Genomic DNA, 72,089 nt, shown 5'->3' with positions numbered 1-72,089 from the left:
ATTGTATCAATATTCTTTTTGATGTGTTTATGAACTTTATCCACTTTCATTTTTATTTCAATTTTTTTACTTTTTCTTATGTATTATTCATGATCACATTTTTTATGTCACTAATTATTGTAATTTTACTGCAAGCGCACTTACACTGTTTTATTATTGCTATTTGCCACACCGATATTTGTTGTTTTTTTGTTGCAGCTGTAGTATATTCTTTTAGTTTCTGCTCTTTAGCGCGGTTTTCCACTCTTATGCCGCGTATACACGGGTGGACTTTTCGACCGGACTGATCTGGCGGACAATCTGACCGTGTTTAGGCTCCATCAGACCTGCAGTGGACTTTTTCGGTCAAAAATCTGACGGTCTTTAGATTTGAAACATGTTTCAAATCTTTCCGATGGACTCGAGTCCGGTCGCAAAATCCACTCGTCTGTATGCTAGTCCGACGGATGAAAACCCACGTTAGGGCAGCTATTGGCTACCGGCTATCAACTTCCTTATTTTAGTCTGGTCGTACGTCATCACGTACAAATCTGTCGGACTTTGGTGTGATCGCGTGTAGGCAATTCCGTTCATTCAAAAGTCCGTCGGAAAGTCCGTCGGACCAGTCCGGTTGAAAAGTCCGCCCGTGTGTACGCGGCATTACAGTTTTACCTACAGGGGTTACAGTGCTCATGGATGTCTTAGGACTCAATGATGTTGTAATGGAAATTTGTAAGTTCTGTATATAATTGTATTCTATTTTGTATGTATTGCACACTGCCCTCACTGTGCACACGGCACTAATAATGTTTTCAGTAAATGTTTACATTCTTTTGAGTCCTGATTAGAATAAGCCTGTCTATGTAACGCCCCTTGTTACCATAAACGTACAATTGTAATATTAATGTGATACCTACGTAATCATGTGCATAAAAACCTTCAATTGCGTCATAATAAAGCAGAACAGTAATTTGGAAAGATGCTGAGCGTATCTTTTGTGTCTGTTCCCTACTGCAGTAGTTATTATTAATTTGGAACCACTAATCAATATGAGGATAGGAGTTGCCTATCATCAATTCAACCGAGTCAATGTCTATCTTCTTTTATACAGTTGACAACAGTGTGCATTGTTCTGAACGCACGGGATGTACTACCAAACAAACCCTAAGGTGTTTGGCACTCTTACTAGAATTTGCAGTTTAGTACACAGAGTTTAAAGATCAAATGCCAATAACCTCAGCAATAAGTATCCTACTTATTTTAATCTATCCATAATCATCTGACATCCCTGGTATTCAGATGATCACCTAGGTTGAATGAGTGTGGTAACTTGCCATAACCCTATGCTTGATCTAAAAATTTTGAAGCTAAACCTCTCCAGTTATCTAGCTCTAATTTGAACAATGCAATATCCCAGGTTTCTCATCAAGGTCTGCTGATTAAAGCAATCCCTTTACCCCTTTCCCCTCCCCCTCTGTTCCCCACCTCCTTATCCCCCCCAAAAAAATGTCCCATCCCACCCTCCTTCTCCCCCCCTCTTTTTCTTTTCCCCCTCCTTATACCGTTCCTCCCCGCTGTCCCCCCCTTCCCTCCCTTCTCCTTCACCACCCCTCCCTCCCTTCTCCCTAACCCCCACTTCCTCTGTTTTTTTCCTTTTCCTTTCATATTTTGTATGCTTTAATATAACAGTTGATACCGAATCCTCTGCCCTACATGTTCGTTCACAATTTGCTACAACAACCAGATAAGGCAAAGGCGGTTCATGGCAGAACTGAACTAAATGTTAAAATTGATGTTTTTTCTTTGTTGTGGTTACTAAGTTATTAAGTTCCCTATTTTTAGTAGGCTCCTCACTATACTATACTACACTGTATTCTTACTCCCATCACAATTTCATTTTCCCTGGTTCGCAATCATCCTGAGGTTCCTGTCCCTTCTTTCATCCCCACACAGCAGTCCTGCTGGGACTTTTTCTGACACCCCAGACTTTCCCTCTTTAGGTGGTTTAGCTAGTCTACTTCCACCTCTGGTTTTGCTCTTTCTCCTTCCTTCTCTCCTCTTCTCTTATATTCCCTTCCGCACTCTTTTTGCTCTTACCTTCCTACCTTTCCCCCCCTTTTTTTTTTCTTTCTTCTATCTTTCTCTCTTCTTTCCTAGCCCCATCTTCTACCGCCCCCCCTCACCCCCACTAACACACTCTCCTCTTCCCCCCTATCCTGGTCCCTTTATCTCCATCTTCCCTCCTCCCTCCCTTTATTACTATCCAACTCCGATACTTCCCTACTGATTGGATTCGCCCCCACCCTCCGGCTGTACATCCCCATCAGCTTCCAGCAACCCTCATAATCTATATTGAAGAACAGCGGCCCGGACACAATTCTCACATCGCCATGCAGAATAAGTCACCAGCCATGCCATCCGTGATGCTGAAGTGCATATCCCTTAATGTAAAAGGTCTTAACCTACCGGCAAAAAGGTCTCAAGTCATGTCATCCCTCACCAAACACAAAGCACACTTCATTTTTTTACAAGAGACCCACTTCCGCTCAGATGCTATACCTAAACTATCTAACCACATGTCCTGCTCCGTGATACATGCTACCAACCCTGAATCCTAGACCAAAGGAGTCTCTATATTAATCTCCAAACACGCAAACTTCCACTTATCTGATTCTCTCATAGACCCAAAAGGTAATATCATTTTTCTCAAGGGCTCATACGCCTCAAAACCAATTACATTGGCTAATATATATCCAATATATATGTTCCAATGACCAGCAGGTTGCTCTCTATAGAAAAATCTGCGACATTTTAGCCTCCTTCCGGAAAGGTATAATGCTCCTGGGCAGCGATTTCAACGTCCCTTTGAACCCTGTACTTGATTCCTCCACAGGAACCTCTACCCTAACATATAAAGCTCTGCGCCAGATTAAATTACAGTTTCAAAACTTAACTCTTCATGACACGTGGCGCATTCTGTTTCCCTCGGATAAGGATTACACCTTTTACTCAGCCCCACATCAAAAATATTCTAGGATTGACTACTTCTTCTTCTCCTAGTCAGACTTACCCTTCCTCCAACAGTCCACCATAGAACCAATGTTCCTGTCTGATCACCACCCGATCACAGTCACACTATCTTTCCCTGAAATCTACTCTAGAAGATATGGTGCTTGACCCCCTCCCTACTCAAAGACCCCTTATCAATAGACCGCGTATGCACCTGACTTCATCAATACTTCACGGAAAACTCGAATCCGGAAGTCTCCCCAATCTCCCCCTGGGAAGCGCATAAATGCGTGATTCGACGTGAACTGATTGCCCTTGCTGCGAATGCTAAGAGACAACACCAAGAGACCATTAATGCTCTCATTAGGGCAATTAAATCCCTTGAAACAACCCACAAACTGACGCATGCACAGTCCACCTTACAGGACTTAGTTCATACCTGCTCCCTCCTTTTAGAGAAGCTGGACAAACACACTAAAAAACGTTACATTCTTGGCCAGAGGATCTTCTACGAACATGGCAACAAGTGTGGAAGCCTTCTAGCATGCACGGTCCAAAACTCTAAAATCTCCTCTACAATACACCATATACGTAACCCCCCTGGGGAACTCTTCTGGTCAAAAACAAGGATATTGCTAAAGAATTCGAGAGCTTCTATTCAAAACTCTATAATTTACAGTCTAACCACACAACCCAGAACACCACTGAAAAACGCACCAAACTCATCAAGGACAACAGACACTTGATCTCGAGAGCCACATTTCGTCAATAGAACTGGAGACGCTATCAAACAAATGAAAACAGGCAAAAGCCCGGGCCCAGATGGTTTTACCCTCCAGTATTACAAATCATTTGCTAATACCCTCTCTCCCAAACTTTTAGCTACCTTCAATGCCCTATCGGCCCCCCAGATTAGACCAGATAGAATGCTAGCAGCACACATTGCCATGATACCTAAGGAAGGCAAAGACCCCTCACTAGTCGTAAATTATAGACCAATATCTCTTTAAAGTGTGGACATTAAAACATACGCAAAGATCCTGGCTAATAGATTACTCCCCCTAGTGCCTGGGCTCATCTCCCTGGACCAATGGGTTTTGTTCCTGGCAGGGAGGCCAGGGACAACACCATTCGCACATTGAACCTGCACCACTGGCTCACGACTTCCACATCACAAGGATTTTTCCTTTCACTCGATGCGGAGCAGGCGTTTGACAGGGTGGCCTGGGACTACATGCGTGAGGTGCTCTTGGCTATAGGCCTTGAGACCCGCATGCTATCACACATAATGGCCTTGTACTCCATACCCTCCACAGCAGTGAGGGTCAATGGCCACCTGTCGTACGCCTTCCCTATCAGCAACGGCACACGCCAGGGGTTCCCACTCTCACCCCTGATATACATTCTAACCCTGGAACCCTTCCTTAACAGGCTCATAAACAACTCAGTTATCCAAGGGGTAACCATGAAGGAGAGAGTTCAAGGTTGCAGCCTTTGCTTACAACATTTTACTTGCTTTAAAATCGTCTTGAATCACCCTACCTAGCCTTCTCAAAGACATAGAATTTTTCGGTAAATTATCAAATCTCAAAATTAACCACACAAAATCACATGCCCTAAACATCACCCTCCCTTCCAATGAGGTGGCTCACTGCCAAGAGTCCTTCCCATTCCAATGGGAAAAGGAAGCAATCACTTACCTTGGCATCCAAATCCCCGCCCGTCTGTCAGACCTCTACCTGAAAAACTATCACACTGCCCTTCTTAAGGCCCAACAGTATCTTAAGGATTGGATGGGCCTGAATGTTTCATGGTTTGGACGTTCAGCCCTGATAATCATCTTACCACGCCTATTATATCTAATACAATCAGTCCCGATATCTTTATCAACAGGCTTCTCCTCGCATTAAGTACTCCCACCTCACACTACCCAAATCCAGAGGGGGTATTGGGTTGCCGAACCTACATAAATACTACAGTGCTTGCCACCTCACAAGGATCACAGACTGGAATATCCATGCCTTCAAAAAGTCATGGGTATCCCTTGAAAAAGCATTTTCGTCTGGACCCTTGCACCTTCTCCAGTGGTTACCCCCAAAAAGCTGGCTGCAAACTCTCTGGACGCACCCGTTCATTAACCCTTCACTTCTTGGCATTCAGAAAGGCAGCGCTTTGTGGGACTTTCGCCAGTATCACGGTTCCCTTAACCACGTTAAGAAGGAACCCTGACTTCACCCCAGGCGAATCCAACACCTTTTTACAACATGAATTTGTGGATGTACTAACCCTCCAGTTCTACTCCAACGAGACACCCATACCCTTTAGGAAAGCTAAGAACAATCACTAAGACATCATTGTTCTCCTTTTGGACTTACAGGCAAGTCCGACATTTTCTTGCGACTCATACCCATCAAAAGAATTGGACGAGACAACTCACACCCTTTGAGTCCCTGTGCCACTGCAAAACACCATCTAATCTCTCTCCTGTACACCCTCCTCTTGGAGTTACCAACTCAGGTTCCAGTTCCCTCACAAGCTGAGACCTACAAGCACCCCTAACAACAGAGGAGTGGAATACTACACAAAGGCTCGCTAAACGTTGCCATTCAAGAAAATGGCTATAAGGTCGTCACCAGATGGCACAGGACTTCACACCTTCACAAATTCTCTCCTAGTATTCCAAGTACATGCTGGAGAGATGTGTCAGGGGAAGGCACTATGCTCCATGTGTGGTGGGATTCTGAGAATCTTCAACCCTTCTGGAGGGCGGTCCATAGCCTCATCGCACATATCACCACATTTACTCTAGACTTTACCCCGGCCCAGTTCCTCTTACACGATACATCCCTAACCAAAAAGGATTATCACAAATCCTTGGCCATGCATATGGTCAATGCAGCCAGACTTTGTATCCCCAAACATTGGTGCTCCACCTGCACTCCAACAATCAGGCAATGGTTTGCGAGAATTTCCAAAATAAAAGACATGGAGGAACTGATCCATATATTGCAAGACAAAATGCATACATTTCCAATCATATGGACATGCTGGACCTATTTCACTACCACTGATCAGTATCGTCAGTATGTCTCTCAGGGTTGATCTGCGAAAGCTGGAATAAGCTGCAGGTTGTCTTAGGAATGGTGGTGGGGTTCAGGTGCGGATCCACTCCCAATACCATAATAAATATCCCCTAAATACCTTATCCTCCCCTCTACCCCCCTCCTATCCTCTACCCTTGTACTTGAGCTCCCTTTCCTCTTCTCCCTGCAAATATCTTCCCCCATTCTTCCCCCTCTTTACCCCCTCTCCCTTTTCTTCTTTTTCACATCTCTGCCTCTTTCCCTCTCTATGTTTTGTTTATCCTATCATTGATTTTCTCTCTCCTTTTGTACACCAGTTTAGTACATACATTACGACTTAAACATAAGTACCTTTCCTATGCCACCACATATGCCCTGTCAGGATACGTTACACCCTAGACTCTGATCGGGAACTAACCACACCTCCTCCTTCCCTCGATCTTATCAAGGGAGTAGTTGGGGGGAAGGGAAAATTGAAAATTAGATCCTCCACTCTCCTACGCTAAATTTCAACCACATACTTTGTTCTTTGTCATTTCATTCCAGGCTGAACTTATATGTTGTATCTTCTAATTGGTACCATTTGTGACAGTAGGAGATGCTGTCAAGATAAAATTGATAGTTTGGGGGACACAGGGTATGCACATTTGCTTGGTGCAAGGCTACAGAGCATAAATGTGGACTGGAGAAAACTGCTTTTGCAGCTTTGTCCAGGTTTTGGTATTCAGTCATGAGGCTCTGTAGTTTGGAGATTCCATAGTGTCTTGGGTGGGACGGGATCTCCAACCCTGTGTCCAGACTTTATAGATTACCAGCAGGGTGTGTGCTCAGGTGAGCACAGCACTTATAATGAGGGTATGGGAAGACCTCATGGCTCCCAGTTGGAGACTGCTCCACACCCAGAGAGACAGGAGGTCTTCAGAAGTCAGAGGGGCTGCAGGAGGCAGCCAGAACATGTGACTGCAAGAGGCAGTGGAACGGCCTGAGGACTAAGGCCAAAGTGGAGCTGTGGGCGCTAAAGTGAAGCCATCCACATTGAGGAATCCTGTGGTCTGTGTGACCAGGATAAAGAGCAGAGGTACTGCTAAAGAGAGCCAGGTGGGCTAGCATTTTCTATTGTGTTTATTTGCTGGAGATGAAACCCCTGCGTGGGAACCCTTTATGTTACGGACTTCTATTTGCCTTTTTAATAAAAATGGGCTACCATGCCCTTAAATATAGTTCCTGACTGGCTTGAATCACTGACAAACACATCTGCCACGAGAGCTAATGGTCCCCGATATTACAAGTGGTGGAGAATGCGGGCACAAAACGGTGGAATCCGGGTCCTTGCTCCACAGTTCAAGTCAGGAACTATTGGCTGTGTGTGGAAGTGCAGCCAGGCAAAAGGCATTGCGTGTTGCAGGTGGTGTACCTGGTGAATGAAAAGTCAAACTTATTTTTTCTGCTATGAACTGTGTTTGTGTGCATGAGACAGCATAATCTGTGTGTGCACTGTGCAGGTGAGAAAAGCTTGCATGAAGTGAAAAGCAACTTGCTTTAAAGTGAAAGTGCTTCATTTTTTGCTGGAGGGCGCAAAAGTGTGGTGGAGTGACTGCAAAGATGAAGCAAGAGATTGAGACTGCCAGAGAATATTGCAGACTGTGTTTTGATACACCAACTCCAGTTAAAGGGGAAGTGCATGCTGTTGCCCCTGGCAACGCTGGTGCAAGCAGGCCAGCTATTAATGTGCAAAGTCCCAAGCTTACAAGAGGATGCAATTGGGGAAGCCCTGTCAAGGTTCTGAAGCAAGAGCACTGTTTGCGGTGCAGAGAGTGGGGGCATGTTGTCTCCAAGTGCCCTTTGTCTCAGTATCCAATACAAGGTGACATGGCCAGACACAGGTCAATGTTTGGGAAGCCTTATTTAAGTCCCAGGAGTGTCCAAAAGGCTGATCAGAAGTTCGAGAAGTATGTGGTTGCCTGTAGCAATGGTGGTGATGTCAAGTTTGTGGACTACATGAGAAACTTATTGCCGACAGAGGATCGTGGCAAGTTGAAAGCAACAATGCTTCAAGGAGCGCAAAGTCACTGCATTTGGGAGTATCAGCAAAGTACAGCTGGAAGAGTGCCATCTCCCTTAGCAACAAGAGATTGGGTGTTAACCGGAAGGAGGAGATACAGTGGAGATGTGGAGCGGCATCCCACTAAAGATATGTGTAGAAATGTACCATGACTAGAATGTGGTCAACTGGGGAATGGAATTTTTTCTTGTCCCAGGTTATGGAACATGCCTGTAGATGTGGTTACTGGGCAGAAGTCTTTGTCTGCAAGCCTAGATTTTTGTACAAACATGTTTTCAATCACCTCTGGCAACAGTGAGGAAGTACCTGTTGTGCCTGCAGGGAGTGCGATAAAGGATAGATAATGTATTCAAATGAAGCCAGAGTTACCTGCTACAGATTATGGTAAGACTGTTGCAGTTTGTGGGACTGATCCCAGTGAAGTGGGAGTATATCCGGCTGGGAGATCGGCAGAAGTTGTAAAAATGGACTTGCTGCAGTGTGCTACCCTGAGTAGTGGGGAAACACAGGTTGAAGCTCAACCTGCAGCAGGGTTAAGAACCAAAAAAGACTGGACTCTGTATGTGCCTGGTGTAATCCACCAGAGTGCTGGAAGTGGTAACCTAGGGGTGACCAATACAGTTTGTGTGCCAGGTTCCCTAGTGACAGGTGCTACAGAGATGCCCAGGGAAACCTCCTAGGAGACCGCAGTGGTGAGGCACGTGGTTTCCCAGGACAACTGTGGAGCCGCCCTAGTGGGCAAATGTGGAGAGGAAGGGTGGTGTGCTGAGCGGTACACGGGGTGCTGTGTGTTCTGACCAAAAACGGCCTATTAAAGCTTATAACACTGCTATGTCTATGAATGCTGATGGTAAAGGTATGGCTGATGATACATGTACTTATTGTGATGTGTTCAAAAGTAATGAGGAAAGAGGGATGTCTCCCTTGGCAACCAGACGCAGAGCCACAGGGTTGTCCATAGAAGTCTCAGGGGCTCTCCATGCGTTTGAGCCAGAGATTTTCCAGGACAGCACTGAATTTGCTCTGGTGGAACAGACTGGGTCTACACCATGCAGTTATGCCGCGTACACACGGTCGGACTTTACGGCAGACTTTGCCCGGCGGACTTTTCGACGTACTTTACGATGGACTTTCTGAATGAACGGACTTGCCTACACACAATCCACCAAAATCTGTCGAATTCGTACGTGATGACATACGACCGGACTAAAATAAGGAAGTTCATAGCCAGTAGCCAATAGCTGCCCTATCGTGGCTTTTTGTCCGTCGAACTAGCATACAGACGAGCGGAATTTTCGACCGTACTCGAGTTCGACGGATAGATTTAAAACATGTTTCAAATCTAACTCCGTCCAACTTTTGAGCAAACAAAGTCCGCTGGAGCCCACACACGATCGAATTGTCCGACGAAATCCCATCCGCCGGGCAAAGTCTGCCGTAAAGTCCGCTCGTGTGTACGCGGCATAAGAGTTTGTGTGAGCAGTCCATTTACCATCTGTGTAACCCAGTTGGTAAAGGGTTAAGTCAGCTGGCCAAAGCTGAAGGTACATAGATGAGTGTATTAGCGCCCCAGGAGCAAGGTGGTGATGGTGTATTGCAGCCTGCCTTGTTTGATGAAGCATTAGCAAAGAGTAAAAGCATGTTGTCAAAATGTGATTTATATAGAAATGACAAAGGTACTGTTTGTGCTGCAGAATCCCAGGTGCCTCCTAGAGCAGATGATTAGGTACTGCTGAGCCCTCATAATGGAAGCACAATGGATTGGGACAGTTGGGCCAAACAATTACTAGCCATGTTAGACAAGGCTATGTTGAGTGACAGGGGTGTGAGTACAACAACTGCTATGCCAGACAGGAAGATTGCAGAGTGACCGATGGTTGAGGGTGCGTTGGTCCCTGCAAGGGTTGTTTCCCTCCAGTCGGAAGAACCAGATCAGGGCGCATGCATGGCAGATGTGGTGTTCACAGCCCAGCAGTTGAATGTCAACTGTCAAGGTGACAATGTAATGAATGTTGACTTGCAGAGGCTTATTGTTGAGTTAGAGGGCATGAGTGGGAGACATGCGTCTGACAGTGGTTCAGAGGAGTGTCAGGCTGTGATGGGTACTTCCAGTGAGGTGGAGGCCCCCTTAAATGTCGTGGCCCCTCAAGCTGCAGTGAATGAGCCCCTCCATGTCTCTAATAAGGGAAAGGTCCCCAAAAATGTTTTGCATATTGATGTGGAGTGTGTAGAAATTACAGATATGCTAGTGGAACTGGTGAAAGCACATTCCTTGTATACCTGGGTGCCTCCACTACAGTCAGATGTGGTAGTGCTGCATGGTACCAAAGGGTGGAGCCAGGTAATGCAAGCTGTGCTGGGTAACATTAATCACCAGTGGAACTGGGTGGTACGGTGCTTATTAATAGTCTGGCAAGTGATCTCACAGTTCCTTGTGAGGGTGCTTCCGGATATGGTTCAGTACGGAAGGCGCTCTGGGGGGCTGCTGGAGACATCGGAGGTCTCTCCGCCTTTTGTGGTGATGGAAATCTCTGCTAGTGCGGTCCAAGGTGCGGCTGAGCAGGGTTTAGTAAATGGCACGGATACTGCCTCACCCGATAGACCTCCTAAGAAGGAAGGGCCAGATATGGACGCGGCAAAAGCAGAGATTCTGTCTGTCACCTGCAGAGAGGTACAAGTTGGGGTACCCGGAGACGCTCTTAAATATAGTATGGAGAGGAACAAAAATTGTGACGTGGAAAAGTGTGAGCTGGCAAAGATTGGTACTGCTAGAAATGGGTCATGTGTTGTTCAATGTCAGTTGTTAGGACAACTGCCCACAGAGATTTGGACAACAGGTGAAGTGAAGCCTTGTGAAGGTCTCATAGGGGATAGCTGCTCACCTGTGTGTTGTCCCTCCTTGAGCCTGACCCTAACAAACCCCGAGCAAGAAAGAACTAACGTTATTGGTAACTGGAGAAATGGTGACTTATTGCTGAATGTTAATGCAAATAGTGGCTTGGATATGAAAATTAATTTTTCCTTGGAAAATGAGCATGATAAACAGATATTGAGCTCTGGGGAGTTGGTAGTCAAAGGTAATGGCAAAAGAGTTGATAAACCCAAGAGACCTATTGTGATGGGGAAAATGGGTACCAGTGAGGGAAAAGGTGGTTCTTCATCAGGCATAGTGTCTGGAGCAGGTTCTCTACAGAATCGGGAAAGTGAGTTGGAAGGAAGTAGCAGGAAAGGCAGGGGGCCAACAGAAAAGAAATGTGAGCTCAGGAACCCCAAGGACAGAGGGAGTACGCTGAGTGTACAGAACTGTAGGACCCCATTGTGATCCTGGGTAGGGCATGCCTGGAAACACACCCGAAAAAAAGATTGGGCCTACGCAGCAAACAGCTGGCGCAGAGGTGCCCCAATCAAGGATTCGGGCTGGTGTGTCCAGCCCCCTTCGGGTTCGAAACAAGGGGTGAGGATATGTGACAGTAGGAGATGCTGTCAAGGTAAAATTGATAGTTTGGGGTACACAGGGTATGCACATTTGCTTGGTGCAAGGCTACAGAGCATAAATGTGGACTGGTGAAAACTGCTTTTGCAGCTTTCTCCAGGTTTTGGTATTCGGTCATGGGGCTCTGTAGTTTGGAGATTCCATAGTGTCTTGGGTGGGACGGGATCTCCAACTCTGTGTCCAGACTTTGTAGATTACCAGCAGGGTGTGTGCTCAGGTGAGCACAGCACTTATAATGAGGGTATGGGAAGACTTCATGGCTCCCAGTTGGAGACTGCTCCACACCCAGAGAGACAGGAGGTCTTCAGGAGTCAGAGGGGCTGCAGGAGGCAGCCAGAATGTATGACTGCAAGAGGCAGTGGAACGGCCTGAGGACTAAGGCCAAAGCGGAGCTGTGGGCGCTAAAGTGAAGCCATCCACATTGAGGAATCCTGTGGTCTGTGTGACCAGGATAAAGAGCAGAGGTACTGCTAAAGAGAGCCAGATGGGCTAGCATTTTCTATTGTGTTTATTTGCTGGAGATGAAACCCCTGCGTGGGAACCCTTTATGTTACGGACTTTTATTTGCCTTTTTAATAAAAATGGGCTAACATGCCCTTAAATATGGTTCCTGACTGGCTTGAATCACTGACAAATGCATCTGCCACGAGAGCTAATGGCCCCCGATATTACACATTATATCATTCTTGTTTTATGCTGTCATGCGACAAATGTTTAGACTTGTATGTTTATCTTTTCTATACTGAATAAAATCTTCATGGAAAAAAAAACAGCAAGCAGGACCTGGAGCCAGAAGGGATGTCAGCCAAGCAAGTCTTTTAACAGGAATGCAGGAAAGCATATCTGTGATGTTGACTAAGGTGAAGGCAGAGCTCCTCTGGACTGGATGGCTTAAGTAGGCAGGACTGACGAGCAGCATATCATCAACAGCTGAGTAACTGTGGAGAGAGATGGGAGCTGGCAATTAGCCGACAGCTGAGCAGCCAGTTCAGATAAGGAAGGGCTGAGCCCAGCAATGGCAATGACATTTTTTAGCCTGATTCGTTGAATGGCCCCTTGAATGCTTAGGGGTAACGGTTGTTCATAGGACAATTCAGCAGAAGAGGGCATTGAAGAGAAGGAGAGGGTGGAGCTGACAGATATCACATCACCACCACCAGCTGTATGGAGACGTGGCAGCAAAACAAGCTCCAGCACTGAGCCCTGTCCAGCATCCTTCCTAGTTGAAGAGTTACCCAGAGTGCTGTGAACTAAGTATATTGTCCCTGACCATGCTTGCTGGACCACATATCAGCAATAATGTGGACCTTGCTGATGACTGTTTTGCCCAATGGTGTCAAAACATTGCCTTCCACGTGATGGTATAGAGCTTGAGTGGCCTTATATGCAAATAAATAGCAACTGGGAACCTGCCATTGTGGTACAGCACATTCTGCTAATTTGTTGGAAGGGGGCAGAATTTGCCAAATGGAAAGGCAGAAGTTGTAAAGCCAAAAATTTGGACAAGCTGGAATTTAGACGCTGGGCATGTGGGTGCAGGGAGTGTTTTTTTATACAGCATCTGGGGCAGAGAAATTTGCCTAATATACTCTACAGCTGATGGTGTGCTGCTAGCAGACGTGTTGCAAGGACCTGACACCTTTTGCTATAACATCATCCCTGTCAGTGGTTGCTGATGAGATATAGTGGGGGTAGACATGAAAGGTGAGAAGGAGAAGATTTGTGTCCCTTTTGTGTAGTTTTCAGGTGCTCTTGCCAATGGGCTGAGTGGTGGGAGGTTAAAAGCCTTTGCAAGCATGTGGTACCCAAATGGCCGGTGTTTTTTCCACGCTTGATCTGCTTGCGGCAGGGATTGCAAATTGCAACAGTGTGATCAGATGCACATGTGCTAAAAAAGGCCCAAACAGCTGTGAAAACTGGGCCGGGTGATAACAGCTCCACAATCTGATGGAATAGGGTGGCTGCTCTCTACTGTTCCATGATGGCTACCTCTGAAGAACATTCTGCTTCGTTGAGGTTGTGCCTCTCCCTCACTTTCCTCCTCTGCTTTATCCCACATTGCATCTGCATCACTGATCTCATCATCATCATCATCCTCTCCATTCTCATTATCACTGGAGCCAACTTAGCAATACACTGATGCTAGGGGAACATGACTGCCAATTTGTTGTTTATCAGTGTTCTCTCCTCTCTATAGGCTCATGTTACTCACTTCCTCAACCTTAGAACCAACATCAGAATCAAGTAATGCCTGTGCGTCGTTAAGAATCAAGTGGCTGATGCTGTGTTCAAATATTTCAGCTGAATCCTCCATGCATGATGCTGGGGCCATGGCAGGAGTAGCTGTGGACAAGAAGGCAGAATATTATATATATGCATAGTAGGATTTTAAATACCCCTCCAGTGAACACAAAGTGCATCAATGTTATAAAAATGTATACAAAACTTTATTTCATCCAATAAAATGTAAAAAAAACCCACATATTTTACATATGCTTGCACATTGGTACTAACAAACATCATCCACTAAAAAGGGGCATGGTTTTTGTCACAAAAAGGAAATTGGGTCGATGCATTTTGCTGAGACCTCTTCTTCTTCAGGACCTCCTATCTCTTAAATAAGTGCAAATGGCCAAAAGAGTAACTTCTATAAACAGAAAACATATACATGATTTACAGATCACCAAAGAAAATTTGATTACATCCATTAACAATAATCAAACTTGAAAATACATGATAGCTTTCCCCTAGAGGCAGAAAATAAAAGTATCAACATAAATAAATACCTTTCCATAAGATTATTTTAAAAACATACTATGTAGTTCAATTATGCCAATCACTATATGATAATGCAATAATGGAAACCCACGTGATGTGGTCTCACTGACCAGTAGGAGAATGACTAGCCCTGGATATAGAAAAGGGAAGGTGGTACTAACTATATAATAGTAAGTATGATGCTGCGTACACACGATTGGACTTTACGGCAGACTTTGCTCGGCGGACTTTTTGCCGGACTTTGTCGGCTCCTTGCGCCGGACTTAACAAGGGACGGACTTGGACACACGCGATCACTGCAAAAGTCCGCTGGTTTGGAACGCGGTGACGTACAGCACGTATGACGGGACTATAAAAAGGAAGTTCAAGCCCCACTACGGCACCCTTTGGGCTCCTTCTGCTAATCTCGTGTTTATCTTGTGTTAGTAGAAGTTTGGTTAGAGACGATTCGCGCTTTTCACGCTTCAGCTTATTTCGATTGTTTTCTGCGGTTCAGTTTGTGCTTGTGAGGTTTGTATCTGCTTTTCAGTGCGTGTTGGTCAGTTTGTAACCTGCCTTGCAGGCCGTTCTGGTCCGCTCGTTCCTGATTTTCAGGTCGTTCTTCATAGGCCTTGCTGTTATTCAGTGCGTTTGTTATAAGTTTGTTTGTTTGACCAGCCGACTGTTTTGAAGCCATGTCGTGTGGACGTACTCGTTCTCGAGTTCGTGCTGCGTGGGGACTTGGTGTTGGGGTTAATACTTAAACCCAAGTCCAGTCCATGAACAGGGCGAGGAGGTGTTCATGGATGAAGAATTGGTTGCGCCAGCGTGACCAATTCTCGCACATGCCTTTGCTCCATGAGATCCGTGAGAATAATCCTGAGGATTTCAGGAATTATCTCCAGATGACGGACCCCGTTTTTGAGCATCTGCTGGCTATGCTGACCCCCTATATCAGCAGGCAGGATACCTGCATTAGGCAAGCCATCAGTGCAGAGCAGAGGCTAGTTGCCACGTTACATTACTTGGCGACTGGGAGAAGTCTTCAGGACTTGAAGTTCTCGACAGGCATCTCCCCCCAGGCTCTGGGGATAATAATCCCAGAGACTTGTTCTGCCATTATTCAGGTCCTGCAGAAGGACTATATGAAGGTAAGTTTTATCCTTTAACATTACATGATGTGTATTAAATGTTTGATAATGTATAGTCTAAATGTCCTCCTTACCTAATTACCATGCTTTGAATATGCTGTGAATGTTCCCTTTATCTTCATGCATGCCTGTTTTTGGACATTAATCATTTATTGCCCTACATGCATATTTACATTCAAGAACCTCCCCACCATGCAATCCTGGGTCCATTTATATCTCTAGCCTATAGTCCCTTGAACAATGTATATTGTCAGCTCCATTGTACTGTTTGACCCTCCCCCACCCCTCAAATGTTTAAAAAAGTCAGGTATGTTTTTCTCCCTAATTAGACCCCCTCCCCCACCCCTCACATGTTTTAAAATGTCAGGTGTGTTTTTCTCCCTAATTAGACCCCCTCCCCCACCCCTCACATGTTTTAAAATGTCAGGTGTGTTTTTCTCCCTAATTAGACCCTCTCCCTCACCCCTCACATGTTAAAAAAGGTTAGGTGTGTTTCTTAACCTAATTAGAACCCTTCCCCCCATATTAAAATTGATCAATGGGCCATCAGAGGGGGTGATTAATCTTATAAGTGGGCCTTATGTTTGTTCTAATTTAAATAACAAACACACATAATTATAATGTTTGACTGCTGTTGTTCAATAATGTTTTTGTGTAATCTGATATCCAAGTTATGTTTGAAATTCCTTATATTAATTTTTTTTTTTTCACTCCACAGATTCCTTCCAGTACACAGGAATGGCAGACTGTGGCCTCCCAGTTCGCTGACCATTGGGACTTTCCCAACTGTGTCGAGGCGACTGACGGGAAGCATGTCCGCATTGTGCCACCACCACATTCGGGGTCTTATTTCTACAACTATAAGGGTTTCCATAGTGTAGTTTTGATGGCGGTGGTCTTGGCACATTTGGACTTTCTGTTTGTGGATGTGGGGAAGAACGGCCGGATGTCTGATGGAGGCGTGTTTGCACAGACTGAGCTGTGCCAGCATCTCACGACTGGTGGCCTGGGATTGCCACCTGATGACCAGAATGTGGATGGACTCCCCTCAGTTTTTATCGCTGATGAAGTGTTTGCTCTCGGTGAGCACTTGATGAGGCCGTTTCCCCAAAGAACACTCACCCCTGAGAGGAGGCTATTTAATTACCGGCTGGCCAGAGCAAGAAGAGTTGTGGAGAATGCCTTTGGGATTCTGGCCAGTCGGTTCCGTTTGTTCCTTTCAGCCATAAATCTGGCGGACTATAAAATAAATCACGTCATACTTGCTTGCTGCATACTACATAACTTTTTACGTAGGCATTCTGCTACATATCTAACCTCTGTTGGGCCTGAGGCCGGACTTGTACAAGATCCAACAAGGACAGGCTTGGAAATTGGCCATATTGGCTTGGCCCCCCCGAACCCGCACGTCAAGTGTGTGAGCGATATGTGAATTATTTTAATGGTCTGGGGGCCATTGCTACTCAAGAAGTGCTTTAATTTTACAAAATAAAAAAAAAATTTCCAAAAATATCTTGTTTTTATTCTTGTTTGCATTTAGTTTGGTCTGTCTCCTAGTGCACTTGTAGTAGTGGCAAGTGCATTTACCTTTAGTTAATAAGGCCCTTTGTCACTGTAACCACACACAAATTTAATAAACATCTCATCGAGAAATAATCAGCCACACACATTGTAGTAGTAAAAACATTTTACTGTGTGCACATTGAAAAGTGCATTAATTGAGATTTTTTTTTTTTGTTTTGTTTTAACAAAAATAAATTATTTTGTATAAAACTTTATTAAAGGCATATTAAAACAAAAATACACCTTGTTTAAAATCTTCAAATTCCCAACAGTCTTTTGAAAAACATAAAAAAAAAAAACAAAGAACTTACAAAGTTCAACATTTGAAGAACGGTGCTGGTGATGTCACCCTTGTAAATAGAACATTTTTAATATGCTCAAAAGTGAGCATTACAAAAGGGTCAAGTCAACATGTGCTATCTCCCATCATGGGTGAGCAATGTACGTGTTTTGTGTGTGCAATCCCTTTGTTCCTCTCACCACTCAATAATTTTTAGGATGAAGGGGTTGCAAACACAAAACAAGTACATTGCTATCCCATGATGGAAAATAGCACATGATGACACACCGTGTGCATCCTAAAAATTTTTGGTTAAGGCAAAAAATTGGTAACATTTCTATAAGAAAGAAACTTCACAAGGAAATGAAGAACATGACTGATGTTTTTAGGCCAAACGTTATTATATTCTGCCCAAAACATCAATCATGTTCTTCATTTCCTGTTGCATAGAGTCCAGGCGAAGTTGCATGGTCTGAATTTGTTCATGCATTTTATCAATCTGGCCATTCCACAGCATTATCTGGCCAATCAGTCTTTGGGCACTGTCTGTGGTGAATGGCTCTGCCGCTTGGCCTTCCACAACCAGAAGCTCACCTAAAATGTGTTAAAAAAACAAGGGTTAAAATATGCACGCCTAAATACATTACCTTACGCTGGGGTGTCAGTCACTCACTTAGTGGGGTTGAAAGGTCGCACATTTCCTCCACCTCTCCTTCCTCCAGCTCGTCGGGTGGGCGTGGTCTTGGGCTGGGGCTATCTTCAGCCTCAGGCTGGTGACTTGGGGGGGGTCCTGGGATCCTTGGACTGTTGTCTGAGTCTTTTCTCCCCTATGATAAGTCAACAAAAGGTATAGTTAAAACACAGTGTTATTTTAGATTTTTTAAAATAATCTGAAACGTTGGTTAGGAGTTATGGACAATTGCCTTTTTTTGTCCTCCAAAAATTAGAAGACAGGATGAACATTCCCTCTGAACAACAATTCGAAAAAATACACATTTTCATGCAAGTTTCACAAATGCAGATACCTCAGTGATCTCCTATGTGTATTACCCCTCTAAAATTTCTTTATGGTCACATAGTACACTAGTGCTCGTGAGTCCAGATGTGGAACCAGCTGCTGTGTCCTGTCCTTACATTACACTGAATCATTTTTGAAGAAACATTATATTTTCCAACACATCTACACCACATCCACAAATTATTTGAATACTAAAAATTAACAAGACATAAATGTATATGTCCAACCCTGTGCTATCGTATTTGGCGAAAAATAAAACGTCAGTTTCTTTTGTATCATATGCCTTTTACAAAGAACAGTCTTTACGAACGATGCTGTACAAACGAAAAAAATATGGATGAGCATGCAAGTTAAGTATCTCAATAGGAAAACACAACAAGTACTTACTTTTTTTTAAGCAGCTTCTTTATTCGCAAATATTGTTCTGGCTCCCGACTTTTGATGTCAGACCACCGCTTCCTCAATTGTTCTTTAGACCGTTTTGTGCTAAATTTTGCTTCTAGAGTGGTGACAACTGAGGACATTATTTTGTCCTTATGCATATTCGGTCGTGTGTACGGTCCTTTTTTCCCATCGTAGTCCTCCCTTCTCAATATGGACACCATCTCCACCATCTCTTCAAAAGCCATGTTGGTGGCCTTATATCTCCTCCGGGATGTGGATGGTTGTGGCTCCGGGCTTTCCTCCGCGCTACTTCAACTGACTCTCTCCGCCATCTTTCTCTATCTACTCCCACTGCGCAACGAAGAGTGAAGGGGTGGGGACAAATCGTACTAAAGAATGTCAGGGGCGGGCAACGCAGGTGGAGCATGACACATGCGCAGTGTATATAAAGCTATTACGATGGCCTACGTATGTCCGTGCGGAAGTAGCGAGCATCAGAAACGAAGGTAAGATTAAACGTGGGGGTGTGTGTATGTATATGTGTCCCCTAGATTCTTCACCAAATAATCCTGGGAGTTCTGACTGACATTACAGTTTTGATCTTGTGTCTTGTCTTTCAGCAACAATGAATGCCTTTAAAGAGGCAGATTTTTTGTTGCGATTTATTGACCTATATCAGGAAAATAAAAACCTGTGGGAGGTCAAACACCCACTATATTACAATCAAGATGTAAGGAAGGCAACACTGGGCACACTTTTAGAATTTGTGAAGACTCGAGTCCCCCAGGCAGACCTCAAGTTTGTGGACAAGAAAATTGGTATCTTGCGAAACATGTACAAGCGGGAACACAATAAAATCCAGGAGTCGCTCAGATCCGGTGCAGCAGCCAACCAAGTTTATGTACCCAAGTTGTGGTACTACCACAAAATGCGATTCCTGGATGACCAGACAGAAGCCAGGCAATCACTTTCGACCCTTCCCCCCACCCTTCCCCCCACCCTTCCCTCCAGCCTTCCCTCCAGCCTTCCCTCCAGCCTTCCCTCCAGCCTTCCCTCCAGCTGAGGAGTCCCAGGAAGAACTGGGCCTTTTCATCCCTGATGAAGTGGATAAGCCCAGCTTCAGCCAGGTATCCTTTTTTGTTGAATTTGTGATTGTGTAAATGTTATTAATGATATTAACATGTTAAATTTTGAAGTGCTTAATAAAAAATGACTTCATCACAAATATTAATATGTAGACATATCACTAGACAGTAGTGGCCAAAAATATACTTCTGCATAGATGTGCGCAGCCTCTTGCATTATGGTGTACACCCCAAAGCTCAAATACATATGCATGTGTATATCTACTGATGGTGTCAGTAGGGCAGTGGACAGTGTAATTTTGTTTATTTTCTTTGCGAAAAAAACATTTTCTTTAGGAACTTTTTTTTTGGTGATGAAATATTAGTGGTCTAAACAGGGGGGAATATGCACCACACAAGGCGATTGGGGTGTGCCCAGGCACACCTAGCACACCCTATGGGCACGCCTATGTACTTAGGATATTGTTGATCACCTGAAATAATGGTGGTGTCAAATAGATAGCCTTTACTATTTGTGGAGAATTATATTTGCAAGTCATGAGCTGAAAATTGTGTGTGATTGCGTAACACAAAATTACAACTATGGACCCTTTTTTTGACACAGGATGACCTCAGCCAGGAGGAGGCCTTGACCAGTGGGAGAGAGGAGGAGGCCTTGCCCAGTGGGAGAGAGGAGGAGGCTGTGGCTGGGCCAAGTAGAAGCCACACGGATTGTCAGGTGCCTCCCCTCCGCATTCTCACCAAAAGGCCCAGGAGAATGACCCAAACTGAGGAGGAATCCCTAGCCCTCATACGTGAAGCAAGCCAAATCCTGAGTACACCACCCAATGCAGAGGAGGCGTATGGGACATATATGGCCACCAGATTGCTGGAATTGGAAAAGGGGCAACGCCTCCTCTGTGAGGGTTTGATTTTTCAGGCCTATCAGAAGGGCTTGAGAGGGGAGCTTACTGCTACCACGTATCTGGCCAATCTAATGTAATACTTTATTTATGGAGATCTGGCTTTTTAAAAATATCATATTAGTCATGGCATGAGGATAAATCATGAAGAAAGTAGTTTGTGAGAACTCTGTGTGAATATAAAGCAGAAAAACAACTTCATTCCTCTCGCATTATAAAGAAAAAAAAAGCGCTGTATTAAAAGATCACAGAAGAGGAATGTGCTAGCTTCAATACGAAGGCTAGTTTTACCAGACCGAGCGCTTCCGTCTTGTAATTGCTTCAGAGCATGCGTCAGTTTGAGTTCGTCGGACTAGCACACAGACGACCGGTTTGTCCGCTAGAAAGAAGAGTCCGTCGGATAGATTTAAAACATGTTTCAAGTCCGTCCAACTTTTGAGCAAACAAAGTCCGCCGGACCAAGTCTGCCGTAAAGCAGAGACACAGAGACTAAGAATAAATATAATAAAAAAATACAAGAAAATTTAGAAGGTAAATTGATCATACAGTACAACCCATTGATTGGCCACCGTGTTGCAGCTCAGTTTCAGGGTCTTGGCAATCTTCTTATAGCCTAGGCCAGTGATGGTGAACCTTGGCACCCCAGATGTTTTGGAACTACATTTCCCATGATGCTCATGCACTCTGCAGTATAGTGGAGCATCATGGGAAATGTAGTTCCAAAACATCTGGGGTGCCAAGGTTTGCCATCACTGGCCTAGGCCATCTTTATGTAGAGCAACAATTGTTTTTTTTCAGATCCTCAGAGAGTTGTTTGCCATGAGGTGCCATGTTGAACTTCCAGTGACCAGTATGAGAGAGTGAGAGCGATAACACAAAATTTAACACACCTGCTCCCCATTCACACCTGAGACCTTGTAACACTAATGAGTCACATGACACCGGGAAGGAAAAGGGCTAATTGGGCCCAATTTGGACATTTTCATTTAGGGGTGTACTCACATATGTTGACAGGGGTTTAGACATTATTGGCTGTGTGTTGAGTTATTTTGAGTTGACAGCAAATTTACACTGTTATACAAGCTTTACACACACAACTTTACATTGTAGAAAAGTGTAATTTCTTCAGCGTTGTCACATGAAAAGATATAATAACATATTTACAAAAATGTGAGAGGTGTACTCACTTTTGTAAGATACTGTATGTGTATATGTCATGTAGCAGTGGGACCCTGTGCTACTCAGAATATTGCTGGTTTTGCATCTGATTTTTGGAGAGGCAGACATGCTGATTGTCCAGGTGCGGGCTGGATTCATAATAGACCTGGGGTTAGAGCTCAGGACTTTGCCCAACAGACAGGAGGTTTGTATATGTGAGTCAGAAGGACTCTCAGCCTCTCTAGGAGTCAGAGAGGCTGCATGGGGCAGCCAAAGCGTGCATGTCTGCAGGAGGCAGATTTAATCCATGACAGAACAGCAAGGAGCTGATTGTGAGTAAGTTATGAGAGAGCTTGACTCTAAAGAACTCTTTTGGTCTGAGGAGCAGACCTAGGTCCTAGGCTTGAGGCCTGAAGCAGCCGTGTGTCATCAGAGTAAGCCAGGAGGCTGAAGTACTCTGATGGTGCAAGTTACAGTAATGGTGGAACCCACTGCATGGGCAATTGATGTATTTTGTGAACTCTTCCATTCTTTTAAATAATAGTGGGCTACCATGCCCTTAAAAATACAGTTTTGGACTGCACAACTTATTGAAAACACCCCTATCGCTTGAGTCTAATCACCCCAATCTCACAGTCTATATAAATCAAAAAGAGTGATATATAGCATTGGCTTGGCCAAATAAATGTACCAAACAATATCAGATCATGGGCCAAACTAGGCCAGACCAGACTAGACCAGATACGAATAGCCGCTAACAAAAAATTAAGGTGCAGCACATATTAAAATATGACATTTGCACTTACTCAAGATATAGGAGGTTCTGAAGAAGTGGAAGTCTCTGTGAAACTCATCCACCCAATTTCCTTATCTCGACAAAAAACACGCATCTTTTTAGTGAACAATGTTTGTTGGTACCAATGTGCAAGCATATGTAAAATATGTGTTTTTTAGACATTTTATTGGATGAAAATAAGTTTTGTATATGTATTTATAACATTGGTGCACTTTGTGTTCACTGGAGGGGTATTTCAAATCCTACTATGTGTGTGTATGTGTGTGTATATATATATATATATAGATAGATATAGATATAGATCTATCTATCTATCTATCTATCTATCTATCTATCTATCTATCTATCTATCTATCTATCTATCTATCTATCTATCTATCTATCTATCTATATAGATATATATATTTAACTTACAAATGAGACCCTCCACTGGCACACTTTTCCAGCAGTAACCTCCCAGGCACACACACCCAGCAAATTTTATGAAAGAAGTCAGAATAAGCCACTCTGGTAGCTGCGATGGACTGTGTCTCAGCTTGGGTGATAGAGGATGAGGATGGTTTAGTCAGCCAGTCCATCACCTCCTAAGCATGCTGTGGCTGAATAGCATGGGCAACATCACTAAACTTAGACAAACATGCCCTGCCTGAGGACGGACCATGTCCACCTTTGTCTGCAAACACAGATGCTGCTGGTCCCCTCATAGTTGCATGGTAACGTCTGCCTCTCCTTATTGGCATCCTAGACATGATGGGGGGGCTTATTACCCAAATGTAATAGTTACTGAGAGATGTGTGATTGGATGCAATTAATTGAATGAAAAGTGGTGTTTGGTGCACTTTAAATTGCACTTTAAATTGTGAAAACTATAAAAGAAACAAATGATTAAAAAGGGGAACACCACTGTCGCAGTCAGAAAAACTGCAGCTGACAATTTTAAAAAAAGGGGCAGGCAGGGGACAAAAAAAATGCAGCAACCAAAAATAAAAGGGTATATAGCACTAAATGTTTTGTAATGCTGTGTTAAACACTGCACTACATTAACACACTACACTCTACTGACACACTATACTTACACTACATTAACACTACACTATACTCACACTGCACTGACACTACACTATACTCACAGTATACTCACACTACACTACACTCTGAGTCACAATAACACACTAACTCACTAGTAGCAAACTGAGTCCTGCTCTATCTATCTCCACTCCAACAACACACTGCAGATGGTTCCTGTGGGAAGGAACCTTTTATAGCGTGGTGTGGGACTATGAGCATTGAGCCATGATTGGGCAAAGTCATTGTGACTTTGTCCAATCATGGCTCTCAGAGTGCTCTGTGCCCTGATTGGGCAAAGCCTTGCACCTGACTAGCGGTCAGGTGTATTGCTTCATCCAATTAGGGTCCTAGAATGCACTGTGCAGTGATCATCCCGCTAAGCACCCAGCAAATTTGGGTGTTTGCCAAATGGGTGAACAGGAGCAAAAGTTCGGCCCAAACTGCTAAACCAACACTAGAAATCAGATCCCTACACCCTGCATCTTGAAGCTCAGAAAAGCTGTGTCCATTATTTATATTGAACAGTTGTAGAGAAGAGATGTCTGAAGACAAACAGGTACAACTTGTGTGGGAGGGTTTGTTTCATCTTTGTGTATCACCTGAGGCTAGTCACTTCACTATTGTAAGACTTTACAACCACTTTGACTAAAACCATTCCTTGTACTAGAGATTAAAAAATTGCAGCAAGGAACAATGAGGACTATTGCATGTAATATAGTTGTTTAAAAAAACAATTGAGGTACATCATATTTTATTGCCTAAAAGGATATTGGCTATCAGCTCGTTAATGTCTAAACCCACAGGAACAGTTCAGGTAATCGGTAATTCAAGACAAGCATATTTAAATATACTGTTGGCAACACCGGTGACTAGGGATGAGCCGAACACCCCCCGGTTCGGTTCGCACCAGAACATAACGAACAGGCAAAAAATTTGGAAGAACACACAAACACCGTTAAAGTCTATGGGACACGAACATGAAAAATCAAAGGCTTATATGCAAGTTATTGTCATAGAAAGTGTTTGGGGTCCTGCCACAGGGGACATGTATCAATGCAAATTTTTTTTTTTAAACGGACGTTTTTTTGGGAGCAGTGATTTTTTTAATGCTTAAAGTGAAACAATAAAAAAATGAAATATTCCTTTAAATATTGTGCCTGGGGGGTGTCTATAGTATGCCTGTAAATTGGCGCATTTTTCCTGTGTTTAGAACAGCACCTATTTCTAAAGGAAAAATTGTCATTCAAACTAATTGTGGCTGTAATGAATTGTCGGGTCTCGGCAACATGGATGAAACTTATTGAAAAAAAGGGGAATGTGATCCCCCCAGTCCATTACCAGGCTCTTTGGGTCTGGTATGAATATTAAGTGGAACCCTGAACCAAAATTAAAAAAAAAAAAATTGCATGGGGGTCCCCCTAAAATACATACCAGGCCCTTCGGGTCTGATATGGAAATTAAGGGGAACCCTGCGCCAAATTAAAAAAAATGTCATGGGGTCCCCCCAAAATCCATACCAGACCCTTCAGATCTGGTATGGATTTAAGGGGAACCCTGCACCAAAATTTAAAAAAATGGATCAAAATCTACTGTTGTGTTAAATACTAAGAACTGCAACACTAAATATTCAATTTTTATTTTTTTCATTTATTTATTTTTATTTTACTTCTGTACCTTCTAGTCTCTTGATTAATGAAGAATGTACATAGCATTATCTTTTATATTCAAAAAATGTTTTGTTTTTTTTAAATAGTAAAAGAAGAAATGGGGATTATACAGAAAAAGGGGAATATGGGATGGATAAAAATGATATTTTATCATTTCTAATGAACTATGACACAGGATTTGATTTTCAGAGAGGCCAAGATCACGTGAAATGTCTCATAGTTATTGATAAAAATACCTTGGGAGGATTGTTTGTCGAAATAAGGGAACACAGTGGAAATCCAATATCGCAAATCAATGGAGAAGTTTGTCCAGTTAACATACCTGGAAGTAGTATAATCCCAGGTACATTGAAAGGGTTTCAAATTGAATAAAAGTATTTAGTTTCCTATGAACAGGACGGAAGTTAAAGCGGGGGTTCACCCACACCGCCAAAAAAAAAAAATATTAAAAGCCAGCAGCTACAAATACTGCAGCTGCTGACTTTTAATACATGAGCAATAAGGATTTATTCCTGCGCTACCTTGGAAAAAATGGTGTACGTGGACAGCTGCAGACACCGAATGGGATCAAACAGGGCCCATAGGCAGTGTAAGGCTAAAAGAAATGGGTGCTGCGCTAATCCAAAAAATGAAAAAATGTGATAGCTTATAAAAATGTGAATCAACTAAATAAGGTAAACGGGTAACACGCTTGTATGCACAGTGTCCTGTGATGAATTCCAATAGTAACAGTGTAGCGATAACTAACCTATATCAAATTAACCTTATGTGAAAACCGTGACAGCACAGTATGTGTAGGGAACCAGCCTCATACACACATAATATCGTTGTGACATGTGCAAAGTAAAGCTTGAAGTGCTAATGTGAAAGTGGAAACTCCTGCGCTGTCGGGGGGGGGGGCTATGCTAAAAGGACACTGCTGCAACGCCTAAGTACTGATCCAAGGCAGGACAAATGAGACAAAAGTGGGGGAAGATGGTAGTTGTGCTGTGATGAAGGGGGGGGGGAAGGAAGCTACAAAGATGACTAAAGTGGCAAAGTGAACTAAAAAAGCAGAAACGGGCCAATGCATGAATAGATCCTACATGCTAAAAGAACATGGTGGGGATGCAGTGCAGTGCAACGTAGCTGATCAACATGACATGTTGCGGGCAGACAAAGCCTAATATATAAAGGTAATCGTGAAACAGTGACTGCTTGAATATAGCAAAACAAAAATGCATATACCAAACACAAATAGGGTGAATAATGACAATGCAAAAAAAAAAAATAATAATAATATATATATATATATATATATATATATATATATAATGCAAGAAAAATATATGTGGGCTAGTGCCCCATTAGCAAAAACGTGCCAGATCCTGGTGAACTACAAGTGACAAATCCCTAGGACAAATATGAATATTAGTTCTATCATCCAGTCCAAAAAGCAAAAACACGTGATGAGAAACACAAAACAAGTCCAATCGTGAAGGGAGGGGGGGGATCTTCAGTGAGGACACCTCCGTGTTTGCAAGCCGCTTACCTTACAGCTGTAAGGTGTACAGCCTGTGTTGCAAATGACCCGCAGGTGTAGACGTTCCGTGTATACAGGCAGTGACAATGATGAACATGCCAAGCGAAATATAAAAAATAAAAAGTATACAGCATGTAAAATTACTCTGCAACGACCACAGTGGAGGGGGGGCAAGACACACACAGGGGGAGGTTGCACTCACTTTCATGAAGTGAGTGTGGGCATCAATCCACGAGCGCCGAGCTCGTATGCCTCCAGGAGTGTCACCAATCTGGAATCTGTCCCCGTGCCTGGAAACTGGAATATGTCCCCGTGCCTCTCTCCTCAGTGTTCGTCAGGTAGAGTAGTGATGTACAGTGTGAGGGGGAAAGAGACGCACATAGCGTGATCCCATATTAAAGGTATATTTATTTAATAAAACAAGTCCAATCAACTTACATTTAAAACAATGCTGCAGTGTGTAGTAACTACGAGCGCCGAGCTCGTCTCCTGTTGTTTGTCTATGACAGCGTCCCGTGCTCCAATCCTAATGCATATCGTCACGTGACTTCTTCAGAGGATAACACGGGATAGAAAGCCAATGCTTATATATCTTCCCCTTGTAATGGGTGCACGGCGGCCATTTTCCCGAAGCCCGCTCTAATGTTAATGGGTGCCCGGCGGCCATTTTTTCAAAGCCCATCAATACAAAGGATAGCACACAGTGCTGTTGCCTGTTGTCAGGATGGCTCTAACAGGTGAGGTTGGAAAGAATGTACTTAGCCACAGACCAGATCAGCTAGAACATAATCTCAAACTAGATTTTAGAAACCGAAAAATAAAAACCACAATGCAACGCCCTACCAAGACGCACTATCACATATATGGAATTGTACTGAAAATGCATAACATTTGAGGTATGCAGAAAACAAAAACATAAATAAAAATGGATAAAAATTAAATAAAAAATATATAAAATGAAAAAAAGTGTAAAAAAAAAAAAAAAAAAAAATATATAGATGATGAAAAAAAATAAAATTACATATACAAATAAAAATGAAATAAAATGAAAATAATAAAATAAAAATTAAAAATAAAGATAAAAATAAAAATAAAGTAAAGTAAAAATAAATAAAAAAAAAAAAAAAAAAAAAAAGAAAAGTGAGTGAAAAGAAAAAGAAAAAGAAAAGAAAAAATAATAAAATAAAATAAAAATAAAAAATAAAGTAAGAATAAAGAATGAAAATAGCACGATGGGGAAGACGGAAAAAACGGAAAAAATGACCCAATGTAAGAAAAAAGAAAAAAGAAAGAAGAGGAAGCTGGAGCTCGGGACGTGTCACAGACCTACTAAATGAATAATAAAAATGTACAAAAATACAAATATAAAAATATGTATAAATATATAACATTACAACCAATGTGATCTAGTAAACTAGTGCAACTAGAAACAGAGAGTGGTTGATTTGATGAAAGGAAAGGAACCACTAACCGAGGAAGAACACTAAGAAGAATATTGAAGCCTAAAAGTCGCTAAGGAAACAATTTACGTCAAACTCGATGTTGAGTCCCTTCGGCACAAGGGCGTCCATGGAAAAAATCCATTTGGACTCGAGTTGACTCAAAATCCTTACTTTGTGTCCCCCACGCCATGGTCTGGCGTAGGGTACGATACCCCAAAATTTCAAATGACTGGGGTCCCTTTTATGGTATTTGTCGAAATGCCTGGACACATTGTGTTTGTCGAAACCCTTTTGGATGTTTTGCACATGCTCCTTAATACGGATTCTCAATAGCCTTTTGGTGCGGCCCACATACTGGAGGCCACAGCTGCACTCCAATACATAGACCGCTCCCTCGGTGTTGCACCCGATGAACTCATTGACATCATATTGGGTGCCATTACTGTTTGATTTAAAAGAGAATACTTTTTCATTCGGACGTTTGGTGCGGGTACAGGCATAACAGCGTTTATAAGGGTAAAACCCTTTACCCGTAAAGAAAGAAAATTGTTTTTTTGGGGGATCAATCACGCTTTTCACTAGCCGATCTCTCAGGGTGGGTGCCCTTTTATAGATGAACTTTGGTCTATCTGGTAGTACCTCTCTTAGGCCAGTATCGGATTTTAGAATATGCCAATGGCGAGATATAATGCTTTCAATCTTTTTGTGTTGAAAGTTGTAATTAAACACCAGGGGTACCTGGTCTTGCTGGCACATGGGTGTTTTATCTTCAAGCAGTTCTTTTCTTTGCATTTGTCCGACTTCTACTATTTTATCTTTTATAAACTCTTGATCGTATCCTTTGCTGGTAAATCTCTCTCCAATCATTCTGGCTTGCATATAAAAGTCTTCTTCCAAAGTACAATTGCGTCTTAGTCGCATTAACTGGCCTTTAGGGATGTTAAATAGCCAGTTACTGTGATGGCAACTACTTAGAGGTAAATAACTGTTACGATCGACATTTTTAAAGAATGTTTTAGTGGTGTATTGATTGTTAATACGTGAGATCTCTAGATCGAGGAAAGAAATGGACTGTTCCTCAATCTGCCAGGTTAATACGATGTTTTTGATGTTATTGTTTAGTTTGAGAAAAAAAGAGGTTAGGAGATCACGATCTCCTACCCATATAATACAAATGTCATTGATGTATCTTTTATACAGTCGTAGTTCTTCGGGGGGATCTGTAAACATCACTTCCTCTTCCCATTGGGACATGAATAGCCCTGCGACACTGGGGGCAAATTTAGCAAATTTGAAGTGCTAATGTGCCCCTGTGCAATCCTCAATAAAATATAATCATAAATATGTGTACAACAGACATAAGTATTATAACAAGAGATAGGACAAAAAACATATAATGAATATAACACATGTATATATGATACCTAAATAACATGTGTAGCACAATAAATAAGTAAAAAGTGCAAAACAAGCAAAATAAATAATTGAAAAAAAGTGTAAAAAACGTATCTGTGCAAATAAATGTGTACCATATATCTATAAGCCACAAATAAGATATATTAAAAATTGTGCAACAAACGCATCAGTGCAAATGAATGTGTGGCATATATTCATAAACCACAAATGAAAATGACATAAAAAGTGACCACAAATATTGTCATTTAAAGTCCAGACACAGTCCAAAACACATCCAACATATGTGCCAGTGACAGCTCTAACGTGCAATATATAGTGATCCTTTGGATGTGCAATAAATAACCAGTGGGGTGCCGAAAGAGAGAGAGTGTGTATCCTCTTCGTGCTTGAACACACACACAGGTGGGTAATGGCCCCTTACCTTGCGGTAATGGGACAACCGCATAGAAAACAAATGGAGATGGTCTCTCTTTGGGGTCCCTGGACCGGAGCCGGTGGTCCCTGTGCTTTAGTCCCTCAGTATCAGCATCAATAACGGCAGAGCGAACATAAGGAAGAACAGAAGGGTACCAGATAGTGTAGTATTTTGAACCAATCTATGTCTTTATTAAGTTGAAAAGCATTTACTCACATGAAGTAAATACACATCCTGTATATCTCCTACGAGCGGCGAGCTCGTCAATCTGAATCTCTGTCAGTGCCTATCCCGTTCCTACGCGTGACGTCACCCAATCACGTGACTTCATCATGGCCACTTACCTGTCCCAGGGTCCAGCGATGTCAGCAGGGGACGCCGAGAACCCGCTCGGTTCTCGGCAGCTGCCGCCGCCATCCTAGGTGAGGGAATCAGGAAGTGAAGCGTTGCTGCGTCACTTCCCGGTTCCCTACTGCGCATGCGCGAGTCGCGCTGCGCGTCCCTAGTGGTCCCCGCTCTCTCCTGGGAGCTGTGTGTTCCCAGCAGACAGCGCGGTCGGGACGGGAAGAGGCATAGACTCCCATGGGAGTCTATGCCGGAAGTGGGTGCAAATACCTGTCTTAGACAGGTATCTGCACCCCCCTCCCCCCTGAAAGGTGCCAAATGTGACACCGGAGGGGGGGAGGGTTCCGAAAAGCAGAAGTTCCATTTTTGTGTGGAACTCCGCTTTAAGTAAAACTCCTGGTCTATGTTTATGAGACTTCAGACCTCACAAACATGGTATTTTGAACAACACAATATCTGTTTGCCCAGGTGAAGGAAAGTCAACATATTCCAGACAATGGCAGTATCTCCCTATTGTTCCACAAAACGAAGGACTTCGGGAAAAGTTTTCATAGATGAAAAAGGAATCCAATGTTATGAGAGAAAAATAATTCAAAACATTGTGAAAGTTAGTACAACTGTTAACTTTAAGACTCAGTTATGAATATTATTATGTTTATAGGTGATTGTAACCTTTACAGTAAGAAACATGTGCATTTTCTTTTTTGATAAGATGAAAGCATTGACACTGTTGGGGCTCATTTATTTTGGTAAAAAGGTACAAAAGGTATCATATTATCTAAAAAAAAAAAGAGTTCAATCATAATTCTATTATATATTTGTTGATTTGTAATTAACTGTGAACATTTTTTTCAGTGTATCATAAATATTTTAATTACTGTCTGAAAATCCACCTCTTTGTAGTTAAAAGTTTCCATTTAAATGCTGCTACACCCAAATAAGTAAATTCCACAAATTAAAAAGCTGCTGATCAAAAGGAACTTTTTATGCCTCTAAAATAACATAGTTCAGTCTGTATAGAACAAGATTAATGTATTATATAAGGACTAGATTTAGATTTCCTAGATAAACTCAATATATACATTTCTAGTCTTGTGCCACCTGGTGGCCTTTTAAGCTAGTGCTTGTACAAAGAAAACATTAATTAGGAGGATCGTATAATCACATGCCTATCATCTGGAGGGAATCTTCACACATCTCATTGAAGTTTCAGAGACTCAACATCTGACACACTTCGCTGAAGCTAGGATCCACACCTTCCAGCATAGGTAAATGCCAAATTGGGGAGACAGACTCTACCCATTAGTTGGCAACCACCTTAAGGCAATCCATCCACAGAGTTCCATTCTATTGCTTTTGAGGGTAAATATAGTGTATTATTCTCCTGGTGATATTTGTTTAGGCCATTCTACAGGAAAATATATAATATGGAATCTGTAAAATGCAAATTATTGTCTGCCAGGTATAGTTATAGATAGTAATGCTGTCTATGAGGGGAAATTAATTATTTCATGTCATCTAATAATATATCCATGCTGTAACGGGATACCTTAAGTAATTCATTGTATATCAAATTTCAGTGTCAGCCTCCTAATGTTTTTTTTTTTTTTATAGTCCGCATTCCATGCTTACACTCCATTAGGGATCAGCTTTGTATTCGAATTGAACGCATGTTCGACTCGAACATTGCCTGTTCAGTCGTTCGCCGAATTGCTGGTGTTCTTCTGATCCTATTAGTCCTATTAGCTACAGTATTTACAGTTAGTGTAGTGCGTCCTCTGCACAATGTGCACCTAAAGCTACCTGAAGAAAATTAGTGTTCTTTAGATCTTATTAGTACAGTACCACAGGCAGCTGCAGTATTTACAAGTTAGTGTAGTGCATCCTCTGCACAGTGTGCACGTAAAGCTACCTGAAGAAAATTAGTGGTGCTCTTCTGATCCTATTCGTACAGTACCACAGGCAGCTGTAATATTTACAAGTTAGTGCAGTGCGTCCTCTGCACAGTGTGCACCTAAAGCTACCTGAAGAAAATTAGTAGTGCTCTTCTGATCTTAATAATATAGTACCGCAGGCAGCTGCAGTATTTACAAGGCAGTGTAGTGCATCCTTTGCACAGTGTGCACCTAAAGCTACCTGAAGAAAATTAGTGGTCTTCTTCTGATCCTATTAGTACAGTACCGAAGGCAGCAGCAGTATTTACAAGTTAGTTTAGTAAGTCCTCTGCACAGTGTGCACCTAAAGCTACCTGAAGAAAATTAGTGGTGTTCTTCTGATCCTATTAGTACAGTACCAAAGGCATCTGCAGTATTTACAAATTAGTGTAGTGCATCCTCTCCACATTGTGCACCTAAAGCTACCTGAAGAAAATTAGTGGTGTTCTTCTGATCCTATTAGTACAGTACCAAAGGCAGCTGCAGTATTTACAAATTAATGTAGTGCATCCTCTCCACATTGTGCACCTAAAGCTACCTGAAGAAAATTAGGGGTGTTCTTCTGATCCTCTTAGTACAGTACCACAGGCAGCTGCAGTATTTACAAGTTAGTGTAGCGCGTCCTCTGCACAGTGTGCACCTAAAGCTACCTGAAGAAAATTAGTGATGTTCTTCTGATCCTATTAGTACAGTACCGCAGGCAGCTGCAGTATTTACAATTTAGTGTAGTGCGTCCACTGCACAGTGTGCACCTAAAGCTACCTGAAGAAAATTAGTGGTGTTGTTCTGCTCCTATTAATACCACAGGCAGGCAGCTACAGTATTTACAATTAGTGCACTGTGTCCTCTGCACAGTGTGCACCTAAAGCTACACAAAGAAAATTAGTGGTGTTCTTCTGATCTTATTAATACCACAGGCAGGCAGCTACGGTATTTACAGTTAGTGCACTGTGTCCTCTGCACAGTGTGCACCTAAAGCTACCTGAAGACAATTGCTGTTGTTCTGCTCCTAATAATACTACAGGCAGGCAGCTACAGCATTTACAGTTAGTGTAGTGCGTCCTCTGCACAGTTTGCACCTAAAGCTACCTGGAGACAATTGCTGTTGTTCTGATCCTATAATAATACCACAGGCAGGCAGCTACAGTATTTACATTTAGTGCACTGTGTCCTATGCACAGTGTGCACCTAAAGCTACCTGAAGAAAATTAGTGGTGTTCTTCTGATCCTATTAATACCACAGGCAGGCAGCTACAGTATTTACAGTTAGTGCAGTGTGTCCTCTGCACAGTGTGCACCTAAAGCTACCTGGAGACAATTGCTGTTGTTCTGCTCCTATTAATACCACACGCAGGCAGCTACAGTACTTACAGTTAGTGCACTCTGTCCTCTGCACAGCACCTGAAACTACCTGAAGAAAATTAGTGGGGTTCTTCTGATCCTATTAATACTAATATAAATCAACTCAGCGCTGACACATAAACAATATACAATAAATGCAAGCAAGCACAAAGGCAAATTCAACAAAAAACCTCAAATGACATATGGATAATAAAAGAGTGCTGCGCAAATGAATTGTCCGTTAAATAAATGAAGGTAAGAGATGAGATCACCAGTGGATAGTCAAACGCCTAGGGTAGGAACAGAGGTGACTATAATCCCTTCACCATATAAGGATGGCCCCTCACCTGTAATCTTCGACCTGAAACAGGATATAAACCATAAACAGGGTAAGCTGAAACAGGCGATAGTGACTTCTCATTCAGTACTCCCACTCTCATCAGATGGCATAGATGTAATATGTAAATAAAGCATAAACAATATAGTGCTCTCCGCATATACTTTATTGCTAAAATAGGAATAAAACTGTTGCACTCACAAATCCAAGCACTCAGAACCGAGTGCCGGTGGATAGCGTGTGATCGTAAGCAGGCTGACAGCCGCGGGTGACGTCATGCGCTCCTGGCCCCCGTACGCGTTACGTCCTGTGGGCGGGACTTCATCAGCGTGGGGCGGGATACGCAACAACGGCCCGCATTGTTGATAAGTAGTGTCATTTTGACCAATGCCCCAATCACAGCGCTGGTACAATTATCCAGAGGACGCGAGCCCGCACGTCACTCCAGCTACACCTACTGCTAGTGACTGATACAATTAAATAAAATAAAAGGATTAAACCGCTCAACCTCTCAAAGAATAAAGGGGCAATGAATAATAAAACAAATAGTTCTTCACATCCCAGATAAAAAACTCTCATATGGCTATGAAGGGATTAGAGCCTAAGAATATCTCTGGAAAGAAAAATCCCCCACACACTAGAGAGGGAACCAGAGCTGGTTAAACAACCCTTACTTAAAGGGAAAAGTTAAGCAATTCGATTACTCAAAGTCACTAGAAATCGCATACACAGATTAAAAAGAACAACTAATAAAAGATATGACAATCAAACCGCGGGTATCACCTGGATACGATCACACTTACATATCCCATTAAAAACATAAACACAATCAAAAAATGCACAAATTAAATGTAATAAAAAATCATCTATTAGAAATAAAGCAATTTAAATCAAAATCAACGTTCATACCTGCCGGAGATAAGACCTTGGTCTCATAGATCCAAAAGGATTCTCTACGGCTAAGTTGTCAGATATAGTGACCACCTCTCCAGTGGCGAGGGACCTTTTCAATCCCCCAGAATTTGAGACATTTAGGGTCTCTATTGTGGCAGAGGCGAAAATGCCTGGACACACTGTGGGTTTTTACCCCCCGTTTGACGTTACTAATATGTTCGCCAACCCTAACGTGTAAAGCCCTTGAGGTGCGGCCCACATACTGGAGTCCACAATCGCACTCCAGCATGTAGACCACCCCCACCGACGAACAAGTAATAAGACCTTCAATTTGGTATTTTCTATGCGTGCTGTTTGAAACAAACTCTTTGCGCCTTTTAATATTCTTGCTGGCTTTCCTGCAAGTGGCACACTTACCACAAGCGTAAAAGCCAGACAGAAAACCAAACAGCCTATTGGTTCCTATTTTAGGTGGGTCAATAACTCCCGGAGCTAGTCGGTCACGTAAGGAGGGGGCTTTACGATATATAAACCGTGGGCGCTCCGGAAGTACAGACCCCAGGGTGCGATCACCTTTAAGGATAGGCCAGTGTTTAGCTGTAATTTGTTCGAGTTTTTTATACTGGATATTGTAGTCCAGTATAATACGGTAGCTAGTGGTAGCCTCTTCACTTACGGGGGGTTTTATCCTATCTGCCACGATAGAATTCCTGTCAGTAGAAAGTACTTTAGAGATTTCGGAGTCAACCATGGTCTGTGTGTAACCTTTTTCTTTAAACCTAGTTGCCAAGATTTGAGATTGTGTTAGGAAGTCATCATCAGAGGTGCAATTGCGACGTAAGTGGATGAATTGGCCTCGTGGAATGTTACAGAGCCACGATTTATGGTGACAACTAGTCAGTGGAATGTACGCATTCCTGTCCGTAGCTTTAAAATGATTCCTAGTTTGGAAACCTCCCTCTCCTTTGAATATTTCCAGGTCTAGAAATGTAATCTGTTGTTTGTCTAAGGTCCACGTCAGCTCAATGTTTTTATTATTTTCATTCAGCTTATCCATGAAAATATGCAAACTAGCTAGGTCACCTTCCCATACCATGATTACATCATCGATGTACCTTCTATAGCACAGTAATTCCGGTGGGGGATCATAAAAAATGGTATCTTCCTCCCAGTGGGCCATAAAAAGGTTAGCCACACTGGGAGCGAACCTAGCCCCCATGGCAACTCCTTGTGCCTGCAGGAAGTAGTCACCATTAAACCAAAAATAATTACTCAGTAAACAAAATTCCAAACCTTCCAATAAAAAGGAAATATGGTCTTTTGAGAGCTCAGTGGTGGTCAGAGCCCACCTCACAGAATCCAAGGCCTGTTTGTGATCAATGATTGTATATAAAGACCCGACATCTGCAGTAATGAAAAAGCAAGACGGAGTACACGGGAGAGTGGACAGGATTTGCAAAATCTGTTTAGTATCACGCAAAAAAGCTTTAATTTGGGTGACAAGTGGCTGGAGGAAGAAATCAAGGTACTGGCCTAGTCTTGAAGTGACGGAATCGATTCCGTTCACGATCGGGTGACCAGGTGGATGTTTGGCATTTTTATGCAATTTAGGCAGAATATATATAATGGGAGTCCGACAGTAAAATGGATCTAAATAAGCCGCCTCCTTAGAATTCAAAATGCCCTTGCTTTTACCTTTTTCTACTAGTGAATGCAAATTATTCTTAAAAGTTAGCATAGGGTCTCCCCTTAAAGGTAAGTATGTGTTCCTGTCATTCAATAATTTCTCCATCTCAGCCTGATAGTAAGCTTTACTAAGCACCACTAATCCACCCCCTTTGTCCGCTGGCCGAATCACAATATCCTTCCTTTGCTCAAGGGAGGATATACCTCTTTTAATGGCCTGAGAATCCCTGGCCTTCTTGATCTTAAGTTTGTCAAGATCTTGACAGACCATGTTTTTAACCACTTCAGCCCCGGAAGGATTTACCCCCTTCCTGACCAGAGCACTTTTTACAATTCGGCACTGCGTCGCTTTAACTGCTAATTGCGCGGTCATGCAATGCTCTACCCAAACGAAATTTGCGTCCTTTTCTTCCCACAAATAGAGCTTTCTTTTGATGGTATTTGATCACCTCTGCCGTTTTTATTTTTTGCGCTATAAACGGAAAAAGACTGAAAATTTTGAAAAAAAATGATATTTTCTACTTTTTGTTATAAAAAAAATCCAATAAACTAAATTTTAGTCATACATTTAGGCCAAAATGTATTCGGCCACATGTCTTTGGTAAAAAAAATGTCAATAAGCGTATATTTATTGGTTTGCGCAAAAGTTATAGCGTCTACAAACTAGGGTACATTTTCTGGAATTTACACAGCTTTTAGTTTATGACTGCCTATGTCATTTCTTGAGGTGCTAAAATGGCAGGGCAGTACAAACCCCCCCCAAATGACCCCATTTTGGAAAGTAGACACCCCAAGGAAATTGCTGAGAGGCATGTTGAACCCATTGAATATTTATTTTTTTTGTCCCAAGTGATTGAATAATGACAAAAAAAAAAAAAAAAAAAAAAATTTACAAAAAGTTGTCACTAAATGATATATTGCTCACATAGGCCATGGGCATATGTGGAATTGCACCCCAAAATACATTCAGCTGCTTCTCCTGAGTACGGGGATACCACATGTGTGGCACTTTTTGGGAGCCTAGCCGCGTACGGGGCCCCGAAAACCCAGCACCACCTTCAGGATTTCTAAGGGCATACATTTTTGATTTCACTCCTCACTACCTATCACAGTTTTGAAGGCCATAAAATGCCAAGATGGCACAACCCCCCCCCAAATGACCCCATTTTGGAAAGTAGACACCCCAAGCTATTTGCTGAGAGGCATGGTGAGTATTTTGCAGCTCTCATTTGTTTTTGAAAATGAAGAAAGACCAGAAAAAAATTTTTTTTTTTTTCTTTTTTCAATTTTCAAAACCTTGTGACAAAAAGTGAGGTCTGCAAAATACTCACTATACCTCTCAGAAAATAGCTTGGGGTGTCTACTTTCCAAAATGGGGTCATTTGGGGGGGTTTTGTGCCACCTGGGCTTTCCATGGCCTCCGAAACTGTGATAGGCAGTGAAGAGTGAAATCAAAAATTTACGGCCTTAGAAAGCCTGAAGGCGGTGCTTGGTTTTCGGGGTCCCGTACGCGGCTAGGCTCCCAAAAAGTCCCACACATGTGGTATCCCCGTACTCAGGAGAAGCAACAGAATTTATTTTGGGGTGTAATTTCACAAATCCCCATGGCGTGTTTGAGCAATATAACATTTAGTGACAACTTTGTGCAAAAAAAAAAAAAAAAAAAAAAAATTTGTCTCTTTCCCGCAACTTGTGTCACAATATAAAATATTCCATGGACTCGACATGCCTCTCAGCAAATAGCTTGGGGTGTCTACTTTCCAAAATGGGGTCATTTGGGGGGGTTTGAACTGTCCTGGCATTTTATGCACAACATTTAGAAGCTTACGTCACACATCACCCACTCTTCTAACCACTTGAAGACAAAGCCCTTTCTGACACTTTTTGATTACATGAAAAAATTATTTTTTTTTGCAAGAAAATTACTTTGAACCCCCAAACATTATATATTATTTTAAAGCAAATGCCCTACAGATTAAAATGGTGGGTGTTTCATTTTTTTTTTTCACACAGTAATTGCGCAGCGATTTTTCAAACGCATTTTTTGTGGAAAAAACACACTTTTTTAAATTTTAATGCACTAAAACACACTATATTGCCCAAATGTTTGATGAAATAAAAAAGATGATCTTAGGCCGAGTACATGGATACCAAACATGACATGCTTTACAATTGCGCACAAACGTGCAGTGGCAACAAAATTAATACATTTTTAAAAGCCTTTAAAAGCCTTTACAGGTTACCACTTTAGATTTACAGAGGAGGTCTACTGCTAAAATTACTGCCCTCGATCTGACCTTCGCGGTGATACCTCACATGCATGGTGCAATTGCTGTTTACATTTGACGCCAGACCGACGCTTGCGTTCGCCTTAGCGCGAGAGCAGGGGGGACAGGGGTGCTTTTTTTTTTTTTTTTTTTTTTCTTTATTATTTTTTTGCTTTTTTATCTTATTTTTAAACTGTTCCTTTCATATTTTTTTTTAAATCATTTTTATTGTTATCTCAGGGAATGTAAATATCCCCTATGATAGCAATAGGTAGTGACAGGTACTCTTTTTTGAAAAAATTGGGGTCTATTAGACCCTAGATTTCTCCTCTGCCCTCAAAGCATCTGACCACACCAAGATCGGTGTGATAAAATGCTTTCCCAATTTCCCAATGGCGCTGTTTACATCCGGCGAAATCTAAGTCCTAAAATGCTCGTAGCTTCCGGTTTCTTAGGCCATAGAGATGTTTGGAGCCACTCTGGTCTCTGATCAGCTCTATGGTCAGCTGGCTGAATCACCGGCTGCATTCTCAGGTTCCCTGTTGAGACAGGAGAGCCAGAGAAAAACACGGAAGACGGTGGGGGGGGGGGCATTCCCTCCCACTGCTTGTAAAAGCAGTCTAGAGGCTAATTAGCCACGAGGATTGCTTTTACATGAAAGCCGACCGCTGGCTGAAAAGAATGATACCAAGATGATACCTAAACCTGCAGGCATCATTCTGGTATAACCACTCAAAGTCGTGAATGGCGTACCTGAAGACAAAAAAATGGTTAACAATAAAGCACAGTAAACGGTAAAGTATAAAAAATTGCATACCTGAAAAGCAAACATGATAAAACATAATAACAATAAAACATTGCAGAATAGAATACAGTAAAAAAGAGCAGAACACCAGAGAGAGAATAGAGAGAGAGAGAACAATAAAACGACAACTATTTTTTTTTATTTTTGTTTGTGTTTTTTTTTTTTTTTTACACTTTTTTTTTGTAACTGTAACTTTTATAACTGTAACCGGTTCCAGGTTCGGGTCTCTCAAAATGCGATGGCATCTTGGGAGACCCTGTGAAAGTGTGTCCTAGTCTGTGCAATGCTGTACCCTACGCTAATACTCAACTAGTGTATGGTAGCGTTCAAAACATTCACCAATGCAAAGACCAGGATTATCAGGACAGGAGGGACAATAATAGCGGGTGTCACGTCTATATACGCGCTTGCTGCAGACACATCTTTTTTGGGGGGGTTCATTGGGTAGGGGTACTCGGGAGGACATATAAATGCCTCTCATGCAGCCGACTGCATTTGGTTGGGGATGTGAATGGGGGAAATACGGGCGCTGCAGAAGTGGTGGGTTCCCAATTAGGATTGGCGAATGCAGCAGGAAGGGCATTATGGGCACGACGGGCCTGTGTTTGTCTTTTTGGTGGCAGCGGGACACTACTTGTGCTTGCCACCTCACCAGCTTGAACTGCACTTATGGGACTCGCCACGTCACCAAGTGTTACTGCAGTGCTGGTATGACTACGACTGGGGTGTACTAGGCCGCTGGCGCTTGCCAGTTCACCAAAACGCTACAAAAAAAAGTGACAGTGATCGATCGATACTGCACTTGGGTGGGCTGGGCTGGGCCGGGCGGAGGGGCAAAACGCAGGTGCTAGCAGGTATCTGGGCTGATCCCACTAACACTGCGTTTTTGGGAACCCTAAACTGCTGGGGATGCTAGTATAGATCTGATCGGATCAGATATTGATCCGATCAGATACTATACCACTAAGGGAGGTGTACGGTGCGTGCGTGGGTGTTAGTGGTACTGGCGCTAATCTGACGCTGCTTGGGGCTGGTGCTTGCCAGTTCACCAAAATGCTACCAAAAAAACTGTTAGCGATCGCAGGGATCAGGCCTGACTCTGCGAACGCTGCAGTTATGCGTTTAGTGTTTTGTAAGTGACAGTGATCGATCGATACTGCACTTGGGTGGGCTGGGCGGAGGGGCAAAACGCAGGTGCTAGCGGGTATCTGGGCTGATCCCGCTAACACTGCGTTTTTGGGAACCCTAAACTGCTGGGGACGCTAGTATAGATCTGATCGGATCAGATATTGATGTGTTCAGATACTATACCACTAAGGGAGGTGTACGGTGCGTGTACGGTGCGTGCGTAGGTGTTCGCGGTACTGGCGCTAATCTGACGCTGCCTGGGGCGACGCATATCACCGCCGGGCAATCAGGGGGCTAAACCTTTATTCAGTAATAAACGGCGGGTGCCCTGACACTAAAAAAAATAAACAAACTAACCAGCGTCACCCGTAACAGTTATACGGTGATCAGTGGTGAAAGGGTTAACTAGGGGGCAATCAAGGGGTTAAAACATTTATTAGGTAGTATATGGGGGTCCCTGTCGCTATAAAACGCTGACAGCGAACCTAAATATTTACGTTCCTAACTAGCGTCACCAGCGACACTAATACAGCGATCAGAAAAATGATCGCTTAGCGACACTGGTGACAGGGGGTGATCAAGGGGTTAAAACTTTATTAGGGGGGGTTAGGGGGGTACCCTAGACCTACAGGGGGCTAATACTAACTGTCCTACCACTGCTAACTGTCACAAACTGACACCATGCAGTAATCAGGAAAAAAACAAAACAAAACAAAAAAACCTGCTTGCTGTCAGTTTGTGACAGGGGGGGGGGTGATTGGGGGGGGATCGGGGGGCGATCGGGGGGGGATCGGGGGTGTTTAGTGTGCCTGGCATGTTCTACTGTGTTGTGTGAGTGTTGGTGCACTTACATGTCTTCTCTCCTCGGTGCTGGAACGGAAACTGGCCAGCCGAGGAGAGATGACATCACATCCTCTGCCTCTGTGTACTATACAGAGGCAGGGGATGTTTCTCATTGGCTGGGAGCGATCGCGAGGGGGGGGCCACGATCGGATGGTCTCCCCCTCGTCTCTCAACTCTCCCAGCCAAACGCCGACCGCCGATGGCACCGGGGGGGGGTCCGATCGGACCCCCCGCCCGCGGGAAGGCAATCACGTACCAGGTACGTGATTTTGCCTGCCCGTGCCGCTCTGCTCACGTATATATGCGTGAGGCGGTCGGCAAGTGGTTAAACACCTCCAAATGTTTATTATCACCACAGAGAGGATTAAAAACGGATCGATTCCGAAGATTGGAATGTCTGGAGACAGTATCAACCTGAGGAATAGTCCGTTGAACTGGATTGGAAAGAAAATATTTCTTGATATTCAAATTGCGAATATATTTTTGTATGCTGATATATGCTTGAAATTTGTTTAGATTACGAATCGGGGCAAACTTCAAACCACGATCTAACACTAATGTCTCATCAGTAGTAAGAGGGGTACCACTTAAATTGAAGATGCCAGTGCCTAATGGGGTCTTGGCCTTTTGGAATCGTCTTCCCCCCCCTACACCCTCTCTGTGTTTTCTTTTTAGACTGCCTTGGTTGTTTCGCAGGTCTTGGGGACCTCTCCTTTGGTCCTGGGGACTTGCATAACCGGTCGGGTCTCTTACCCACACAGGGGTCTGTGGAGGTCCCCTCCAGGGGGTCCTCTCTTGGCCTAAAAAATGATCTTGATTATATTGCTGATCTTCCTGGAGGTTTTGTAAGGGGGCAAAATTGTTGGAGGTATACACTGGCTCTCCTCTATACGTGGAATTACCTCTTCCACGGGGCCTACCTCTTCCCCTAGTGGGCACTGTTTGCCACGTGTAATTATCTGAATATGGGGGACGATAATCATAATTGTTTGCCTGTGGGACTGGGTAAGGATGTAGATTTCTCTTCCCACGGCCCCGTTTGTTAGTTCTGGGAGGGCCCTGGCTTCTCCCTCTAGATGTATCTCGTACAATAGGTGCATTTTGAAATTGTTGAGATACAGGTATAGGTGCTTCATGATTGGAATATCCCTGGGGGGGCATAGCTGCTCCCGATGCTGGAACATTAACCACCGTCCCATCAGGGCCATTCACTGGTGTTAAATCCTGGGATTGCCATTTAAAAATAATTTTCCCTTCGAAATCCTTAACATCACGTAGGAATTTTTTCCTCTTCTTATCACTTATTTCCTTATCCCATTTCATAAGTTTTGATTTGAGTTCTCCCGACAGTTGAATAAATTCACTAGAGTCTTTAAAACTCTCAATGCGGTCAGTGATTTCCTTGATCTGCTTCTCCAGCTGCTTCTTTTTCCTTTGCTTACGTGAAAGCAGCAGACGGAGAAGATCAAAACTTTTATCTACAAAGAAATTACACCATTCCACATTGGACTCATTGTCGGTTAACCCATCATTAGGTGGTAAATCCCCCCGCAGACGCCTGGGTACAATATTGGCAAACAAATATTGCTCAAAAGCCACTATGTCCCACCAGGTCTTAATCTTTTTCTCAAACAGGTGACCCAGTTTTCTAAACGCAAAAACAAGGTAATCCTGTTGCGGGATAACAGCCTCCCTAGAGAAGACCTCAGTAAGAATAATCTCTCTATTTTCAACATAGGTGAACACATCCATAGTCTGCAGCTAAGTGAACGTGAATTGAATGGTCATAAATAATAATATAAATCAACTCAGCGCTGACACATAAACAATATACAATAAATGCAAGCAAGCACAAAGGCAAATTCAACAAAAAACCTCAAATAACATATGGATAATAAAAGAGTGCTGCGCAAATGAATTGTCCGTTACCCGCGGCTGTCAGCCTGCGGGTCAGACCATATTTCCTTTTTATTGGAAGGTTTGGAATTTTGTTTACTGAGTAATTATTTTTGGTTTAATGGTGACTACTTCCTGCAGGCACAAGGAGTTGCCATGGGGGCTAGGTTCGCTCCCAGTGTGGCTAACCTTTTTATGGCCCACTGGGAGGAAGATACCATTTTTTATGATCCCCCACCGGAATTACTGTGCTATAGAAGGTACATCGATGATGTAATCATGGTATGGGAAGGTGACCTAGCTAGTTTGCATATTTTCATGGATAAGCTGAATGAAAATAATAAAAACATTGAGCTGACGTGGACCTTAGACAAACAACAGATTACATTTCTAGACCTGGAAATATTCAAAGGAGAGGGAGGTTTCCAAACTAGGAATCATTTTAAAGCTACGGACAGGAATGCGTACATTCCACTGACTAGTTGTCACCATAAATCGTGGCTCTGTAACATTCCACGAGGCCAATTCATCCACTTACGTCGCAATTGCACCTCTGATGATGACTTCCTAACACAATCTCAAATCTTGGCAACTAGGTTTAAAGAAAAAGGTTACACACAGACCATGGTTGACTCCGAAATCTCTAAAGTACTTTCTACTGACAGGAATTCTATCGTGGCAGATAGGATAAAACCCCCCGTAAGTGAAGAGGCTACCACTAGCTACCGTATTATACTGGACTACAATATCCAGTATAAAAAACTCGAACAAATTATAGCTAAACACTGGCCTATCCTTAAAGGTGATCGCACCCTGGGGTCTGTACTTCCGGAGCGCCCACGGTTTATATATCGTAAAGCCCCCTCCTTACGTGACCGACTAGCTCCGGGAGTTATTGACCCACCTAAAATAGGAACCAATAGGCTGTTTGGTTTTCTGTCTGGCTTTTACGCTTGTGGTAAGTGTGCCACTTGCAGGAAAGCCAGCAAGAATATTAAAAGGCGCAAAGAGTTTGTTTCAAACAGCACGCATAGAAAATACCAAATTGAAGGTCTTATTACTTGTTCGTCGGTGGGGGTGGTCTACATGCTGGAGTGCGATTGTGGACTCCAGTATGTGGGCCGCACCTCAAGGGCTTTACACGTTAGGGTTGGCGAACATATTAGTAACGTCAAACGGGGGTAAAAACCCACAGTGTGTCCAGGCATTTTCGCCTCTGCCACAATAGAGACCCTAAATGTCTCAAATTCTGGGGAATTGAAAAGGTCCCTCGCCACTGGAGAGGTGGTCACTATATCCGACAACTTAGCCGTAGAGAATCCTTTTGGATCTATGAGACCAAGGTCTTATCTCCGGCAGGTATGAACGTTGATTTTGATTTAAATTGCTTTATTTCTAATAGATGATTTTTTATTACATTTAATTTGTGCATTTTTTGATTGTGTTTATGTTTTTAATGGGATATGTAAGTGTGATCGTATCCAGGTGATACCCGCGGTTTGATTGTCATATCTTTTATTAGTTGTTCTTTTTAATCTGTGTATGCGATTTCTAGCGACTTTGAGTAATCGAATTGCTTAACTTTTCCCTTTAAGTAAGGGCTGTTTAACCAGCTCTGGTTCCCTCTCTAGTGTGTGGGGGGTTTTTCTTTCCAGAGATATTCTTAGGCTCTAATCCCTTCATAGCCATATGAGAGTTTTTTATCTGGGATGTGAAGAACTATTTGTTTTATTATTCATTGCCCCTTTATTCTTTGAGAGGTTGAGCGGTTTAATCCTTTTATTTTATTTAATTGTATCAGTCACTAACAGTAGGTGTAGCTGGAGTGACGTGCGGGCTCGCGTCCTCTGGATAATTGTACCAGCGCTGTGATTGGGGCATTGGTCACCATGATACTACTTATCAACAATGCGGGCCGTCGTTGCGTATCCTGCCCCACGCTGATGAAGTCCCGCCCACAGGACGTAACGCGTACGGGGGCCAGGAGCGCATGACATCACCCGCGGCTGTCAGCCTGCTTACGATCACACGCTATCCAGCCGGCACTCGGTTCTGAGTGCTCGGATTTGTGAGTGCAACAGTTTTATTCCTATTTTAGCAATAAAGTATATGCGGAGAGCACTATATTGTTTATGCTTTATTTACATATTACATCTATGCCATCTGATGAGAGTGGGAGTACTGAATGAGAAGTCACTATCGCCTGTTTCAGCTTACCCTGTTTATGGTTTATATGCTGTGTGACCTGTTTCAGGTCGAAGATTACAGGTGAGGGGCCATCCTTATATGGTGAAGGGATTATAGTCACCTCTGTTCCTACCCTAGGCGTTTGACTATCCACTGGTGATCTCATCTCTTACCTTCATTTATTTAACGGACAATTCATTTGCGCAGCACTCTTTTATTATCCATAGATCCTATTAATACCACTGGCAGGCAGCTACAGCATTTACAGTTGGTGTAGTGCGTCCTCTGCACAGTGTGCACCTAAAGCTACCTGGAGACAATTGCTGTTGTTCTGCTCCTATTAATACCACAGGCAGGCAGCTACAGCATTTACAGTTAGTGTAGTGCGTCCTCTGCGCAGTGTGCACCTAAAGCTACCTGGAGACAATTGCTGTTGTTCTGCTCCTATTAATACCAGACACAGGCAGCTACAGTACTTGCAGTTAGTGCACTGTGTCCTCTGCACAGTGTGCACCTAAAGCTACCTGAAGAAAATTAGTGGTGTTGTTCTGCTCCTATTAATACCACAGGCAGGCAGCTACAGTATGTACAGTTAGTGCACTGTGTCTTCTGCACAGTGTGCACCTAAAGCTACCTGGAGACAATTGCTGTTGTTCTGCTCCTATTAATACCACAGGCAGGCAGCTACAGTATTTACAGTTAGTGCACTGTGTCTTCTGCACAGTGTGCACCTAAAGCTACCTGGAGACAATTGCTGTTGTTCTGCTCCTATTAATACCACAGGCAGGCAGCTACAGTATTTACAGTTAGTGCACTGTGTCTTCTGCACAGTGTGCACCTAAAGCTACCTGGAGACAATTGCTGTTGTTCTGCTCCTATTAATACCACAGGCAGGCAGCTACATTATTTACAGTTAGTGCACTGTGTCCTCTGCACAGTGTGCACCTAAAGCTACCTGAAGAAAATTAGTGGTGTTCTTCTGATCCTATTAATACCACAGGCAGGGAGCTACAGTATTTACAGTTAGTGCACTGTATCCTCTGCACAGTGTGCACCTAAAGCTACCTGGAGACAATTGCAGTTGTTCTGCTCTTATTAAAACCACAGACAGGCAGCTACAGCATTTACAGTTAGTGTAGTGCGTCCTCTGCACAGTGTGCACCTAAAGCTACCTGGAGACAATTGCTGTTGTTCTGCTCCTATTAATACCACACACAGGCAGCTACAGTACTTACAGTTAGTGCACTGTCTCTTGTGCACAGTGTGCACCCAAAGCTACCTGAAAAAAATTAGTGGTGTTCTTCTGATCCTATTTATACCACAGTCAGGCAGCTACAGTATTTAGTTAGTGTACTGCGTCCTCTGCACAGTGTGCACCTAAAGCTATCTGAAGACAATTGCTGTTGTTCTGCTCCTAATAATACTGCTGGTGTTCTCATACTAATAATACTACAGGCAGGCAGTTGATACTGCTAGCTGCAGTATCAGTATATATATATACATCCCAGCTTTGTGCAGCTACATCTCACTGCAGGCAATTAATATGTCTGGAAGGCCAACAAGGAGAGGCAGACAGTCACAAGCCAATAAAAGAGGGGAAGCAGGCTCTGTGTCTAGAGGCAACAGTGCTGGTCGTGGAGACGGTGCATCCTCATCAGCACGTGGCCGTGGGACATGCTTGTCCTTTTTTTCGGCAGCTGGCTGTGTTGAGCCGCAACATGCGGAAGACTTGGTAGAGTGGATGACCAAGCCGTCTTCATCCTCCTCATCCTCTCTCACCTAGGCTTAGGGTACTTTGTCTGGCAAAGAAGCTGCCAACGCGGCCTCTTCCCTTGGCTCAATGGCATCAGTCACTCCTTCATTAGCCCCATCATGTCCTCCCGAGGAGTCTCCCGAACTGTTTGACCACAGTGTTGGATACATGCTCCAGAAAGATGCCCAGCGTTTTGAATGCTCCGATGATGGTACCCAGCTAGAGGAAGGCAGTAACGTGAGCCCAGAGAGAGGGGGTGCCCAAGAAGGACAGCAATCTGGCAGTCATGTTCCCCCAGCTGCAGCATACTGCCAGCTTTGCTCCAGTAATGAGGAGGGAGGGGATGATGAGGTCACTGACTCCACGTGGGTGCCTGATAGGAGAGAGGAAGAGGAGGAGGCAGAGGCACATCACCGAGGCAGGATACCCTCCAGGTGCCAGCTTAAGGGCAGCACACCGACTGCATCACACCGCAGAGCTCCGCATGTGCAAGGCACTGCTGTCTCTGCCCGTTATTCCAAAAGTTCTTTGGTGTGGGCTTTTTCTGAGACGAGTGCATCAGATCCCACCGCTGCTATTTGCAACATATGTCCCAAACGTATCTCTCGTGGCCAAAACATCTCCCGCTTGGGCACCACATGCTTGACCAGACATATGTTGACCTGCCATGCAGTTCATTGGCAAGCGTACCTAAAAGACCCACACCAAAGAACAAAGATGACCTCTCCTTGCCCCTCATCAGCTGGGATCTCCAACCCCACTATACCTTCAGTCCTCTCTGAGACCTGCACTGAGAGGAATGAAGGTGTAGAATTAGGTGTGTCATAGCCAAGTACTTGGGGGCAATCTGCTTTCAATACACTGACGTCAGATTGTACCAGGCAAATTTCCTTGCCCCAGCTGCTGCACCGCCGAAAGAAGTTCGCTCCCAGCCATCCATATGCCCAGCAGTTGAATGCTAGTCTGGCTAAATTTCTAGCACTTCAACTGCTGCCTTTTCAGTTGGTAGACTCTGCCCCCTTCCATGAGTTTGTGGAACGTGCGGTTCCTTAGTGGCAGGTTCCCAAACACAACTTTTTCTCTCTCTACCGGCATGTGGAAGGCAATGTCTTGGCCTCGCTGGACAGGGCGGTCAGCGATAAGGTGCATATTACCCCTGACTCATGGTCCAGCAGGCATGGACAGGGACGTTACCTATCTTTCACCACGCACTGGGTGACTCTTCTGGCAGCTGGAAAGGATGCAGGACAAGGTTCAGTAGTGTTGGAGGTTGTTCTGCCACCACGCCTCCAAAATACTACTAGTGGTGATTCTGCCACACCTCTCTCCTCCACCCCCTCCTCTTCTTCTTCCTCCATGGCCTCTTCCTGTGATTTGACTTCGGAACCAGCAGTGCTCCGTAGGAGTTCAAGGGGCTATGCAAGCACGCAGGCCAATAGATGCCATGCGGTGCTTGAGCTGGTGTGCTTGGGGGACAGGAGCCACACTGGGGCAGAGATTCTGTCAGCTCTGCAGGGGCAGGTTCAGAGGTGGTTGACGCCACGCCAGTTTAAGGCAGGTATGGTGGTTTGCAACAATGGCACCAACCTCCTCTCTGCCCTCTGACAGTTACAACTGACCCATGTGCCCTGTTTGGCTCACGTCCTTAACTTGGTGGTGCAGCTTTTCTTGGGCAGGTACCCAGGCTTACAGGATGTCCTGAGGCAGGCCAGGAAAGTCTGTGTGCATTTCCGCAGGTCATATAATGCCAGTGCTCGGCTGGCTGACCTCCAAAAGGAATTTAACCTGCCTAAGAACTGCCTAATCTGTGACATGCCCACCAGGTGGAATTCAACATTGGCCATGCTGCAGCGGCTGCACATGCAGCAGACGGCCATCAATGAGTACCTGTGTGACTATGGCACCAGGACAGGATCAGGGGAGCTTGTTTTTTTAATTCCCCACGCTAGTGGGCCATGATCAGGGATGCATGCACTGTCCTGTCACCATTTGAGGAGGCCACGAGGATGGTGAGCAGTGACAGTGCATGCATCAGTGACACTGTCCCCCTTGTCCACTTGTTGAAGCACACGCTGCATGGAATAATGGACAGAGCACTTGAGGCAGAACAGAGGCAGGAAGAGAAGGACTTCCTTAGCTCTCAAGGCCCCCTTTATCCAGACAGTGCTCCTGCATGCCCGCCGATCACACAGGAAGAGGACGTGGAGGAGGAGCAGGAGGAGGAGGAGGAAGAGGAGGATTGTGTCAGCATGGAGGTGGAGCCTGGCACTCAGCATCAGCAGCAGTCTTTAAGGGATCATTTACAGTCCCAAGAAACCCATGGATTTGTACGTGGCTGGGAGGAGGTGGCTGCGGATCATGTCATCCTTAGTGACCCAGAGGACTCCGAACCGAATGCCTCAGCAAACCTACGCTGCATGGCCTCCCTGATCCTGCAGAAGGATCCTCATATTCGTGGTATCAAGGAGAGGGATCAATACTGGCTGGCAACCTTCCTTGATCCACGTTACAAGTGTAAGGTTGCGGACCTTATCTTGCCATTGCAGAGGGAGCAGAGGATGAAACATCTTCGGGAGGCCTTGCAGAAAGGTCTGTGCAACACATTCCCAGAGACTGGGAAGTTACAAACTCCTGTTCCTGGACAACGTGTTGCTGAGGCTTCGGTCAGTCAAAGAAGGAGCGGTGGAGAAGGTGGCTGTCTGACCGATTGCGTTCAGACAATTTTTTAGTTCGCAGCCCCAAGGTATGATCGGTTCCAGCAACCATCGCCAGCGTCTGTTTTACATGGTGCAGGAATACCTAGGGGCAAGATCTGACTTGGACACCTTTCCCACCGAAAATCCTCTGGGTTACTGGGTCTTGAGGATGGATCACTGGCCAGAGCTTGCACAGTATGCAATTGAGCTACTGGCCTGTCCTGCATCCAGCGTTCTTTCGGAACGCACATTCAGTGCTGCTGGAGGTTTTGTAACCGATCACAGGGTACTCCTGTCCACCGACTCGGTCGATCGAATGACCTTCATAAAAATAAATCAGACTTGGATCACCACCATTTTTTTTGAAAAGTCAGATCCCTTCAAGACTGCCTATGTTGATGCTGAGTGACTATCCCTTTATGCTGAGTGACTATCCTCTTCCTCCTCAATGATCATGCTGATAGCTTGTGTCAGGGGCATATCAGTGGCCGTCGGGCAAATATGCGTGCACGCAGGTGCACAAGGAGCCTTTCCAGGACAATTCCGCTTAATTCCCCACCAGGGGGCGCCGGAGCGCTCCCGCGTGTGCCCGTACGCGCGTTCGCGCGTGCGCCCGTGCGCGCACCCATTCGCGCTAGCGCTGTTCTGGCGCCAAGGGCCCTTTAAAAGAATGACAGGTGCTTCTGTCAGGTGCTGTTCGTCTGCAGCTCTGTACCTGAGTTCCTGTATTCTGCCTGTTTGTTGTATCTGCTAATGACCCGGCTACGTCTGACCATTCTCCAGTCTCCAATCCGACCCGGCTTGCCTGACCCTGTTTATCTTGATTACCTGTTGCCGAACTCCTGCCTGCCTGACTATTCTTGGATCATCCCTTTTTGCTCATACCTGCCTGATCTCCTGCTGAACGGACTGTCTGACTTTGCTTTGCCTGTGTCCTGTGACGCTGCTTCCAGCTTGCTTGCCAAACATCCTGCCACTGCCTCCTCAGCTACCTGCCTGCCTTCCGGCCTGCATCTGCCTACCTGCATCCGCAGCTCAGCCATCCCTGAGGGACAGCCTTCCAGACCATCATCTGCTTCTACTGGAACCCGCATCAGGCCCTCCTACCCACTGTGCTCAAGAGACCACTGTTCCCACTTGGCTCCTGAACCAGCGCTTAAGAGAGGTCTCCTTCTACCAGTCAGGCTCAACTACCAGGTACCTCACAGCTTGTAAGAATATTTTTGGTTCTGGGCGCCGCCACCAGTGGCTAAGGCCCACTTGTAATTACAATTTTTGATGCAATATTTTACAGGAGGGCTCATTCCTAGAGTATGTGAGGGGGTGCAGTGTTGTGGCACCAGTGCCTAAGGCCCAATTTTTCTGCCCCTGTTCAACAGGGACATGTAATTACAATTCTTGATCTAATATTTCATAGCAGGGCCCATTTCTGCACCCACCAAGAGTAACTGTGAGGACTAATGCCCCGTACATACGGTCGGATTTTTCCGACGGAAAATGTGTGATAGGACCTTGAGGTCGGAAATTCCATGTGTAGGCTCCATCACACATTTTCCATCGGATTTTCCAACACACAAAGTTTGAGAGCAGGCTATAAAATTTTCCGACAACAAAATCCGCTGTCGGAATTTCCGATTGTGTGTACGCAAATCTGACGCACAAAGTGCCACGCATGCTCAGAATAAATAAAGAGATGAAAGCTATTGGCTACTGCCCCGTTTATAGTCCCGACGTACGTGTTTTACGTCACCGCATTCAGAATTATCAGATTTTCCGACAACTTTGTGTGACCGTGTGTATGCAAGACAAGTTTGAGCCAACATCCGTTGGAAAAAATCCTAGGATTTTGTTGTCGGAATGTCCGATCAATGTCCGACCGTGTGTACGGGACATTACAGTGTTGTGGCACCAGCACCACCACCACCAAAGGCAATTTTTCTGTCCCTGTTCAACAGGTGCATGTAATTACAATTCTTGATCTAATATTTCACAGCAGGGCCCGTTCCAGCTCTCACCAAGAGTAACTGTGAGGACTTACAGTGTTGTGGCAACACCACCGCCACCACCACCAGAGACCCAATTTTTCTGCCCCTGTTCAACAGGTGCATGTAATTACAATTCTTGATCTACTATTTCACAGCAGGGCCCGTTTCTGCGCCCACCAAGAGTAACTGTGAGGACTTAGTGTTGTGGCACCAGCACCACCACCACCAAAGGCCCAATTTTTCTGACCCTGTTCAACAGGGGCATGTAATTACAATTCTTCATCTAATATTTCACAGCAGAGCCTGTTCCTGCGCCCACCAAGAGTAACTGTGATGGCTTACAGTGTTGTGGCAACACCAACACCTAAGGCCGCATTTTCTGAGTATATAGGACAGGCCCCTACTTTCATACATCCAACTTACAAATGACAGAAAGTGAGGTAAAATCTTTTGAAGAGGTGCACAGACAGTAAAACAAATGTCACAGGGGTGATAACCCTTCCCTATGTTTTCCAAATAGCTTAAAAATAGATTTTTTGGCTGGAGCTACACTTTAAATATGTACCAGTTCAAAATTACAAACAGATTCTACTTAACAACAAACCTACAGTCCCTGTCTTGTTTGCACCACCTGTATACTGCTGTTCAGAGGGCCTGGGGCCCCACGCCTTTCCTTTTTTTAATTTGGGTGCGGGGTTCCCCTTAATATCCATACAAGACCCAAAGGGCCTGGTAATGGACTGGGGGGATACCCATGCCGTTTGACTCACTGATTTTCATCCATATAAAAGGGACCGGACATTACATTAAAGCTGAAAGCAGTTTTAAATGACTTTTATTACTTTAAAAATGTCATTTTGTGCAGGGACTGTTCTGAGCATGGGAAACACATGCCACTTTACAGGCATACTATAGACACCCCCCAGGTAAAGGAATATTTCACTTTAAGCATCATTAAAATCACTGCTCCCGAAAAAACGGACGTTTTTAAAAACTTTTTTTTGCATTGATACATGTCCCCTGGGGCAGGACCCGGGTCCCCAAACCCTTTTTAGGACAATACCATGCAAATTAGTCTTTAAAATTAGCACTTTTGATTTTGAACGTTTGAGTCCCATAGACTTCAATGGGGTTCTAAGGTTCGTGCAAATTTTCGGCCCGTTCGCAGGTTCTGGTGCGAACCGAACCTGGGGGTTTCAGCTCATCCTTACACTCCATTGTATTGTGTTAATCAAAGGATTTTTGGCAAGATGGTACAGTGGTTCTCATAAGACATAACAGGCATTCCTTCTTTTGATGATACAAGAGAGCTATAAACTGCAGGTGCAAAACTTCTTTTCTTGTCCATGAGGGGGTTGTTGCCAGAAATTATCTGGGTCCCGTTGGCAAACGTTTTTGCACATTTATTACCAGTACCCCTTAATTGTGTATAAATTAATTTTAAATATCCATTATGGAGCCTTCAAAGGGAAATCCTTTTCCGATGCTCTGATGGGAAGCTGGAGCAGAATTATGCCCTGTACACACGATAGGATTTTCCAATGGAAAATGTGTGATAGGACCTTGTTGTCAGAAATTCCAACCGTGTGTAGGCTCCATTACACATTTTCCATAGGAATTTCTGACACACAAAGTTTGAGAGCTTGCTATAAAATTTTCCAACAACAAAATCCGTTGTCGGAAATTCCGATCGTGTGTACACAAATCCGACGCACGAAGTGCCACGCATGCTCAGAATAAATGAAGAGATGAAAGCTATTGGCTACTACCCCGTTTATAGTCCCGACGTACGTGTTTTACGTCACCGCGTTTAGAACGATCGGATTTTCCGACAACTTTGTGCGACCGTGTGTATGCAAGACAAGTTTGAGCCAACATCCGTCGGAAAAAATCCATGGATTTTGTTGTTGGAATGTCCGATCAATGTCCGACTGTGTGTACAGGACATTAGACTTAACTACCTCTGACTGGTTGGATGAAATGTTCTTGAATCTCCATAAATGCAAGCTCTCTATGGCAGTTCTGGAAACAGCTATTGCCAGATGGTATATTACACTAGTCATGCTTCATATGATCTATCCCTCAGTTCCCGCTATTTGCTTTAGAGGTTGTCCTGACCATGGTACTGTGGAGCTGCACTAATGCCGCGTACACACGATCTGACTTTCCGGCATACTTGGTCCGGCGGACCAGAGTCCGTCGGACAATTCGATCGTGTGTGGGCTCCAGTTGACTTTGTTTTCTCAAAAGTTTGATGGACTTAGATTTGAAACTTGTTTCAAATCTGTCCGATGGACTCTTCTTTCTAGCGGACAAACCGGTCATCTGTGTGCTAATCCGACGGACTCAAACTGACGCATGCTCTGAAGCAATTACAATACGGAAGCGCTCAGTCTGGTAAAACTAGTCTTCCTATTGAAGCTAGCACATTCCTCTTCTGTGATCTTTTAATACAGCGCATTTTTTTTCTTTATAATGTGAGAAGGAAGTTCTTTGGCTGCTTATATTCACACAGAGTTCTCACAAACTACTTTCTTCATGATTTATCCTCATGCCATGACTAATATTAGATTTTTGAAAAGCCAGATCTCCAGAAATAAAGTAGCAAATTTGTTTTTGGACTCATCTTTATTTTTTACAGATTTCAACAATATAGATTTTACAATGTGTGCTAAATTATCCAAAATGTTTTTTTTTTTTTTTTTTTGTTTTTTTGGATTTTGAGTTTCAAGTTACCACAATAACCTTAATAATTTTTACTGTTTTAATGAATCTTAATGAGGTTGGTGTCCCTTGTTAATTAGACATAGGGGGGTTATTTTAAAAAGGCAAAATCATTTTTCACTACAAGTTCGAATTGTATTTGGAATTGCCCTGAAAGAGCATTTGTAAGTGCATTCGCTGTGGATCCGAGGGGCACATGCAAGGAACCCCCCAACCAAAAAAAATACTCTTGCACATGATTGTATGATAAAATCAGCAGAGCTTCCCCTCATTTAAGATCTTCCCCTCAGATTTACAGCGACTGCACTTCCAACAAGTGCACTTGCAGTGCAATTTATCAAGTGCACTTTGCAACAGCACTTTGCACTTGAATTGCAAAACGATTTAGCCTTTTGTAAATAACCCACCTGATAATTGACCTGAACCTGCCTACTCACAAACCAAATGTCTTTTTTGAATCAAAACACATAGTCAATAATGTAAGGTAACGAAAATATCCATTTATTTGGGTCAAAACAGAAATGAGGAAGGCAACACTGGAGAAACTTTTGGAATGTGTGAAGCCTTTTGTCCACCAGGACACACATCAAGTTAGAGGACAATAAAATTGGTATCTTGCGCCTAGGGAGCACAGTCAGAAGTCAGACCAGACAGAAGCCAGCCAATCACTTTCGAGTCTTCCGTGGAGCCTTCCCTGCACGCTGCCCTGCAGCCTTCCCTCCACGCTTCGCTGCAGCCTTCCTTGGAGCCTGTGCCTCTGGTGGTGTACTTGGGGCAGGAGGAGGAGTAGCAGGAGGAGTGGCTTCATCTGCTATATATGATTTTGCAGTAAGCTCCCCTCTCAAGCCCTTCTGATAGGCTTGAAAAATCAGACCCTCACAGAGGAGGCATTGCCCCTTTTTGAGTTCCATCAATCTGGTGGCCATATAGGTTCCATGCGCCTCTTCCGCATTGGGTGGTGTGCTGAGGATTTGGCTGGCTTCACGAATGAGGGCTAGTGCTTCTTCCTCAGTTCGGGTCATCTTTCTTGCCCTTTTGGTGGTAATGTGGAGGGGAGGCACCTGACACTCGGTGAGGCTTCTACTGGGCCCAGCCACAGCCTCCTCCTCTCTCCCACTGAGCAAGGCCTCCTCCTCTATACCTCTGGGCACAGACTCCCCCTGGCTGAGCTCATCCTGGGTAAAAAAAAAGGGACATACCGGTATTTGTAATTTTTGCTTATGCAATCACACACAATTTTCAGCTCATGACTTGCAAATATAATTCTAAACAAATATTAAAGGCTATCATTTTGACCCCACCATTATTCTAGCTGCTCACCAATATTTGAAGTCTATTTTTGCGCACTACTGTCTAGTGATATGTCTACATATTAATAATTGTGATGAAGTAATTTTTGGTGAAGCACTTAAAACATTTAGAGGTTTACATCATTAATATTTACACAATCCCAAATTCACTAAAATAGTATACCTGGCTGAAGCTGGGCGCATCCATCTCATCAATGATGAAAGGGCCCAGTTCTTCTTGGGACTCCTCAGCTGGGGTGGAGGGAAGGGTGGAGGTGGATCTGCGCGACTCATGGATCTTCCTGTGTTCCCACCTATACATGTTGCGCAAGATACCAATTCTAGTGTCCACAAACTTAAGGTCTGCCTGGGGGACTCGAGTCTTCACAAATTCCAAAAGTGTGCACAGTGTTGCCTTCCTTGCCTCTCTATTAGAATATAATGGGTGCTTGATGGCCTTTGAAGAGATGGTGGAGATGGAGTCCATATTGAGAAGGGAGGACTACGATGGCAAAAAAGGACCGTACACCCGACCCAATATGCAGAAGGACAAAATAATGTCCTCAGTTGTCACCGCTCTTGAATATAAATTTGGCACTAAACGGGCTAAAGAACAATTGAGGAAGTGGTGGTCTGACCTCAAAAGTAGGGAGCCTGAACAATATTGGTGAATAAAGAAGCTGCTTAAAAAAAAGTAAGTAATTGTTGTGTGTTCTGAATGAGATACTTAACTTGCATGCTGATCCATATGCTTTTCATTTATACAGCATCGTTCGTGAATGAATGAATGAATGATTTGTAAAGCGCAGCAAATGCGAACTGAATCGCCTCAACGGCCGTAAAGACCGTTCTTTATATAAAACATGATACTTAACAAATTACTTTTTTTTTCGCAAAATACGATGGTACAGGGTTTGGACATACATTTAGGTCTTGATAATATGTTGTATTCCAAAAATGTGGTAATGTTGTGTAGATGTGTTGGAAAATATAATGCTTCTTCAAAAATGATTCAGTGTAATGTAAGGACAGGACACAGCAGCTGAAACCCAGAGAAAATGTTTGTGGGTAATACACATAGGGGCTCCAGGGGATACTTGAGGTCTCTGCATCTGTGAAACTTGCATGAAAATGTGTATTGTTTGACATTTTTGGGCAGAGTGAATGTAGATCCTGTCTTCAAAAGTTTTGTTGGAAAAAAAAGACAATTGTCCAAAACTTCTAACGAACGTTTCATATTCCTTTTTCAAGACTGAAATATCACTGTGTTTTAACTATACCTTTTGTCTAATAATTCTCACAGGGGAGAAAAGACTCAGACAACAGTCCAAGGATCCCAGGACCCCCCCAAGTTACCAGCCTGAAGCTGAAATTAGCCCAAGACCACACACCCGACGAGCTGGAGGAAGGAGAGGTGGAGGAAGTGTACGATATTTGCACCCCACCAAGTGAGTGACTGACACCCTAGCTTAAGTTAATCTATTTAGGCGTGCATATTTTACATACTTTTTTTACACAAATTTTAGGTGATGTTCTGGTTGTGGAAGGCCAAGCAGCGGAGCCATTTAGCACAGACAGTGCACAAAGACTCATTGGCCAGATAATGGTGTGGAATGGCCAAATTGATCGAATGTATGACCAAATTGACAGCATGAGAAATCGGCTGGATAGCATGCAACAGGAAATGAAGAGCATGATTGATGTTTTGGGCAGAATCTAATACATTTTTGCCTAAAAACATCAATCATGTTCTTCATTTCATTGTCAAGTTTTATTTTTCTAAAATGTTTTAACTTGCTAAATACTAATGTCAAAATTTTGCAGATGCACACGGTGTGTCATCATGTGCTATCTTCCATCGGGGATATCAATGTACTTGTTTTGTGTTTGCAACCCCTTCATCAGAATAATGTTAGTTTGTGAGAGGAACAAAGGGATTGCACACACAAAACACGTCCGTTGCTCCCCCATGATGGGAGATAGCACATGTTGACTTGAACCTTTTTTCAGTGGAAATTGTGAGCATCTGCAATTTTTTTTGTTTTACATGGGTGACATCACCAGCACCGTTATTAACACGTTGAACTTTGTAAGTTCCTTTTATTTTTTGGTCTTATTATGGTTTTTAAAACCCTGTTGTGAAGCACAATTTTTTGAAAAATGTATATTTTCGATAAATATGCCGAAACTAAAAAAATATTGCAAAAAAAATAAAAATATAAAAACAGGTTCAAACAAAATGCAACTTTCAATGTGCACACAGTAAAATGTTTTTACTACTACAGTGTGTGTGGCTTCTTATTTATCAATAACATTTTTTAGTTTAATTGTGTGGTTACAGTGACAAAGGACCTTATTAACTAAAGGGAAATGCACTTGCCATTACAAGTGCACTAGGAGACAGACAAAACAGAATGCAAACAGGAATCAAAACAAGAGATTGTTGGCCAAAAGTTTTTATTTTTTTGCTAGAAAAAATTAAAGATCTTGTGGCATTGCAATGGCCCCCCGACCATTAAAATAACTGACATATCTGTCACACACTTCACGTGTGGTTTGGGGGGCCAAGCCAATACGGCCACTTTCCAGGCCTGTGAGTGGTACATCAACACCAAGTCTGGTCTCAGGCCCAACAGAAGATACATATGTAAAAGAATGTTTTCTCAAAAAATTGTGCAGAATGCAGCAAGCAGAGATCACATGATTTATTTTGTATTCAGCTAGATTGATTGCGGAGAGGAACAAACGGAACCAGCTGGCCAGAATCCCAAAGGCATTCTCCACAACTCTTCTTGCTCTGGCCAGCCGGTAATTAAATACCCTCCTCTCAGGGGTGAGTGTCCTTTGGGGGAACGGCCTCATCAAGTGCTCCCCGAGAGCAAACGCTTCATCAGCGATAAAAACTGAGGGGAGTCCATCCACATTCTGGTCATCAGGTAGCAATCCCAGGCCACCAGTCTGGAGACGCTGGCACAGCTTGGTCTGTGCAAAAACTCCTCCGTCAGACATCCGGCCGTTCTTCCCCACGTCCACGAACATAAATTCCAATTGTGCCGAGACTACCGCCATCAAAACTACACTATGGAACCCCTTATAGTTGTAGAAATAAGACCCCAAATGGGGTGGTGGCACAATGCGGACATGCTTCCCATCGATCGCCCCGACACAGTTGGGAAAGTCCCAACGGTCAGCGAACCGTTCCTGTGTGTTTGAAGGAAACTGTGGAGTCAAACAAGAAAAAAAAATATAAGTACTTTTAAACATAACTTGAATATCAGATTACACAAAAACATTATTGAACAACAGCAGTTGAACATTATTAATATGTGTTATTTAAAAAAAAGGGCCACTTATACCATTACTCTCCCCCTCTGATGGACCATTGATCAATTTGTATGTGGGGGGAGGGGTACTAATTGGGGCCAAGAACACACCTGACAGTTGCAAACATTTGAGGGGGTGGGGGAGGGGTACTAATTGGGGCCAAGAACACACCTGACAGTTGCAAACATTTGAGGGGGTGGGGGAGGGGTACTAATTGGGGCCAAGAACAGACCTGACAGTTGCAAACATTTGAGGGGGTGGGGGAGGGGTACTAATTGGGGCCAAGAACACACCTGACAGTTGCAAATATTTGAGGGGGGTGGGGGAGGGGTACTAATTGGGGCCAAGAACACACCTGACAGTTGCAAACATTTGAGGGGGTGGGGGAAGGTAAAACAGTACAATGGAGCTGACAATATACATTGTTCAAGGGACTATAGGCTAGAGATATAAATGGACCCAGGATTGCATGGTGGGGAGGTTATTGAAGGGAAATATGGATGTAGGCCAAAAAATTATTAACGTAAAAAAAACAGCCATGCCTGAAGATAAAGGGGACATTCCCAGCATATTCCATGCATGGTAATTAGGTAACGAGGACATTTAGACAATACGTTAGCAAACATTAAATACATATCATGTAATGTTAAAGGATAAAACTTACCTTCATATAGTCCTTCTGCAGGACCTGAATTATGGCAGAACAGGTCTCTGGGATTATGATCCCCAGAGCCTGGGGGGAGATGCCTGTTGAGAACTTCAAGTCCTGAAGACTTCTCCCATTCACCAAGTAACGTAAAGTGGCAACTAGCCTCTGCTCCGCAGTGATGGCTTGCCTCATGCAGGTATCCTGCCTGCTGATATAAGGGGTCAGCATAGCCAGCAGACGTTCAAAAACGGGGTCTGTCATCCTGAGAAAATTCCTGAAATCCTCAGGATTATTCTCACGGATCTCATGGAGCAAAGGCATGTGCGAGAATTGGTCACGCTGGCGCAACCAATTCTTCGTCCATGAACTCCTCCTCGCCCTGTTCATGGACTGGACTCGGGTCAAAGTATTAACCCCAACACCAAGTCCCCACGCAGCACAAACTCGAACGAGTATGTCCACACAACATGGCTTCAAAACGGTCGGCTGGTCAAACAAACAAACTTAGAACAAACGCACTGAAGAACAGCAAAGCCTATGAAGAGCGACCTGAAAATCAGGAACGAGCGGACCAGAACGGCCTGCTGGGCAGGTTACGAACTGACCAACACGCACTGAAAAGCAGATACAAACCTCACAAGCACAAACTGAACCGCAGAAAACTATTGAAATAAGCTGAAGTGTGAAAAGCGCGAATCATCTCTAACCAAACTTCTACTAACACAAGATAAACACGAGATTAGCAGAAGGAGCCCAAAGGGTGGCGTAGTGAGGCTTGAACTTCCCTTTTCTAGTCTCGTTGTACATGCTGTACATCACCGCGTTCAAAACCATCGGACTTTTGGAGTGATCGTGTGTGTTCAAGTCCGTCCATTTTTTAAGTCCGGTGCACCTAGCATACAAAGTCCGTCGAAAAGATCGTGGGACCAAGTATGCCGGAAAGTCCGATCGTGTGTACGTGGCATAAGTTACACTCACTGTGGCAACAAGCTGCTAGCAAAACTGCACAAATTAGCTGCTAGCAAACAGTAGGCACACTAACAATACCAATGTGCCTACTGTTTTCCCCAACCCCAAATGTTCCTCTTCCTTGTGACTTTTACTACACTCTTGATTTAGTGCCACCTAATGAGCTATTGCTCTTGGAGATCTGATTCTGTAATGTGGCCTGGAGTCGTTTCCTGAATGGAATAAATTTAATTTATGGAAAGAATCTACCTCACCATTTATGATACTATAATCTTATTTAAAAGAAAGTGGGACTAAAGGTACTTCTATTGATTATTTTTATGCTACCTTCTATCTGTCTTTGCCCCATAGGCTCTCCCATGGTTTATACAGTAATGTGTAAAACTATTAGGCGGGTGTGAAGAAATGCTGTAAAGTAAGAATGCTTTCAAAAATTAATATTTGCATTTTTTTATCAATTTCCAAAATCCAAAGTGTGCAAACAGAAGAAAAATTTAAATCAAATCAATATTTGTTGTGACTACCCTGTGACTACTGGCGCAAAATTGTAGGATTAGAGTCAGATGTTTGATTAACCAATTATACCAAGCAGGTGCTAATGATCACCGATTTCATATGCAGGTTGAAACAAAGTCATTAACTGAAATAGAAACAGCAGTGTAGGAGGCTTAAAACTGGTTGAGGAACAGCCAAACTCTGCTACTAAGGTGAGGTCGTGGAAGACAGTTTCATGTCACAGGGCATACACCGTGGCAAGAGCACAGCAACAAGGCAAATGTCAGTTATGCTACATCAGCAAGGTCTCTCCCAGGTAAATATTTTAAACAGACTGTGGTTTCAAGACGTGCTGTTCAAGCTCTTTTGAAGAAGCACCAAGAAACGGGCAACACTGAAGACCATAAACAAAGTGGTCATCCAAGGAAATTTAATGTAGCATATGAAAAACACATCATGCTTACTTCACTTAAACATCAGAAAATGTCCAGCAGTGCCATTAGTACAGAACTGGAAGAAACCAGTGGGACCTAGGTACACCCACCTGCTGTCCAGAGAGTATGTCCAGAAGTTGTCTTCATGGAAGAATTGTGACCAAAAAAGACATAACTCTGACATGAAAACAAGTCTAAGTGACTTAACTATGTGCAAAAAACAAGGAACTGGGGTGCAGAAAAATGTCAGCAGGTGCTCTGGACTGATGGGTCAAAATTTCAAATATTTAGCTATCGCAGGAGGCAGGTTTTTTTCCAAATGGCTGGAGAGCGGCACGATAATGAGGGTCTGCAGGCAACAGTGAAGCATGGCAGAGGTTCCTTGCAAGTTTGGGACTGCATTTATGCAAATGATGTTGGAGATTTGGTCAAGATCAATGGTGTCTTGAATGCTGAGAAATACAGGCAGACATTTATGCATCATGCCAAACCATCAAGCAGGTATATGATTGGCCCTAAATTTATTTTGTAGCAGGACAATCACCCCAAACATACAGCCAATATCATTAACAACTACAGTATCTTCAGCATAGAGAAAAAACAAGGAGTCCTGAAAGTGATAGTTAGGCCCCCACAGAGCCCTGATCTCCATATTATCTAGTCTGTCTGGGATTACATGAAGAGACAGAAGGATTTGAGGCAGCCTACATACACAGAAGATCTGTGGTTAGTTCTCCAAAATGTTTGTAAAAACCTAACTGTGCGAGTGTACCTAGAAGAACGGATGCTGTTTTGAAAGCAAAGGGTGGTCACATCAGATATTGATTTAATTTGCATTTATCTTCTGTTCATTTACTTTCCATTTTGTTAATTGATAAAAAAATATTAAAGAAGTTGTAAAGGCAAAAGAATACACTGTATATTGCAAATTTTGCAGATGTAACTGCGTACTTTTCGTCTTTTTACAAAATAAACAGTTAGTGTGAAACTCGTGTAGAAGTCTAATTGCTTTACAGACACCACAAAGCTAAGGTTATTTCCACTAAGCTGATTTTGTGGCTGTATAAAATATAGTGTTCCTATCTACACTGCGCAAACCATTGCGACATACATTTCTTATCAGTTGTTCAGATTATTTATTATTGAAAACAAGCAAAAATGTGGTCTCTGTGGCTATCTGAGACAATCTTACTCACGTCTATAAGAGAAGTACATATATCAAAGGTATATACCAGTAAGGACATAGGCTACAGGTCAGCCATGAAGGGATAAGAAATTAGATGTAGAAAAAGAAGTAAGTAAAGATGAAGGAAATAATGGTGTGAAGGGCACAAATAAGGTACAGAGGCAGGGCACCCGCCCAAGACCACGACGTCCCCCCCAAACCTAATTCAGGTAGGAAAATCTGCAGAGTATTTGAAAAGCAACCAAGGTTGCCATGTTTTGTGGAATCGTTCAATATGGCCTTTGTCTTGGGCCAGTATGTCTTCCATTTCGTGGATTTCACTAACCCTCGACAGCCAGTCCCTAACAGTGGGAGTAGACGTAGACAGCCAATGTAGAGGTATTTGAGATTTAGCTGCATTGAGGAGATGAATCGTCAACGAGCGTTTGTAGCGCTTAAAAGAGGTATTGGACAGGTGTAATAGACAACATGCTGGGGTCAGTTCTACTCTGGTTTCTGTAATTTTTTTAATTAAGACCTTAACTTCATTCCAGAATGGTTCAATTTTGGGGCAATACCACCAAATGTGGGCTAGTGTGCCTTTTTCAGAGAGACATCTCCAGCAAGTGTCCGGTTTATGTGTATCCCATTTGTGTAGTTTGTCGGGAGTGCTGTACCAATGGGTCAGGAGTTTGTAATTTGTCTCTTGCAGTTTTGTGCTTATGGAACATTTATGTACTAGAATAGCCACGTACCTCCATTGTTTGTCTGAAATCTCCAATTCAAGTTCTTCCGACCATCTCCTCCTGTGCCCGTCTGATGTCTCAGTCCCCGAGCGATTCAGCCACTCGTATGCAACAGAAGTGGCCCTCTCAGTTGGAACTCCCTCCCGACATACCGACTCCAATGCCGTCAGGGGTCTATGTAGTGTTTGAGGTTCTTTAATGTTACCTAAATAACTTCTTATTTGGAAGTATGTCCATTGTTTCAATTGGGGTCGGTTTATTTCTGTCTTAAAAGACAACCAATCTCTGAATTTGTTTTCAGTATAGCAGTCTCCGGCCAACAGGGGATCACCCGCAGGAATCGTCTTAAGAGTCGGGTTATGTAGGCCTGGAGTAAAGTCTGGGTTGTCTGTCAGGGGCGTTAGGGGGCTGGGTGTTGTGGTCAGCTTTTTTTGTTTAGCTAGCCAGTTAATGATCTTCAACGTCGTGCCAGTGATCGGGTGCATCCTAACGACATGAGGTAGTGTTTTGATAGAGGACCATGGCAGGTATTTAAGCGGAAGCGTGGCAAGCGTTGACTCTAGTGATACCCAATCTTTCTCCGAATCATGGCAATGCCAATCTATGATTCTGGTTATGTGTGAGGCCTGATAGTAACTGCGGAAGTTCGGGAATTGAATTCCTCCTAGATCTTTGGGTTTGACCAGGGTGCCTAGTTTGATTCTGGGTTTTTTATGTTGCCAGAGAAATCTCGTGACCATTGTATTAAGTTCATTAAAAAATTTCTGAGGTATCTCTATCGGTAATGAGCGGATCAGATACAGAAATTTGGGCAATATAACCATTTTTACTATAGCCGCTCTTCCGAACCAAGAGAAAAACTTCTCATTCCAATTTGTTAGATCTTTCGCACAGTTTTTTAGAAAGGTCACAAAGTTTCTCTCATATACCATTTTTAGAGATGGTGTAAGCCAGATCCCTAGATATTTTAGTTTGGTCCTATCCCAGGTAAATGTTGAGTTCGCCTGTGTCACCTGGAGTACACTGTCTGGAAGGGAGAGGTTCAGAGCCTCTGACTTTGTGTAATTAATTTTTAGATTGGATACAAATCCGTAATGTGCGAATTCTTGTAACAGGTTAGGGAGTGTTGTAGTCGGTTTCGTTAAGAAAAACAGTAAGTCATCTGCGTATGCAGATCTTGTACTCTCTATTTTTAATCTGGAAACTTTGTATTGCGGTATTCTTTTGCACTGTTCTAATAAAGGGCTCTAGTGAGAGAATAAATAATAGGGGCGATAAGGGGCAACCCTGTCTAGTCCCATTTTTAATATATACTTTTTCTGAGAGAATTCCGTTTATTTTTAGTTCCGCTGTCGGGTTCTGATAAAGGGCCGAGATCCAATTCAACATGTTTGGACCCAAGCCCACCCCTCCACACACCGCCAGCATGAAGTCCCATGCTACGCGATCGAAGGCCTTCTACGCATCCGTTGAGAGGAGAAAGCCTTCGATCTTCCGCTGTCTCACAGCCTGTGTTAGCAAGAGAGCCTTAGTTACATTGTCTCTGGCCTCCCTGTTTGGCATAAAGCCCACCTGCTCCAAGCCAATTAGTTTTGAGAGCAGCGGCCCCATCCTCAATGCAATGATCTTTGCGAACAGCTTGACATCGAGGTTCAGCAAAGAGATGGGACGGTAGCTAGCACATTCCTCAGGGTTCTTGCCCTCTTTCGGTATAACCGTGATGTGGGCAGAAAGGAAACCAGGAGTAATACATCTTGGCTTGGATAAGGCGTTCAATGCGTCTTTTAAGGGTTCAGCCAGAATCTCTATGAAGGATTTGTAATATGTGGCGGAATATCCGTCAGGACCCGGGCTCTTGCCTGGTTTTAGTAATTTGATGGCCTGTTTAACTTCTTCTGTTGTGATTGGGGCTTCTAGGAAATCTGTATCCTCCGTGGGCAAGGATGGTAGTCCGCTATTTAGTATGTAGTCTTGTATGATTTGTGTCCTATCCCCTAGCATTTGTGGGGATTTATGCTGTGGGGACAGGTTATAAAGCTTTGTGTAGAAAGCGTGGAAGTGTTTAGCTATTGCCTCAGATGTTACCTCAAGCTTTCCCTCCTTAGATCTGATTCCATCTGATTTATTGAGTTTTGTTCTCTGAGGGCCCTCGCCAAGAACTTCCCAGCTTTGTCATCTGACTCATAATAGAGCCACCTCTTAAAGAAAAGTATCCGTTTGGCCTTAGTGTGGAGAATCTGCTGTAAATCTTTCCTTGCCTCCAGGAGGCTCTTGGCTGAAGTCTCCGAGAGCGATTGTTTATGTGACAGTTCCAGTGACTCAATTTGGGTGAGTAATTTTCTGATCTGGGCATCTCTTTCCTTTTTGCGTCTTGAACCCATCCCTATCAGAACTCCTCGTATGGTACATTTATGTGCTTCCCAAACTAGTAGGGGGTCTATCCCAGGTGTGTTATTATGTTTGAAGAAATCGGTGATGTTGCTTGTAAGTACAGGTAGGAGTGTCTGATCTGTTAATAAAGACGTGTTCAGTCTCCATGTCTGTTGTTGTCTGCTTGTGTTCTGTAGGTCTAGTGTCAATGAGATAGGTGCGTGGTCCGATATTGTTTGTGCGCCTATTTTCGCGGCGGAAATTTTCGATAGGTCTCTCTGAGGAACAAATATGTAATCCAAACGGGCATATCTGTTGTGTGGTGTCGAAAAATGGGTGTAGTCTCTACCATCGGGATTAAGAAAGCGCCAGGAGTCCACCAATTGGAGTTTGTGTAGGAGTGATTTAATCTTTTTCAAAATTTTATAGGTAATGCAAGTACTACCGTTGGACGTATCCAGAAGTGGATTTAGAGGTACATTAAAATCTCCCCCAAGTATAATGCATCCACTGGCGAACTCCTGTAGCTTCCTCACGATGAGTTGGCAAAAAGTTATGTGAGACTTATTTGGGAAGTACACATTGGCGAGAGTCAATGGAAAGTCATTGTATGAGCCCTTCAGAAACACGAATCTGCCCTCAGGGTCACACAACTGTTCAGTTAGTTTAAATGGTGTGTCTCTGCCTACTAGTATCGTGACCCCTTTCGACTTAGAGTCGGCTGTGGTAGCATGGAAAGCTCTCGGGAACTGTGGGGATGCTAATTTGGGGATGTTGTTTGTTTTAAAATGGGTCTCTTGTAGGAATACAAATTGAGGTTTACCTTTTTTAAGTTCTCTCAGCAGAGTGGAACGTCGCTCGGGTATGTTTAAACCTCTGATGTTGTGAGAAATCACAAGGGATTGGTTCCCCAGCGATGAGTATACCATAGTGTCGGCAGAGAAGGAGACGGCCGGAATTCGAATCTGTAAAGACAAGACTGTTATACGAGGAATGACACTGGAACTCCACTCAGAAATAAAGTATCTCTCGTAGCCCGGGCGGGTGCCCCCCCCTCACTAAACAAAAGGAAAGTAGCGAAGAAGAAGAGAAGGGGGTGAATAGGAGGAGAAAAAAGATCAGCAGGGAGTTATTACTATGGGGGCCAATCTCCAAAAATAACTAAACCGCCCCAGATGGAGAAGCACCCCCAGACGTAATATGAATATCAAGTAAAATTTGCGGAGTCTGTGGGAAGCGACTACGACTAAGCGTAGCCTAGGCTCCAAATGATTGGAGAGCTGTGGTATCTATATAAGTATGGTCTCAACGGGACACACACGGAGGCTCAAATTAATAGACATAGTGATATTATAAAGGTCACACCCGACCAGGATGTGTAATAAGTAAAATCGGGTCTAAGCGTGAAAACCAAAACCTGAACTCACAGAATGTAACTTTAACAATTATGTCATCAGACTATCATCTAATTAGGTAGCCTTAGCTGTCACCCGTGGATACGCCCCCCGGATATATACACAACCAGATCAAATCTGCACACATTAAATCTGTTCAGGGCGGTACGGATAAACAAAAAAAAAAAAGGGGGGGGGAGAGGAGGTGGCAACAAAACAACCTTTACCCCTATTAACCCTCCCCCACCCACCCCTCCCGTACCCACATAGTTATGTAAATCTTCATGTTTTGTAACCGGAATCCCAGTGATTCAGGGCTGGGTGTTGGTGTAACAGTGAGCCACATCCAGGGCACACCTGCCATCGCATCTGGAATCAATGCCACTTCTTCAGTCAACAAGAGATGTGGATCATGTAAGGTAGATCTCCTCCGAAACAAGCTTCGGAAACCGCATCCTGAGCTTAATGGCTGTGCAGGGAGCTATGGGAGGTTGTCATAACTACCCCTCCGGGTGATGCTTGTGGAGGTGTTCATCCCTTTTCTTTTCTTTTCTTCCTCTTCCCTCCTTCCCCCTTGGGGGGAATATCCCATAGGCGACAGCAAGTATGGCATGAACATCTGTGTGGTAAGAGTTAAGCTGTGGACATCAGATTTGTTAAGGGCATGTCCAAGGTGGTATAAGGCATCTATTCACATTCCTGGGCTCTGGATGGGCCGGCCAGTCTCCTCGGGGTATCTGCGTGAGAGCTGTTTCCTTTATTCTGTTTGTGTTTTTTCGGTAATCTTTTGTCTGGAGAAGAGAGTGGAGAGGTGGGAGGACTCCTGACCAAGGGTGGTTGTAAGATTTCTTCATACCATTCCGGTAAATCTATAGGTTCCAGGTCTAATGCTTCACAAAACTCTGGTAAATCAGCCGGCGAACGTAGGATAGCTTGACGGCCATTATATGTGACTGTGAGAGCGAAGGGAAATCTCCAAGTATATCTCAAGTCCTTTGCTCTCAGTTTCTCCAGCAGGGGTCGCAGTGCACGTCTGTTCTTCAGAGTGATCTGAGATAGATCCTGAAACAGCATAATCGTGGCGCCATTAAATATGATTTGATCATTTTGTCTCGCTTTCCGCATAATCTCTTCTTTGGTAGCAAAGCTTTGTAGGCAACAGATTATGTCACGGGGCGGTGCGGTATCTGAACCTCTGGGCCTGAGAGCTCTGTGAGCTCTTACGAAATCAATTTCAGTGTCTTCCTGCCTCTCAAGCAGGCTGTTGAAGACTCTCCGGAGTGCTGTGGTGATCTGATCTTGATCCACTGATTCCGGAATCCCCCTGACTCTGATATTGCATCTCCTCCCCCGATTGTCAAGGTCTTCAATGTGTCTATTCATGTTAATAAAGTGCTGCATATGGTTTGATGATACCAACTCTAGTTTGTGAATTGCTTTATCTCTCTGTCTGCCTGCACTTTCGGCCGCCGCCATCTTTTCATTTATCACCATCATGCTCGTTTTCAGATCCGTTATGGCGGCTGAAAACGTAGCTTTTATGTCTGCAGCAAATACCGACATGTCCGCAAACGTGAGCGGGAGGTCCGGTTTGGACTTACCCCTGCTGATGTCTTCAGAGGCGGACAGTGAGTCCTCGCTCTCCTTCCTCCTGTGGCGTCGGCGCCATCTTGCTTCTCGGGGTCCCGCTACGGGCCGCTGATTTGTGTCTGAAAATTTCAGCGATGTTGGCGCTGGCAGAAGCCGAGTTTCGGTGTGTCCGTGGTCCAGGTGTCCAGTGTAACTTTCTGCCCGGCATTTGTAAGCTGTAGGTCGGGTGTTAGGGCTTAGAACCCCCGCGTGTGTCTCAGAGCCTCTTCAGTGAGCAGCCATCTCCGCCGCGCGCCAAGCCACGCCCCCTTTTTTTATTTTAATGCATTCTATGCATTAAGATAAAAAACCTTTTGTGTATAGCAGCCACCCCAGCACCCCCCTAATTACTTACCTGAGCCCCATCTCCCTCCTGCGATTTCCACGAATGTCTAAGCTGTCCGGGACACTCTTCCTGTTTGGTTGAGACACAGTAGCGATGCCATTGGCTCCTGCAGCTGTCAATCAAAGTCAGTCAGCCAATCAGGGGAGAGGGGGGCGGGGCCAGTTCGGGGCCCCATATCTAAATGGACACACGGAGCTGTAATTTGGCTCCAGTACCCCCATAGGAAGCTGATGACTGGGGGGGGCACACTATAGGAGGCCAGGAGCAGCAAAGAGGGACCCGAGAAGAGGAGGATCTGGTCTGCTCTGTGCAAAACCAGCTGCACAGAGGAGGCAAGTATAACATGTTTGTTATTTTTATTTTTTTTAAACGAGACTTTACAATCAATTTAACACTTCTATTTCTTAAAAAATTCTTAATATACAGCATTTTTTTCGACACTTTGTTTTGCACTGTAGTGTGTATTTGATGTGTATCTACACCTAGACCATCTTCAAGTATTCTCATACAACAGGATATGTCACTTGGTTACTAGACATTATTATTTTGTTCTTTTTGTACTATTCTGTAAAGTTATATACTGTAAATAGGGTTGTTTAACTCTTCATTGTGTTTTGCCTCCTGTAAAATGCATACCACTGGTTAGAATCTATGGTATACCAAAAAGAAAGACATTTTTAAGTAAATATAAAATATAGTATTTAATATTTTGGCTTTTTTTTAGATAGTAGGTAAAGCTTTAGGCTCCTTTCATGTTTTTCAGACTATTCATTTGAGTTTTGTGTAAAGCCTATTCTTTATTAAAAGCTGAAGCTGAGATTTCTGTGTGCTAATTAAGGATGAGCTTTGAGTTCGAGTCGAACTCATGTTCAACTCGAACATTGGCTGTTCGCCGAACAGCAAACAATTTGGGGTGTTCACGGCAAATTCGAAAGCCGCGGAACAACCTTTAAAAGTCTATGGGTGGAATCAAAAGTGCTAATTTTAAAGGCTTATATGCATTGTATTGTCATAAAAAGTGTTTGGGGACCTGCGTCCTGCCCCAGGGGACATGTATCAATGCAAAAAGAAGTTTTAAAAACGGATGTTTTTTCGGGAGCAGTGATTTTAATAATGCTTAAAGTGAAACAATAAAAGTGTAACATTCCTTTAAATTTAATACCTGGGGGGGGGGGTGTCTATAGTATGCCTGTAAAGGGGCACATGTTTCCCATGTTTAGAACAGTCTGACAGTAAAATGATGTTTCAAAGGAAAAAAAGTCATTTAAAACTACTCGCGGCTATTAATGAATTGTTGGTCCGACAATACACATAAAAGTTCATTGATAAAAATGGCATGGGATTTCCCCACAGGGGAACCCCGAACCAAAGTTTTTTTTAAAAATGGCGTAGGGGTCCCTCTAAATTCCATACCAGGCCCTTAAGGTCTGGTATGGTTATTAAGGAGAACCCCTGCGCCAAAATGTGAAAAAAAATGGCGTGGGGTCCCCCCAAAAATCCATACTACACCCTTATATGAGCACGCAACCTGGCAGGCCGCAGAGAAAGAGGGGGGTGAGAGAGCACCCCCCCTCCTGAACCTTACCAGGCCACATGCCCTCAACATTGAGAGGGTGCTTTGAGGTAGCCCCCCAAAGCACCTTGTCCCCATGTTGATGACCCTTGGCAGGTGGTTGTGGGGGTCTGCAGGCGGGGACTTTTCAGAATCTGGAAGCCCCCTTTAACAAGGGGACTCCGGGATCCTGGCCCCCCCTGTGTGAAATGGTAAGGGGATACAAAAGTACCCTTACCATTTCACAAAAAAAGTGTCAAAAATGTTAAAAATGACAAGAGACAGTTTTTGACAATTCTTTTATTTAGTCTTCTTCTTTCCATCTTCTTCGGGTCTTCTTCCTTCTTCCTTCCGTCTTCCTTCGGTTTCTTCCCACATCTTCTTCTTCCTCCGATCCTCTGCTTCTTGCGCCGGTGTTCTCGTCTGGCATCTTCCTCCGCGGCGTCTTCTTCCCCGCTTCGTTCTTGGGTTGCTCCGCATCCATGGGACGCTTCTCTTCTTCTGACACTTCTTAAATAACGGAGGTGACCACCCGGTGACCCCACCCCCCTCTGACGCATGGAGACTTGACGGAGCCTTCCCCTATGGCTTTCCCAGTGATGTCAGAGGGAGCAGGTTCACCCGGTTACGTAACGGGGGTCTATAGTATGTCTGTA

Source organism: Aquarana catesbeiana, linkage group LG05, assembly GCF_042186555.1.
Source record: "Aquarana catesbeiana isolate 2022-GZ linkage group LG05, ASM4218655v1, whole genome shotgun sequence".
NCBI lineage: Eukaryota > Metazoa > Chordata > Amphibia > Anura > Ranidae > Aquarana > Aquarana catesbeiana.
This window is presented reverse-complemented; position numbering follows the sequence as displayed.